The 64,605-nt window shown below is 46.1% G+C and overlaps 5 protein-coding genes across 6 annotated transcripts in view; 1 reads left to right on the top strand and 4 right to left on the bottom strand.

The window, feature by feature from the left end:
- The first annotated feature begins 4,935 nt into the window (after positions 1 to 4,935).
- LOC102786119 (uncharacterized) lies at positions 4,936 to 16,506 on the top strand. Its single transcript, XM_087840162.1, has 13 exons — positions 4,936 to 5,415; positions 11,571 to 11,680; positions 11,897 to 11,930; positions 12,010 to 12,038; positions 12,220 to 12,273; positions 13,290 to 13,362; positions 13,494 to 13,537; positions 14,466 to 14,502; positions 14,593 to 14,672; positions 14,759 to 14,782; positions 14,964 to 15,086; positions 15,225 to 15,295; positions 15,369 to 16,506. The coding sequence occupies exons 2-13, from the start codon at positions 11,578 to 11,580 to the stop codon at positions 15,387 to 15,389; spliced, it is 693 nt and encodes a 230-aa protein (XP_087696288.1). The 5' UTR covers positions 4,936 to 5,415; positions 11,571 to 11,577; the 3' UTR covers positions 15,390 to 16,506.
- A 1,252-nt stretch (positions 16,507 to 17,758) lies between these two features.
- atxn2l (ataxin 2-like) lies at positions 17,759 to 26,461 on the bottom strand. Its single transcript, XM_087840159.1, has 23 exons — positions 26,222 to 26,461; positions 25,853 to 25,910; positions 25,278 to 25,334; positions 25,123 to 25,194; positions 24,640 to 24,805; positions 24,328 to 24,446; positions 23,851 to 23,942; positions 23,512 to 23,712; positions 23,067 to 23,374; positions 22,899 to 22,985; positions 22,612 to 22,746; positions 22,445 to 22,522; positions 22,311 to 22,372; positions 21,931 to 22,199; positions 21,792 to 21,855; positions 21,556 to 21,717; positions 21,414 to 21,477; positions 21,056 to 21,213; positions 20,767 to 20,893; positions 19,101 to 19,219; positions 18,787 to 18,969; positions 18,351 to 18,519; positions 17,759 to 18,095 (listed from the first exon to the last, which is right to left on the bottom strand). Exons 1-23 carry the CDS (start codon positions 26,236 to 26,238, stop codon positions 18,037 to 18,039), a joined length of 2,826 nt encoding a protein of 941 aa, XP_087696285.1. The 5' UTR covers positions 26,239 to 26,461; the 3' UTR covers positions 17,759 to 18,036.
- A 2,657-nt stretch (positions 26,462 to 29,118) lies between these two features.
- Positions 29,119 to 40,714, bottom strand: sh2b1 (SH2B adaptor protein 1). Of its 2 annotated transcripts, XM_087840161.1 has the most exons (10): positions 40,515 to 40,712; positions 36,087 to 38,098; positions 34,963 to 35,064; positions 34,445 to 34,536; positions 34,278 to 34,360; positions 33,998 to 34,153; positions 33,464 to 33,675; positions 33,161 to 33,335; positions 32,199 to 32,289; positions 31,390 to 31,536 (listed from the first exon to the last, which is right to left on the bottom strand). In XM_087840161.1, exons 2-10 carry the CDS (start codon positions 37,764 to 37,766, stop codon positions 31,515 to 31,517), a joined length of 2,613 nt encoding a protein of 870 aa, XP_087696287.1. In that variant the 5' UTR covers positions 37,767 to 38,098; positions 40,515 to 40,712; the 3' UTR covers positions 31,390 to 31,514. The 2 variants fall into 2 exon arrangements, with proteins under 2 accessions (XP_087696286.1, XP_087696287.1); XM_087840160.1 differs by lacking the exon at positions 32,199 to 32,289 and having other exon boundaries at positions 29,119 to 31,536; positions 40,515 to 40,714.
- A 5,185-nt stretch (positions 40,715 to 45,899) lies between these two features.
- tlcd3ba (TLC domain containing 3Ba) lies at positions 45,900 to 53,990 on the bottom strand. Its single transcript, XM_087840386.1, has 6 exons — positions 53,871 to 53,990; positions 53,238 to 53,321; positions 51,399 to 51,615; positions 49,606 to 49,701; positions 47,960 to 48,069; positions 45,900 to 46,639 (listed from the first exon to the last, which is right to left on the bottom strand). The coding sequence occupies exons 1-6, from the start codon at positions 53,987 to 53,989 to the stop codon at positions 46,402 to 46,404; spliced, it is 864 nt and encodes a 287-aa protein (XP_087696512.1). The 5' UTR covers position 53,990; the 3' UTR covers positions 45,900 to 46,401.
- A 1,008-nt stretch (positions 53,991 to 54,998) lies between these two features.
- nlk1 (nemo-like kinase, type 1) overlaps positions 54,999 to 64,605 on the bottom strand; it is a 17,716-nt gene continuing 8,109 nt past the window's right edge. Inside the window, exons 10-12 of the mRNA XM_087840158.1 lie at positions 63,608 to 63,806; positions 59,951 to 60,044; positions 54,999 to 59,223 (exon numbers count right to left, since the gene is read on the bottom strand). Coding sequence (XP_087696284.1) covers positions 59,175 to 59,223; positions 59,951 to 60,044; positions 63,608 to 63,806 — 342 coding nt within the window. The 3' untranslated portion in view covers positions 54,999 to 59,174. The remainder of the gene's footprint in view (positions 59,224 to 59,950; positions 60,045 to 63,607; positions 63,807 to 64,605) is intronic.

Below are 64,605 nucleotides of genomic sequence, written 5' to 3'. Positions count from 1 at the left end.
AGGAAAACACGAACACGGTGTACAGTCGAGTCTTAATAGCTTACTTACAACTGGGCTCGTCAGGCACTCTTCTTGGCTGCAGTGGTTATTATTATATTTACATGCTTCCAGCTCCCGTTTCTGCTCGATGACAGCTCGTACTTTTCCTTTTTCTCCCACCACACATAACGGGTATGACAGTTCATTCTCCCTGCAGCACGGACTACACTGCCTATGATGCTACATTCTTTAGAGCTATGCCTGTAGCATTCTGCCTATTAGCTTAGCACAACAACAAAAAGCCGCTCTCTCACCCAGGAAACACGCAGAGAGACAGCGTCACCCTGTAACCATGGCAACCGTAACGCTGCCGCCTGGAACAACAGAACGTAGCTGTCAAACAAAACCCAAACAGTCCTGACCCGCCACAATATGAAACAGGGAAGTACCGCCGTGTAATCCATTTATTTCAACAAAGTAACTGTATTCTAAATACCACCTTTTTAAACGGTAACTGTAACGGAATACAGTTACTCATATTTTGTATTTTAAATACGTAACGGCGGTACATGTATTCCGTTACTCCCCAACACTGCTGATAATAATGAATTACAATCGTCCAGCCTGGAAGTAATAAATGCATGAACTAGTTTTTCAGCGTCACTCTGAGACAGGATATTTCTAACTTTAGAGATGTTGCACAAATGGAAGAAAGCAGTCTTACATATTTGTTTAATATGTGCGTTGAAGGACATGTCCTGGTCAAAAATGACTCCAAGGTTCCTCACAGTGTTACTGGAGGCCAAGGTAATGCCATCCAGAGTAAGAATCTGGTTAGATACCATATTTCTAAGCTTTTCAGGGCCGAGTACAATAACCTCAGTTTTATCTGAGTTAAGAAGCAGAAAGTTAGCGGCCATCCAGGTCTTTATGTCTTTAAGACATTCCTGCAGTTTAACTCATAGGTGTGTGTTATCTGGCTTCATGGACAGATAGAGCTGGGTGTCATCTGCATAGCAGTGAAAATGTATGCTATGTCTTCTAATGATGCTGCCTAGGGGAAGCATGTATAATGTAAACAGAATTGGTCCTAGCACTGAACCCTGTGGAACTCCATAATTAACCTCAGTGTGTGAAGAGGACTCTCCATTTACATGCACAAACTGGAGTCTATTAGATAGATATGATACAAACCACTGCAGTGCAATACCTGTAATACCTACAGCATGTTCTAATCGCTCTAATAGGATATTATGGTCGACAGTATCGAATGCTGCACTAAGGTCAAGAAGGACAAGCACAGAGATGAGTCCACTGTCAGAGGCCATAAGAAGATCATTTGTAACCTTCACTAAAGCTGTTTCTGTGCTGTGATGAGCTCTGAAACCTGACTGAAACTCTTCAAATAAACCTCTGCAGATGATCTGTTAGCTGTTTGACAACTACTCTTTCAAGGATTTTTGATATAAAGGAAGGTTGGAGATTGGCCTATAATTAGCTAAGACTGCTGGGTCTAGAGATGCTTTTTGAGTAAAGGTTTAACTGCAGCCAGCTTGAAGGCCTGTGGTACATAGCCGATTATTAGAGATAGGTTGATCATATTTAAGATCGAAGAATTAATTAATGGCAGGACTTCTTTGAGCAGTTTTGTAGGAATGGGGTCTAAAAGACACGTTGATGGTTTGGAGGAAGTAATTATTGAAGTTAACTCAGAAAGATCGATTGGAGAAAAAGAGTCTAACTTAACATCAATGGTACTAAGAGTAGCTGTAGATAATATTACATCTGTGGGATGATTATTGGTAATTTTTTCTCTAATGATAAGAATTTTATTTGTGAAGAAGTTTATGAAGTCATCACTAGTTAATGTTAAAGGGATGGTTGGCTCAAAAGAGCTCTGACTTTTTGTCAGCCTGGCTACAGTGCTGAAGAGAAACCTGGGGTTGTTCTTATTTTCTTCAATCAGTGACGAATAGTAAGATGTTCTGGCTTTGCGGAGGGCTTTCTTATAAAGCAGCAAACTATTTCTCCAGGCTAAATGATGATCCTCTAAATTTGTGACACGCCATTTCCTCTCCAGCTTACGAGTCATCTGCTTTAGGGTACGTGTTTGAGAATTATACCACGGGGTCAGGTACTTCTGATTAGAGACCTTAGTTTTCACTGGAGCTACAGTATCCAGAGTCGTACGTAGTGAGGAGGTGAAATTATTAACAAGATAATCGACCTCTGTTGGGGTAGCGTTCAGATAGCTGCTCTGCTCTGTGTTGGTACAGGGCATTGACGATGATAACAGTGGCTGGATTATATTCTTAAACTTAGTTACAGCGCTTTCAGAAAGACATCTACTTTGATAAAGTCCACTCTCCACTGCTGTGTAATCAATTATTGTAAATGTAAATGTTATCAGGAAATGATCAGACAGCAGAGGGTTTTCAGGAAACACTGTTAAATGTTCAGTTTCTATGCCATATGTTAAAACAAGATCTAGAGTGTGATTAAAGTGGTGGGTGGGTTCTTTACATTTGGAGAGAAACCAATTGAGTCTAATAACAGATTAAATGCCATGTTGAGGCTGTCATTTGTAGCATCAACATGGATGTTAAAATCACCCACAATAATTATTTTATCTGAGCTCAGAACTAAATTAGATAAAAGTCTGAGAAATCAGACAGAAACTCTGTGTAAGGCCCAGGTGGACGATAGATGATAACAAGTAAGACTGGTTTCTGAGTTTCACAGCTGGGGTGGACGAGGCTAAGCATCAGGCTTTCAAATGAATTAACAGTCTGTCTTGGTCTTTCATTAATTAATAGACTGGTGTGAAAAATTGCTGCCACACCTCCCCCTCGACCTGTGCTTCGAGATTTCTGGTAGTTAGAATGACTCGGGGGTGTTGATTCATTTAAACTAACATAATCATCCTGCTGCAACCAGGTTTCTGTAAGGCAGAGTAAATCAATTTGTTGATCAATTATTAAGTCATGTACTAACAGAGACTTGGAGGAGAGAGACCTAATATTTAATAATCCACATTTCACTGTTTTACTCTTTGGTTCAGATGTGGATACTGTATTGTTCTTTCTTTGTAAATGTTTAAGTTGTTTGTTGCTGGTTTTTAGTTTGTTTTTTGTCTGTTTGGGAGCTGACACAGTCTCTATGGAGATGGGTTTTTGGGGGGGTAGCAGGTTTGCTCTCTCGAACCCATTTTCAAAGGTTCAAGAGAGCGATTTCATGCCTAGGTGAGGCTGTTCCTTCGTTATTTAACAATAAAACGAGTAAAGGATCGGGAGCTGAGTGTTGAACATGTGTTTGGTGGATGTTCACTGAAACTCTCACCGTGCTGGTGAAGGTGATGGAGGTCCTCATCAGACCCAAAAAGCGAACGGGTCAGAGATGGAGCAGAAACTTCAGTGACCACATCATCCAGATGTTCCCTAAAGCTGAGGGTCGGCCCTTCAGTCAAATCTAACTCGTTCACAGCTCCTGTGTTGGCTGCAGATGTGTCAAAATGTATTTACCTCCCTGCTGCCGACAGTGTCTGAAACGCAGCCAGCTCGTGAAGCTTTAGAAGTCTTTATTGTGCAGGGACGGTAAGAAACGAGAGCTGGAGGCTGATTTCCGTCTGTGGACAGATGAGGCAGAGGTCCAATCAGCTGTGACAAACACGACAAATCCCCCCGAAAACTCTTCGATCACAGCCCACACAGAAACCCAGAGCCCAGCCACACATCTCAGTATGTGATTGTTTCTGCTGAAAGCTTCCAGCTGCGTGACCCAAACATCTCCTCGTCTGTGATCAAGGCCCTGCAGAAGAACAGGAAATACTGCTGTAGTAAAGACAAGAACTGTTCTGTTATTTAATGAAGGAGCTTTATACTGTAAGACCCTACAATAATACAAAGACAACAGAAAACCCCCTATGAGCAGCACTTTGGCGACAATGGGAAGGAAAAACTCCCTTTTAACAGGAAGAAACCTCCAACAGAACCAGGCTCAGGGAGGGGCGGGGCCATCTGCTGCGACCAGCTGGGGGGTGAGGGGAGCACCAATAACCAGAACCAAACATTAAAAATAAAATGACCTCTGCACCCCCGACTGCAACAGTAAGTACAGCCATGCCCACTTTATTAGGTACACCTGTGTGCCCACATGCTAACAGCTCAGTGCTGAAGTTCAAACTGAGCCTCGATGACGAGCGGTGGTTTCAGTGACATGACCGCATCGGGGTCGACGTGGACGAACGTTTCCAGCAGCTCATTGAATCGAACGCCAGCTTTTCGTTTTTGTGTCGCTTGGCCTGCGTCTACGGTCGTCTTCTTGCTGCTGCTCGTTTCAGTTTCGATGATTTTGATGAAACATTTGAGTTTCGTCACGTTTTCTGAAACTTTAATGTGTCGAGTTTCCAGCTCAGTCGACGTGTTTTTCCCAGAAATATCGTTTAGTTTTCCGACATGCTGCTGTTTCAGTTCTGTTATGCCTGTGTGTGTGTTTATGTGTGTGTTTGTGTGTGAGGGGCCACCTTGACAGTAAGGATGTGAAGCAGGGTCAAAGGTCAGGTGTGTTACTGGTGTGTTCTGAGCTGGTTGGTGGCTCTGATGGAGGTGGGATCGCTCCCGGCCTCGCTGTCACACACTGGACCCACACAGAAACGAAAAAGCCCCCGGCGCCCTCGCCGAGAGATGCCGGGGTTTCTCGTTCTCCCCTCTGTGCTCTGCGAGCGCTGAGCAGAAGGAGAGCAGAGGCTGCGTGAGGGGAGTGAGGAGGAGAGGCTGTGGTTTCCTGTTTGTAGGTGGGAGGATGTTGAGACGGTTGCAGCAGCGTTCACGCAGCGCTGCAGCTTTTAACACCCGGAGATGCGCCGAGGTGTCGCAGTCGCACCTCCTGATTGGTTGGAGGTGTTTGCGTGAAAGACTTTGTTCTGCTCTCTCTGAGCTGCAGGCCTCCGGTTTCCACTTTCCACCAGCAGCTGAGGAGCACGGAGAGAGAGGGCAGTTAGTCCGGCCCACGCACGCCGCTCACCGCAGCAGCGCTGACTCACCAGACTCTGCACAACTTTCATACTTCTGATCTCTGCTCGGAGCTCAGCTGCTCCCCATCGCTCCTCTTTGCCTGACGCTAAAGTCTCCCCTCGCAAAGACCCGAGGTCCGTCTTCTTTTCAGAGGAGGACACCTGAAGCTCGGCCCTCAGGAGGTGATTGGGCACGGCGATGACGGAGGAGTGACGGAGGCGCTCAGACACCGGATCATCATCAGAGAGGAGAGACGGGCGTGAAAGAGACGGAGAAAAGTCCTCAGACATGACGGATGTTTGCTTACAGTAGTCGCCTCATGAGGAGCAGAGAGCAGCTGCAGGCCCCAAAACGTCTCCGATCCTCTGCCCAGCATTCCACCGTCGCTCCCTCTGCCGCCGCCGCCGCGTGTTCTCACGTGTAGGTGAGTTTCCCGTCACTTTGTGGCTCCATTAACTGTCTTTGTTAGTCAGCGAGGCCCGGGGCAGGAGACAGGCCTGCGCTCTCATAGACGTGCTCGTTTCATTGCACTCGATCTCAGGAATCACTCCTGAAGTTCCTCCCCCGCCTGGATTCTGCCTTTTGGTTGGATAGTACCATCCATCAGTTAGACGGTACCTGTTCAACCCAAGTCCAGCTCCGCTGTGAGAGGTCGGTCTTTGTTCGCCACAGAAAAGCGAAACTTTCAGAAACATTGTAATGAGCCTTTAGACGTTTCGGGTTGTTTCTGTCGGCGTTCCAAACAGACAAGAATTCGATAAGAAGCGTTTGGATGCCGAGCGAACGCCGGTGACCTGACGCTTCAGATTCTTCCTTTTCTTTTACAGAGTTTCAGGTTGTATCGGGCGGGGCGGGATCCTGCTGTACGCCACACATCTCAATAAAAGGCTCGCACATTTCATTAACAGTCTGGTTTTAAAGTCTAAACTTTAAAAATTTCACCAAAAGGTGCGTCGTTGCAAAGAAATGCTGCTAACGACGTCTGACGATGATTTCAGAGGGCGGTCTGCTGATCTGAACACTGAGGCCGGCTCAGCGGCGGGCTCGTTTTGGCCGTATATGGTTCGCCCGTGCTGAAGGTGAAGGTTTTACAGCCCAGAGAAAGGTCATTTCCAACATGTGTGTGTGAGACCCAATCAGAGCTCTGGTGTTAGAAAAGTTCCTCCATCATCAGGACCTTTGACCTTTTGCTTGGTTACCAGCGGTGAAATTCACTCGTTCTCTTTTACATGAAATTCTCTATTTATCTGAGAATTAAAAAAACAAAGATGAGAATAAGAGGTGTCCATATATAAACTAGCCTGAGGTCCAGTCAGGTTAGCTGATGGGCGGCGAGGGCTCAGGTGAGCCTAAGTGGTTAAAATAACCCGCTACCTGCACAGGAAACAGAGCGCTGCGCGTATCAGCGACTCCTGGATCTCTGAAATGTGAAACAATAGAAGAAAAAGCTGAATTTTCAGGTTTTTGTTTGTCGCGGTCGGCGAGCAGCAAGTCTTCTCGGGGCCACATTTACAGCCCCGCTCGGCTGTGTTTGGCATCTCATTGCAGGGCAAGATGTCAGGTGACCTGGTTTGCTGTGAGTTCAGGCCGAACTGGTGCCGGCAGGTTCTTCATGCATGAGCAGATCTGCAGCTTCACTTCAGAGAAACAGCTTTCTTTACGTGGTGAAACCCCAAAACGCCTCCTACCTTATTTTCAGTTGTCACATAATGTAGAGCACAGCAAAAAAATAGTTCCCCTGTGGTTGTGCGCATGGAGGGCAGGTTTTCTTACACCTTTGTGTTTATGGCTTCACTCACAGCAAACAATAAAAACAAACACAAGAGTGATTACATTAAAAAAAACTCATGTTTTAATCTCATAGTTTTAGAACTGTAGAGCTGAGTTGTGAGTGAGCAACGCTTATTTATGAGGTGCCTTCATGACGCGGTGCTGGAACGCTGTGAATGAGAGTAAAATAAGCAACACGTTGGAGTGATGGAGTTAAAATGAGGCTGGTGTGTAAGCCTCCAGCTGCAGCTCAAAGCCTGTTTGCATCCTGTCTGAGCTGCACATTGAAGCACGCTGACAGTTTGACGGAGCTGATTATCAGGACTTTATCTGAAGACTGGAACATGTGACTTCCTGAAGTTCACCCTGATGATGCCAGAAAACCTGCAGCAGTGTTTCTACTTGACTTTAGTTTTTCTACTTTCTGTTGAGAAACGCAGGATCCCCCTGACTCAGTCAGACTCAGCGTCTTCAGTCCAACTCCACACATCAGAGCTGTGGTCTGGACTCGGGCCTGGTCTGGCTTTAGTCTGGAGCTTTTGGACTTTCTGACAAATTAAAAATATCTATATCACTTTGAAAATATGAGTGCTAACTCTCATTTTCATTTTTGCTGCACTCGACATTTTTGTGTATTTTATTGCTCACAGTTTGATAATTGTGAACAAACAGAAACATGTGAGGATGTTAGGGTTAAAAAATCCTGCTGATCACGTAAAGATCTCAGAAACTCAAGAATCATTAGGATTCATGAGTTAGTGCTAAAGACTTAGCCTGGTTATAAACTGTTACAGATACTTATGATCATTATACACTGGTTAAAATGGGTTATAGATGGATTAGAACTGGTTATAGATGATATATATTATTATAGGGTCTACCTTACAGTATAAAGCGCCTTGAGGTGACTCTTGTTGTGATTTGGCGCTATATGAATAAAACTGAACTGAATTGAATAACTGGTTATAGATGGTTGAGGACTGCTTATAGATAGTTAAAACTGTCATAATGGGTTATAGAATGGTTATAACCATTATAGGCTAGTTATAATGGGTTATAACTGGTTATAGACTGGTTGAGGACTGGTTTTCAGCCATTTTTTGTTTGATTTCCAAACGTGGGCTCGGGCTGGGTCTTGGACGTGGGGTTTTTTGACTGATTTTGAGCTGACCTAGTTTCGTGTCTTCGGACCATCTCAGTGTCTACTGGGTTTAGACTCTGTATTAAAGTGATTTGAGACCCAGTTTCAGACTGGTCTTTACACTGACTGGTTTCTGACTGAAGTTATTTTGGACTAGAAGAAAAATAAATTTCAAACAAATTTGTTTTGGCAGAATCTTGAGAGACGCGGCAGAGCTTTTGTGAATTCGGGAGGTCTCTTTTGTCTGTGTGACTTTCAGATGTGGCTTTGGGCTTGGTTTTAGACTGGTTTCAGCCTAATTCAATTACCTAATTTTATCTTTGGTTTGATCTGATGCGGTTTCAGGGATTAGGTTTAGATCCACCTTTGGACAGATTTCTAACCTGCTTTTGAAGATTTCAAAACATATCTGATTAATTTCATGGCAGTTGAAGAAACTGACTTAAAGCATCGTTAGGAAGATGATGTTATAATATGAAAGGATGTAATCATTCATGAGCTGAGTTTGATGTTGAGCTTTGAGGTGTGGTGCATGATTTTCACTGCTGATATTTAATTTTTAGCTCAGAAACATGTGCAGCTCAGATAAAACCGATCATTATCAGTCAGTTTGTTTCCCTTGCACAGCTGTGACCTTATTAGACGAGCTTCTGTTTGCTGACAGAGTTTAATAAAACCTTTCGGGGGGTTTTGTGGCGGGCTCTACATTTGCAAGATGGCGGCCTTCCTCGCTGCAGTGCGGAATTGATGTTTGTGAGATGCAGTAAAAGCTGCGAAGCCGAGGCCGGAGATGTTCGTCTGAGTCGGGTTTCCATCATCGTGTTTCCTCTGAAGTGTGTTTCCAGCGTTCGGAGCCGGCTGGCCTTGTTTACTGGAGACTTTTGGGTTTGCAGGGGAAAGAAAGCGAGCAGTACCAGTCAGTCGCACCACGTGGTGGATGGTTTTCCTTCCTGTGTGACGCACCCCTGAGAGCAGATTAGCATCACACTGTTCTTTGTGATAACTCAGGAAGGTAAAAACCACCAGTTATTTAAGAAAATAGGACAGCCGGTTTCATTTGAACAGCTTCCTTGTGTTCACGGCCTCGTGTGATGAAGACGAGCACACGAGCGTTTGTCAAACTCAAACTTACTTGTTGTGACAAAATGAGTCCGATTATAATGTGAGATGAGCTTTCCTGGTCGTTCCTGACAAGTTTGTGAAAATCTGTATTTTGTATGATGTGCTGGTGCAAAAGAGACCTGCTGTCAATGACCTGCAGACACCTTAGAACAGGGGTGTCAAACTCAAACACACAGTGGGCCAAAATTCAAACCTGGAACAAAGTCGCGGGCTAACGTTAATATTTACTGAAAAACAAAATCTTCCTCCAGATATGAGAATGAATCTTTTCTTATGGACTCAAACAAGTTTTGCTGAAAAACTGAATATGGAACAAGCAAAGCTTAATACTAAACAATATATATATTAGCTGTATAATACAAGTAGGCCAGCTCTAATAGTAATTTGGTATGGCTTCGCGGGCCAGAGTTTGACACCTATGCCTTAGAAAATCAAACCATACCAAACTTCAGTAACGTAAACTGCTCTCTGTTCAGTTTCAGTGACTTGTTGTGGAGCGACAGAGGCCGCCTGCTAATGTTAGCTAATGTTAGCTAACATTAGCTAATGTTAGCTAATATTAGCTAATGTTAGCCAGATTCCTGTGGCCGTCTGTAAATGACGGTACATTATTTACATGAAGTACACGTGTAGACCTGAGTATGTCAAAATGTGACTTTCGTTTGGTTGTCTGGTCTCACAGAGTCCGGGCTCACCGACGGACCGTCGGTACTTGTGCTGGATGAAGATGCTTCTTCACGTCTGTGGGTGGATGTTTGGGTCCAGGGTGTTGCTCCAGCAGGAATTTGGTGTTTGTGATTTGATGTAACATGTATATGGCCCATCATAAGCATCGGTATCACTTTTCAGATTCATGTCTTCTGTAGGTTTTCCTTTCTTTTTTCTGACCTTACTGCAGGTAACAGTCAGAGTTGAGCGGGTGCAGCAGCCCTCAGCTCTGCACACATGCACTTTTCCTCCAGTGATGTAGAAATGTAGCATGAAACCGTTTCTCAGCCAGACCACAAAGGTTTCTGGTTTTTATGTCTGATCCAGCGCAGTTCGGGTCGGCGTTATGAACCCGAGGAGGACGGCTTTGATCACACGACTTCTGAACATTTAGCTTCAAAATCTGAATTAAACTGAAGCTTTTGTTTTGTGTTTGAAGCCAGTGGAAATTTGACTTGTTTGTGCAGCTTCATTGGTGGAAGTTTCCAGTTGTTGTGTTCAAAAGGCGAGAAAAACCACAGAATGAAAAACACCAAACTTCCAGAGAAGAGACGGCTCGCGGTAACAATCCTCCATGCTCACGTTTAAAGACTTGTTGTTGTGAGGAGCAGGTTTTTCACGACTCTCTGTTTTTTATTCTAACCAGAATGTGTGTGTGCACGTTTGTGGGACACTTCCTGCTTCCTTTTTTAGCATTAAATGGTGAAACACAATCATCAGCAGAGAAGAGCTCGTGCTCTCTGCAGGCCACCGGACGCCCGCTTCAGATAAACAGGCTCAAACTAGAAGACGCTGCCTTTAAAACAAAGTCTCCAATATTTTGTCCTCCTGTAAAAACTGAATAAAAAACCCACTTGTCTGTTGAAATGAGTGGATTAATCCAAACCATAACCATAACCCCAGGTGGGTCAGCACTGACCTGACACAGGTTTACGAGTTACTCTTAATCCAAACAGAATGAAAGCACTCGGCCAGCGAATCCTTCACTCGAGGGAATTTTCTTTCTTTCAGGTTTAATCAATCACGTGCTGCTTCGTCTTCACCCAGTTTCCTGAGATTCAGCTTGTAGCCTTTTGAGTAACAAACAGCAGTGAAAACATGACCTGAAAAGGTTTTTCACTCAGAGTGGATTTATATTTTTCCCACTGCACTAACTAAACCATCAGCCTGACAAATGCCGCCACGCCATGACGCTGCCGCCGCCACGCTATATAGCTCATGACCAGCTCATGACTGTGTGTGTATTTATATATATTTATATATTTCATGATGAAGATTAAAGTTTTTATTGACTAAAGCAAAAACCAATTCCCAGCCAATCGTCGTCACCACGAGCCTTGACCAATCAGATTGCTTTCATCCGATCCAGCCTTTGCTAATTATCTCTCAGTAACTCAGTCTGGAATGGACTGCACTACGCACCAGATGATGTGAATGCTTCTGTGAACAGGATATCCTTTTATTTGTTGACTGATTAGATCGATAGCAGCTGTTCAGATGTTCACTGGGAGTGAGGGGGACGGCTCAGAGTCAGAGAGGCTGAGACGGTCTGAGCATGTGCAGAGGAGGGAGGGGGGATGATGACGAGGAAGACCTCAGAGGAGGTGCAACAATAAGCTGTTTGGTTTCCTGCTGTGCAGATTGATGACTGATAACAAAGTGAAAGTAAACTTCAGATTCTGAACATTTAGGCTCAAACACATCTGATAAAGTTCAGGATCGTTTGTTCCAGGTTTGATCAAAGTCTGCTTTAAATAACTGAAGTTACTCGACCTCAGTCCTTATCTGCAGTGACGGAGGTTAAGACCTGACCTGCGATCTTCTCCTTTCCCTCTCAGATAAACCATGGACTTCTCCTGGTTCCTTCTCCTCGTGTCGGCCGCCGTCTTCGTCTCCATCGTCCTCCTGGCCGTCATCTGTTTGGACTGCAGGAACAAAGGTCCACTGCGTGGGTGAAAGTTGCAGTTGACACTGTATCAACCTGCGGCTAACCGCTGTTAACCACAGGCTGACCTGACTCGAGCACAAACCACCCTGTGGTTTTCACAAACGCCTTTTATCTCTGGCTCAGATCTTTCACACCCATCGTGTCCAGCACAGCGTCGTCTGAGATTTCTGCTTTGAGCTACTGACACATTATAATCTTTCTTTTCTCGCCCATCAGGGTCCATCCAACAAACAGCTTCAGAAGAGTACACGTAAGTGTTTCCGTCTGCATCACAGAGAAACTTTTCATTGATGAGTCAAAGCATAAAAACGACGATGTTCTTTTTTCAGATCACCTGAATTCAGAGTCATCCATCCAGGTGAGTCTGAAACATCAGCTCAAACCAACGGTCCACGAACACGTGGTTGATTCTGCTGTTATACGAAGTGATGTCGGCCACTCATCACCTTCACATTTGCACCTCTGTGTTTTTACTCTGCGCAGCTTTGCGTGACTCACACTTCAAAATAATCGGTCTCATTATTGCTCGTCTCTTTAAGCTCCTCTCTCCATGCCAACTTCCAGAAGCCTTGCGAGCGGCAGCATCAGCGTTGGTAAGCTTTGAAATCAGCCTGAGCTTTGGTCTGTGTGCGTACCCTCAAACTGTGGTCACATTTAACATCAACGCTAACTTCAAATAAAATAACTAATACAATACAACCTTATTTGTACAGCACATTTAAAAAGCAGCGGTACACCAAAGTGCTTCATAGTAATACTATAAATTAGAGATAGGAACCAGAACAGGGTCCAAATACACCAACAGGTGGAGAGCACTAATTAGCCTCAGCGCAGTGTAAAATACAAAACACAGATTATTCAGCAATAAAATAAAATGATTAAAACTACGTAAGGGAACATTTGCAGGATACAGGCACCAACTAGGGAAGGCTAGATTGAATAAATGGGTTTCAATCACGATTTAAAAGATACAACTGATTCGGTGAATAGCAGTAGGACGATTATTCCAGTTCGGGTGCAGCTATGGAAAAAGCATGATCACCTCTGGCCTTCAGCCGAGACCCAGGCTGCACTTGCCGGAGGTTTCTTCCTGTTAAAAGGGAGTTTTTCCTTCCCACTGTCGCCAAAGTGCTGCTCATAGGGGGTCATATGATTGTTGGGTTTTTCTCTGTATCTATGAAGCGCCTTGAGGCGACTTTTGTTGTGATTTGGCGCTATATAAATAAAATTGAATTGCACTGAGAGCAATTGGCCCGTTGATCTCAGTGCTCTGCTAGGAGTGTACAAGCTGAGAGGTTCAGTAAGCTAGCTGGGAGCAATGTTATTTATCATTTTAAAGGTAAGCAATAGTATTTTAAAATGAATGCGGTGTTTGATGGGACGCCAATGCAGGTCAGCGAGGATCGGGAAAACGAGTGTAACTAGCTGATGTAATCTGCTGGTTTGGTTTCACGGAGGTAAACGAAATAATAAAAACTGAAACTGTGACTTTGAGCTTTTAGGAGAAACTAAAGTTGTCCTCGCCGAGGATGGACGACTCTTAAAAACGGATACGAGTGCTTTATGTCTATGCTGATGATGATGAAGCTAACACTGATCTGTGTTCCAGCCCAGCCGACCCTACCCCCGAACCCCATCATCATTACAACCCCTCCACCTGACCCCCACCTGCGGCTTCCTTTGTAAGTCTGTGTTATGAGCGCACCTGGTTCAGGTGATGAACGTTGGCGAGCAGGAGACGCTCTCCTGGGAGCGTGCAGAGCTTTAGAAATCGTTGTGTGATGTGCACAGATCTCTTTTTTGTGTTTCACAGTTCAACCAAACTGGAGCACAGACCTTACACCCCAACAGAAACTGGTGAGCCTGGAAAGGACGACGCATTATTTAAGTTGTATTTTTCTGTTTTACCTTCTTACCCAAACCTGTTGCTCCATTTCTGTCCTGCAGAGAGTAACCCGAGTTATGAGAATCCAGGTACGGGTACACCCTCCTCTTTTTGCAGTCAGACCCATTTGCATTTGCACAGCGAGCCCAGCATCAGTCAGATGCACAGACAGAGCCGTGGTCCAGAGGATCAGACCCATCTGAGTCTCATTTTTGATGAGCCACACGATTAGACTTTATGCCAGGAGTACACCGGCTCGTTGCTTGTTCAGAGGGACAGCTCAGAGTTCGGAAAGAGGAGTTTCGTGGAGATGTTTCACCTCTCAGGCTGCCACAGTTCAGAACTGACATCTGAAAAGTTTAGACTGGTTGGTGCAGAGTTGGTTGGAGGAGGTGGAGGTTGATGATCCGCTGCGGTGACCTCTAAAGGAAGCAGCTGGGAGATGAAGATCTACTTTTAATCTCAATATTGTGACATTTCTGTGTGAAAAACAGAAACTAGTGACTGACTTTCATGACTTTGTCTTGTTGGTGTTGACGTCCAAGACTTGAAGCTTCTCGGCTTCCAAAAGCGATTCATCAGTGAGACTTGTGGAAACTGTTAGACTGGATTTAATAGGTTTAACTCTGAGATGTTAGGATTTATTTAACGTTGAGATTAGTTAAACTGGACCTGGGATTTAATATTGGACCTCTTTAACCTGGTTATGGTTGTAGTGGACTGGTTGAGCTCTTTGGACTGGGCGAGCTGGTCTGGACTGCAGACTCTGGTTAGAATCTGGGATTTGTTAGATTTAACTCTTGGGCTTGTGGGGATGAACTCAGGAAGAAAACTGACCTTTGACCCTGTGATGTCAGTGTGCAGGAACGTGATGTTTAGCTGACTTTTGTTTTTCCACAGAACCTGAGAAGGACGTTGACGATCACGATAATTACATGTAGGTTTCCACGTGCAGCTTCCAGCTGGTGTTTGCACCTCAGTGATGACGCTCTAAACTGACCTTCCTCTTCTTCTGTGGTTTCCCCAGAGAGGTGTTACCCGACAATCCGGAGGAGAGCAAAGGAGTCCCTGCGGACATCGAGAGCCGAGCCTCGACGCCCAGTTCAGGTGCAGTTTGGATCCTTCGTCGTAAAACACGGACGTTGGGGAGTCAACAGAATGTGGACTCATCAGCTGTTTGTGCTCTTTCACAGATCATAATTACGTGAACCTCGATGGTAAGGCAACATCGTTGTTCTTTTTCCGATTGAATCTCAGCTTCAACGCGTTTCAAACGTTTCTTTTCCTTTTATTTAAAACAAAAACAAAACAGGAAAGTATGACAAGTTTTAAAACGTCTGAACGTCAGAATTCATTTTTAATCACGCTGCATCGCCTCCTCTGTTCTCTGCTCAGAAGAAGAAGACGACGACGACGACGACAAACCCTATGAGAACGTGGCACCAATAGGTATATTGCACCATGCACCTGACGCTATGCTCCAACTATCCGGTACCTTCCCCCGACGTGCGACTTATCAAAGTAAAGTCTTCTTTTGATTGACAAGTCATCAGCCAATAAGCTTCCTCGATAATCCTCCTCTGTGACAGAATAACTCATGAATGTTTTGGTTTTTTAAACACGTGGTTATAAAAGGTCGGATGTTTGTCTTTTCTTCAGCGTCCACTCCGGGTTCATCCGCTCAGAGCAGCGACGACGAGTACGAGGAGTCCAACTACGTCAACCAACCTGTGAGTTGAAGCGACTCGCCAACATTCAGCTTCTCGTTGGAGACGTCGGCTCAGTCTGTCTTCTTCTTTTCAGATGGGACTAGTCAACCACTGACGGCCACATCGAGCGTTCACCTTCCTCCACAACGACGTCCGACCACAGAGTTTTTTTTTCTTTTTTCTTTTTTAAAGCTGAACGACTGAGAAAAGAAACTGAGATGAAGACCTGAAACACCTTCCTCCCCACTTCCTGCAGGCTCAGCAGTGTCAGTGTGATCAGACTTTAAAGGCGGAGGCGTAAAACTGCACATTTGAAACTTCCAGTTTGGTCATCAGATACCTGGAAACCAGGTAAATGCCAGCCGTGCTCTGGAGGAATCCATCCTGTTCCAGCGGCGTCCTCGGTCCAAACAGGAAGTTTTGCTTCTTTGGTTTTGTGTAAATATCTGCTGGAGTGTTTTTGGACCTTTATGCTGCAGTTACACTCGGGAACCTGGAGCGGCGCGACTCGACCGGAAATGACATGTGATCTGTTTACGGTGAGGATTTGTGTTTGCAAAATTACACACTCGGCAATTTTGTAGAGCAATAAAACCAGAATACAACCAGCCGAGCGTCCCCGCGGCAGACGAGTCCGATCATCGCGCCAGCCCATCACAGCGACCGCAGACTGCCTCACGCCAGCCGTCACCTTATTTAAATAAATTAAAGTAATAACCGTCAGTCCGATTTCGTTTCCTCCTTAGTGGGTAGACTGCCGTCCCATTTTCAAACCGGCTCCCCCTACAGGCTGGAACCGGAACAGGAAGTCAGTTGCTGTGTCCCAATTCAGGGTCTGCACGCTTGAAGTACGCGTACTACGTACAGCGCGTACTATAAGTACGAGAAGTGAGGAAGTGAGAGGCTTGTGAAATGGGACGGTCTAGCCTTCGACGCGCTGTTCAGGTTGCCTAGCAACCATGATACTAACCGCGAGAAATGCGAGATTGTGTGACATAAATGAAGTAGAAAAAATGTTTTGTTGGTCATTCATTTTTGTCATGACATCACTTTGATTAGTTGAGTATCTGAGGCTGAGACCACAGGACTGTAAAACATGATTCAAGGGCTTCATTTCTGTACCGAACAGTCATTTAAGATTAGCTAGTAAATAACAATTAGCTAATGTTGTTCATGAGACTAAAACCATCTCACTGTGGTAATGTAAATATAACATGGCCAATATTATAGTATTGTCAGATTATTATGATATATAGATATCTATATCTCTCTACATATAGAGATATAGATGTATAGATATCTATATCTCTATATCTCTATATCTCTATATATATATATATATATATAGCGATATATAGAGATATAGAGATATAGATATCTATATGTCTATATCTCTATATATAGAGATATAGATATCTATATATCTATATCTATATAGATATCTATATCTCTCTATATATAGAGATATAGAGATATAGATATCTATACATCTATATCTCTATATATAGATATAGAGATATAGATATATAGATATCTATATCTCTATATCGCTATATCTATATATAGATATCGAGATATAGATATATACGTAGAGGCTGAAAGTACAAACATCACTAATGTCACATAACTTTGCCGACATGTGGCCAACAGCAATGTTTTAATGTTCTTCGTTATTAAACATTCGCACATGAATAAGTGACGTCATATTCAGTACTTACTTTTGACAGTTCGCTTTTCGGCCGCTCCCTTCTGCCGTATTTTGCGGCAAAATTATCCACACCCACCGCCGCGCTATGAATTGTGGGATATATCGGACCACGCTTGATATTTGGGGAAATCGACGGCGCATTCGGAGTATGCATTTCAAGTTCACTTCGAATTGGGACAGCCGTCGTCGCGTGGCGGTGACGTAATCACACTTGAAATGCGTACTTCAAGCGTGCAGACCCTGAATTGGGACACAGCAAGTGTTTGGTTGTGTGGCGGCTGGTCGCTGTGCAGGTTTCCCGAGCGTCACCATAGAGACACCATAGAGTATTTATGTCATGAAGGTGGGAACACTAAATTAGGATCCTGTTATTCGCTTTTGTAGCAGCGACGAATGCAGCAGTGCGAGGAGGCGTCAGATCAGTTTCTCTCCAGTGACTCTGACTCAGAGCTTTTTCTCTTTTTTAAATAGTTGACTTAAATACGTTAGGTTTTATTTCATTGGTTAACTCGTCCTTTCACACGCCTCGCGTCACGAGGGGCGCCATGTTTGAGCTTTACTTTGATGACACCTCCTGAGAACGTTCTCATCATCCAGTGTTTTTCATGTATTTATGTGCAGTTGCTGTCGTCTCTGTAAAAACCTGAGTGTGAGAACTACAAATGTTTTTTAAAGAACTACAAATTAAACGTTTTAAAGAAAACCTGAATCTGTGTCTGACTCTATCGGCGCCCAGCTGCAGGTTACAGTGAATCAAACTCTTCACGGAGGCTGAAGCGTTTTCAGTGCTTTTATTAATAATGAACTGGTTTCGTCTGTAAAAAGGACAGAGGAAGAATGGGACACAAAGTTTCCACCAGTTTGAACGTCTTCAGTCCAGTTTCATGTCCGTGTGTACAGACGGTCTCTGCCTACGTGTTAAAAATCGAGAAACTTCGCCTCGCGCGAGGCGTTTCCGTCTGATCTGCTTTTTAAAAAACATCCAGGTGAGAACATCGACTCGTGTCAGGCGTGCGGGGAATGTTACGAGGTGGAGGCGCCGCCGCTGTCGGCTTCAGTTGGCAGACGGATGGAAGGACAGCTGCTGGGCGGGGTGAGCCTGGACCTGGACAGCTGGAAGACACGAAACACAAAAGCTCGGATTAAATCCTCACAGCCCGGATCGCTGGAATTCAGGCCAGAGCGCCAACTGGAGCCAACCGTCTCCTGCTCGATGGCGCCGATGGATTAGGCTAATTATCATTGATTTGATTCATTTACTAATGATTCAGTGAACAACAACCCCCCCGACCTTCGACTTGTTTGCTCAGCACCAAAGTTTCTGCTGAGGAGCTGAGATTTCATCTGTGGGAGGTTTGTTCCCCTCACCTTGACCGGGTCCGATGTAGAAGTGCTGCGGCGCCCCCTGCTGGGGCGGCGGGCCGTGCTGGGGGTTGGAGCCGGCACCCTGCTGAGGGGGGGCGTAGTGCAGCATGACAGGCGGGGGGCCGTGGCCGGCGGCGTGGTGTGGTCCCGACATGCCGCCCGTTAAGTGAGCCTGCAGAGGACAAACAGAAAAGTGAGAAGCTTCAATCGGACAGCAGGGGGCGCCGAGCTCCAAGGATGAAAGAAACCTCCCTGTTATTAATCAGCTGATTAATATAAATGTTTTTATTTTGGCTGATAAACCCTCCAGAACTCCAGGTTTACCTCTGCTAACACACGGGGAGAACAGCTGACTTATTCTCACACATGAATCTAAAAACGGTTAAAGCGGCAGAAACGCCTCCATGTTCGGTTTATCTCAGGTGCTCTTCCTGTTCACCTGTGTGAGCTGGCTGATTGACGGGAAGCCGTGGGTCAGCTGCTGGGGCGTGGGCAGGCCGTATCCCTGCATGGCGTAGGCGGCCTGCGGCGAGCCGTGGCCCGGCGGCAGGTTAGGGGGCGTGGGAGCCGACAGACCTCCGGAGTGAAACAAGGACTGAGGTTGAGAAGCGCCCTGACTCACCTGAGGAGCGAATCAAATACATTTATTAGAAAAACAAACCTGACGTCGGCGTTATCCACAGTTTCTCCTGACTTTGAACAGAAGCTTCAGATTCGATGGATTAGTCATCGCTGGCGTCAGAGTGCACCCACCTGAGCGTGTCCTGGGCTGGGGGCCGTGTGCTGGGGTGGGGGGTGACTCCCAGTGGGTGTGCTGGAGGGCTGAGGAGGATGGAGGGAGCCCGAGTGGTGAGCATGGATGGACTGAGGAGCTGAGAGAGGAGGAAGGATGAACACAGGTGAGTCAAACCAGTCACTGTTTAAAGAGTTTCCACAGAGGAAACGTCCACGATGACGTCATCATCTAAGCACAAGATGGCGCAGTGACCTTTAACCTTTACTTAAGCAGACAAATAACAAGCATCTTATTTACAACAGCAGCCTGAGGAAACGGGGATCGAACAAAGAGTGCACATCTACGATCTGCTCTAAAACGCTGCCCCCTGGTGGTCAAAGTCTGGTTTAAACTAGGGGCGGGTTTTAATAATCGATTCTGTCTTGGATCGATTTTTTTAATATAATTTTATTTTGCCAGAAATTTCAGAATCTCAGGTTAAACCTCACAAAACTTCAACAAGCACCAAACAGTAAAACAGTAACTGAGAGCAGGAACAGGATTCTGCACAGAGACGTGAACACAAAGCTCGACCCGCCGACGCATCAGGATCAGTGAGATGTGACTTTCTCACCGACGGCACGGACACGGTCGAGGCTGAACGCCGACAGCTCGCTGATCCTGATGTTTCGGCGGGTCGAGCTTTGTGTTCACGCCCTTTTTGTGCTGATTCTGAAGCTGTTAGTTTATCTCTCCAAACAATATTGACCGAACCAGCAGCAAAAGAAGATCCAAACTACGCTTCACATATGTTTACAGGCTGTCGGCCTTTTACTTACTTCCGAAAAGAAAACCTAATTTTTGCTGTTCAATACTGAAATTTTTAAAATTATACAAAATGCAAAACACCGTGTCTGTAATAAAACTGCTGTAACCTCAGAGGTGATGTTCATGTGCTGATTAATGGTTTTCTTTTGTTTTTGATCGACTGCAGAATATTTTTATAAAATCCAGAACAGGAAAATCTCCTTCATGTTTTTGTGTTTTATCTTCAGCTGCTTTGACACAAAGGCCTCTGCTGTGACGCTCACACCTTTGATAAAGTCTGGAAAGTGTCAGCTTCCTTTTTATAGATACAAAAATATGTAAATGTCCTGATCTGAATTATAATATTTCTGACTGTCTGAGGGTCCAGTCTGGCCCCTGGATGCTCTGAGAGTGAAGACTGACGAGGTCAGCCCAGATCCTGATACAGAAACCCCAACAGGTCTCCTCCACCCTCCTCCTGAACCCCCTCTCTCCACCAACACCACAGTGAGAGACTGTAGGGAGGAGGTGAAGCACCTGACTGGGTGGGGTTCTCACAATAACCTGCCGTCCCCACCCACTCCACCCTGCCCCGCCCACTCCACCCTGCCTACACTCTTCTGCATGTATTTGAGCTCATCTCTACTCTGATATTATTCCTGATGTGTTGATGTCAGCGTCATCTCAGAGGAGTCGAACAGTCGGAGCTCTCGAATCTGTGTGAAGCACAAAGACGTCGAGTCGTCTGTGAAGATCCTCAGAGTCTGTAAACGTCCTGTTCAGACACGTTCAGACTGAATCTTCTTCTTTACAGTAAATATTTACTTGTTATTCAGCAGCAACTCTGAGCTGCATGTGAAACAAAAGGAGATAAATTTGTGTTTGAAGCTCTCTTACCGTACATGGCCTGCTGGGGGCCCGGCGGGCCGTCAGCCTGCCCGGGGAACTGGGGGCCCGGAGGCCCGAGCGGCTGAGCGGCCCCGGAGGTCAGCATCCTCGCTCCCTGCAGCATCGAGTAGATCGGCTGTGATTGAAGAGAGAGGACAAAGTCAGCACAACAGACGAAACGTGAACTTCCTGTAAACGTTTCCGTAAACGCCGCAGACACATCAGCAGTAAGCGAGCGGCCGGCGTTTTGTGACGACTGCACGATAACACCTCACAGGACAGAGCATGCTGCACTCACCTGTCCGTGGAAGTGTGGGGGCAAGGCCTGGATCACCTGACTGTACTGCAGGTAGGACTGGGGGTAAGACGCCACCAGCTGGGGCGCCGCTGCCGAGGCCGAGATCATGGAGGAGGCCGGGGAGCCGTGGTGCTCCGGGCGCGGACCCCCGACCAACCCTGGAGCAGAAGAACCCACGAGGTCACTAACGTACACCATGATCACTGAACTCAACCTCAATAAATCTGAACGTCCAACGATCAAACTGCAGGACTAACAGACGCACGGCGTCCTGATCTGAACTGGAGGAAGCGGCGCAGGAAAAGAAAAGCGCCGTTTCGTCCTCACAGGGACGTGAAGGCGTGAGTGCGGCGTGTACCTTTGGGTCTGGCGTACTTCCCCTGACTGATGGTCGACACGGTGTACTGATACAGCTGCGGAGCCTGAGGAGGAGACGAGGACGCCGTTACATCAGTGTGGTCACTAACCCCGCCCCCTGAGACAGTTAAATAAAAACACACCTGGATGGAGTGTCCCTGCAGGGGGAGGGGGGAGATGTAGGACAGGTAGTGTGCAGGTGGGCTGCTGTAGATGGCCCCTCCTCCTGGCTGTCCCGGGCCTGGGAGGACCAGCGCGGGGCTGGGCGGGGTCGGCCGAGGCGGGACGGGGTTCGAGGCGGGTTTCTGCAAGTCAGAACGAGCGGCGTGTTTGAGAAGTCTGCACGAAGCACACGATTGGGGCGCGAGCTCGGACTTACCGCGTTTCCTTTCACGGGGAGGAACTCTTTGGCGTTCGGATTCAGCGTCGAGTTTTTCACCTGCCTGAAAACATCACAGAGACGCGTGAACACGTGTCACGGCGCCATCACATTTACATTTGCTACTCGCTTCACTCACGCAGCAGTCGGCGTCGCCGTCTCCGCTCGCTCGCCGCTCAGCTCTCCTCCGATCGGGGTCGCGGTCGGCGAGCGGGGGCCGGGCGGAGCTGCAGGCAGCAGGGCAGCAGGTGCCGAGATGGGTGGAGCTACCTCTGTAGCCATGACAGGCCTCGGTGGGCTGGGGGACGACAAGGAGGAGGAGGAGGAACACTCCGTGGACGGGGTGGGGCTGTCCTGAAGGGGGTCTACAGAGGCGGGGCTCGCCAAAGGGGAGGAGCTCGCCTGCAGCTGAGGGACAAAGAGGAAGACCTCGAGGTGAGACCAACGGCTGCAGACGTTTCTGTCATTTTTTAAAATGACATCACAACAGGTGACATCATGTGACATCACCGTGGTTACCCTGAACTCTTTGCCAAACTTGCGCAGCTCCTCCAGCTGAGACCTCTGCGTCACGGACGGAGCTGCGAACAGGAAGAGAGGCGGCGTGAGGAGGGCAGACGCAGGCAGAGGCAGGCGGGTGGAGCTTTCTGTACCTTTGCTGTTCTTGGCGTCCTGTGGAGTGGGCGGACCTTCAGGCGGCTCTTTGGCGGCGTTGCCCAGGACTTCGCTCACTGCAGAGGAACACGTTAGCACAGGTTTCACACAGCGTGAGCGACACGCACGCGGCGCTGCACGCGACACAAATCAAACATCAGCTCACCGTCCACGGGGAAGAGGGGGGTGGGGCCAGTGGGTTTGGTGGTGGTCGCCATGGTGACAGTGGAAAGGGAGGAGGAACCGGGGTCGACAGACGGAGGATCCTGGGGAGGGGCGTCTGGTTTCAGAGCGCGAGATGCTGAAGGACGAGGAAGAGGAGGAACAGGTGAGCGTCCAGGAGGAAGGAAGGAGGAAGCTCAGCTTTTATTCCCTTTTGTGTGTGTGTGTGTGCGTTTGTGTGCGTGAGTGCATGCGTGTGTGTGCGCATGCGTGTGTGTGCTCGTGCGGTACCTGCTGGCGTGGACTGGGAGTTGGGGCTCCGCAGCGTTCTGTTGCTCTGGAATCTCTGCAGGGATTTCGGAGACATTCTGGATGAAACTGAAGGAGACGATCAAACAGACGTTAGTGCATCATGTGACCACAAGAGGGAGCTGCTCCACACACACAGAAGCTTCGTACCGCCGTTTACGGACGAGCGCGAGGTGTCGGTTAGCGCCTGCGGGTGCGAGCGCGAGTGTGGAAGAACGTTGTTGGTGTGGGGCGGGCTGCTGGCGGCGGGCGGGCTGCTCCGTGATTGGCTGGGAGAGCAGGCGCTCCTGACAGACATGGGGCTGCTCCTATCAGAGGATGGTTTGGGGGAGGAGCAGCTGGGCGGGAGGTGTCTGGAGGGAGGCGGCGCCGCTCGGCCGGAGGCCGCGGGTCTGACGCTGCTGGCAGACGGGCCAATCTCTCGAGCCCTCTGAGGGAGGGGGACGTACTTCGCCTCCCTGGGAAACAGGAAGCGAGAGCAGCTTCAGGTCGGGAAAACTTCTTGGGAATTTCTGAGGTAAATTCAGGCAAAGTTTGTCACTTTTAAAATGTTTTATTATTTTCTGCCTCGCCAGGTGCGCCGCGTTCCCGTTACCTGCTCGTGGAGCTGAACCCAGGGCTCGTCCTCTCCTCTCGGACCACCGAGCTGTACTTGTCCTCCTCGCTCCTTCCCTCGTCGTTCTCCAAGGAGACGCGGCGGCGGTACTGCAGGCTGCTCTCGATCTCACTGGCTAGCTGCGTCGCCCTCGCCTCCCGCTGCCGGTACACCTCCAAGTTCCCCCTCTGCAAAGGCATGCTGGGAAAAGCGTGACAGAAGGAAGGAGAGACCCTCATTTAAAATCTGTGGCAGCCGACGCTTCACAACATGTGAACATTTTTATATTTCACGTCTGGCAGACGCAGCTGGTGAAGCTGAAAAGGTTTGTTTGCTTACGTGTACATGGAGAGGCTCGAGTCGTAGGTCGACTTCACGCCGTACGCTTCCTCGTTAAACTTGAACATCTCATTGGCGTCCCAGCCGTTCGACTGACACAAAGGGGAAAAAAACGAATGAATCGGAGACGATTTCAGCGAGGTACTCCACGTGAACCCAACAGGAAAATATCTTCAAAATCAGCAGGGCGGCGCTGACGAGCCAAACGCATCAGTTTGAAATAAATAATAAAATTCTGCTTCATTTGTTAATAAAACTGCACGTTTGAGATTTACAGGTAAGAGTCCATCTGATTTGTGTCGTTGGTTTTCAAACATTTCAGTGAGAAATTATTATTGTGAAATCGTCTGTTCAGCTGTGAGAGAAGCTGCAGTTCCTCTAACGTCCACCAGAGGCAGCAGTAGAGGTCAGTAAGAGCATAGGGGGTGCTGCGGGTCAGCGTAAAACTTTCCCTTCGTAAATTCAAAGCTTCCTCACCGTGTCCGACTCCAGGTCAAAGCCGTCTCCGTTTCCATCCCCGTCCCACCGCTGCAGCACCTTCTCCCGGTGCTCCCCGTTCAGCCGCGACGAGCCGATGGCCGAGTCCGTGAACGAGTCTGCAGACACAAAACAAATCAGGCTTTGGTGCGACTACTTCAGATCCTTCATCTCTGCAGCATCGACGCACAAACCATTTAACGCGCCGCTGATCATCACGTTACCCAGTTATGATCAGCGGCGTTATCCTGATCTTTGTTTTTAAAGAAAATAGATGCAGCTCTAATCTAAACGTGGGCGGAGCCCGGTTACCTCTGACGGCAAAGGTCAAGTCGACGTCCCGGCACGTCATAGTGACGAGGTCAGCGGGGCTGAAGATCATGGTGTCAGTAACATCCTCGATCCTGGGAGCAGAGGGCTGGCCCCCTCCTCCTCCTCCGTCACTCACTTTGTGAACAGCATCCACAGCCAGCTCACACTGACACATGCAGACAGATTACAGCCATTTAACCAGTGAAGCTTCTGCAGGCGTGTTTGATGCATCAAGTAAAGACTCAGTGATGGTAAAGACAAACCCCCACTAAGGGCAGGACTTGGTGACAGTGGGGAAGAAGAACTCCCTTTTAACAGGAAGAGACCTCCAACGGGAGCAGACTCAATTCAATTCAATTCAATTTTATTTATATAGCGCCAAATCACAACAAAAGTCGCCTCAAGACTCAGACACAGACAGGAGAGAGCCGAGTGTCTGAACCCCTGGGAAGGTCAAAATATCAGCTGTTTTAAAAGAGTCACCTGCGAGCTCAGCGTCTTGAAGATCCCCTCGTACACGGCACCATTTTTCACTCTCACGTCGCAGGTGGAGCCCTGGAAGCAGCAGAGAGGACGCTTCAGCGCATCATTCAGCCAAAAAACACCAAGCAGAAAGAAAAAGGCAGAAGCGGACTCACCACCACCGCTGTGAGGAAGTGAAGCATGCGCGCGTTGTTGTAGACGCCTTCAAATACCTGCAGATACAGGTGAGGCGTGAGAGCACGTCATACTTAAGGTGCAGGTAAAGTCAGCTGGTTGCGAGGGGTCAGGTGGGAAAAGTACACGTTTCATTAAATACAGCGGCTGAAGTGTCAGCTGACAGCTCGAGTCCACCAATGAAAACACGTTTCAAACATCCACAAGTTGTTTTATTGTTTGAGAGAAGAAAACGTTAAAGGTTGAGACGCTAACCCAACCTGTCCCAGTCTGAGTTCTCCACAGGCCAGAGATTTAAGGTTAACGAGCCCTGACAGACTGCCTACCTGTCCAGGTGTACCCCACCTCCCGGCCTATGAGAGCAAACATGGTCAAACACAATCCTGAATTGGATAAATGGAAGAAAATGGATGGAAAAAAGACGTTTCAGTGGCAGAAACAAGCTTCCACATCTGAGCCTGTGATGATTATTTTGGAGTTTCATAATAAAGTCTTTTATTCAGCGTGTCAGCTGACCAGACACACCTGTCCGAGACCAGCAGTCACCTGTACTTACAGAGCTGCGCACAGGAGGAGACTGCGTCAGTGGAGGTGGCTTCATGGTGCTCCTGCTCCTGAAAAAGGAGGGGAAAGCGTCAGGTAGACAGATTACAGGTAAAACGTCCTCTGTGCGAACAATGACATCAAAGAGTCCGCCTCTGCAAAAAGCCGCCAAAGCAGCGGAAGCCTAGCATGCAATGATCTGGCCCTGCCCGCACACACGGCGCCGTCCCGCAAAGGTGGCGCAGTTTTACCGCAGAATCGTAAAGTAAGCTAGCGCAGCAGGCTAACGGCGCTAGCTCACGGACACGGCGACTTTTACACAAACGAACCGCCACAAATGGCCAGAGTGACACGTGCACGAGGCTTAGCGTGTAAATAATACTTTTTAGTCACGTGCATCCCCGTTACTCCGGTGTTGTCGTCCCGGTACGAAGTCACGCGGTTTGACAGGCCGAACACGGCGCACCTGGAAAACAACAACAAAACAGCGCCAGGTGCGCTCGATTTACCGCACCCGGGTCCCGCCGCCCACGTGATGCGGCCCCACTGTGGCGGGCGGCCCGATCCACGGATTCCAGTTCAAATTCAAACGAACGCGATCATGAGCGGAGCAGCTTGGACTGCGTGTAAATGACCATCCCTGTGACGTAAGCGCTCAGCTGCCCTGACGCGGCAAATTCCACGCTACGTCCCTACTCACCAGGCCCACCCCGGTAATTAAAACGAGCGCACTAAACGCAAACCCCGCCCACTTATCTACATTAGGCAACCGATTCGTTGGTTTTTGTCGCCGTCGTTTCCTCATTGATTAGAGTTCCTGTCAATCATACGTCACCCTGTTTAAGTAACGTTACATCGACTCTCGCGTGCGTTTTGTTTTTGTTTAGTTTTTAACTTCGCGACAGTAAAAAACAAAAACAAGCAAAAAAGTACAAACCTGAGAGCCGGTTCAGTCGTCCTTCACTGGCTTTCATCCAGAATCGACTTTAAAGTAATGCACCTTTCAGTGAAGTTCAGATTTATTGAAGCACTTTGCGCCCATGTCTAAAAGTGAGCTGTAATATTATCCAGTACCACCTCAGGTTGTTCGCATCACACCTCTCATCATCATGGACTCCAGATTGTTCCTTACATCTTATCATTTTGAGATCACGACGGTACAAATACACCCATGTCCATCTTGAAGACCGTCTTGCCTAAACAACAAATCATTAAAACCTCTGACTGGACTCCAAAAAGGGAATTTAAAACCTAATCATTTGCTTTGTATGACTAAAACCAAAACAAAGAAAAATAAATAATGAACTCAGCGGATCAAATCAGTGGCGGTTGACATCATTTTTTTTGCTTTTTTTTTTTTTTTTTTTTTTTTTTAAATGAGGAAGAGGCAGTATAATATATGAGTGGCTGTAGCTCAGGTGGCAGAGCAGGTCAGCCACTAATCAGAAGGTCGGTGGTTCGATCCCAGGCTGCCTCCTGGCTGCATGTCAAATATCCTTGGGCTAAGATACTAACCCCATGTTTGCCTGCTGGTGGTGGTCAGAGGGCCCGGTGGTAAGCGATATACAAATGCTGATATAAAATGATATACAGCAGCTCCTCTAGAAGCTCAGAAATCTGCAGTTCCTGCAACATCCACCAGAGGCAAACCGAGAGGTGAAAGGCAGCTGTAGCTGCTCGCTTCACCTGAACTGGACCTCTGGACCATGTTTGTGCTGTCGGAGCCCTTTGACCAATAATATGGCTGCTGTGAGGTCACTGTACTAAAGGCTGTGAAACTGCTGGATTTGATTGGATGTTATTTAACCGTTTCACACAGTGGTCACTACAGTTACAAGCAAACAGCCTTTGAATAGCTTTGTCAGTGTTGATGGTATACTTTCACATAAACCACTACATTGGACACTGATGTCACTCCACACCTGGCACCCACTCCAAAGGTGATGTTGTAAAAGTCTTTGAAAAGCATGTTTAAACAAAATGAAGTTTAGAAATCTTTTTCATGCCTAAATATGAATAAAAATACTTTCACCAATCCAGATTGTCATAATGCATGAAAGTGTTAATTAGCAGGTATCTTAGTCTGTGATGCTAAAACAGTACATCCACCTAATGGTTTTTAGCCAAAACAGTGCACAATTGTAGCGCCCCCTGGTGTCAGCCACTGCAACTACATTCTACGATTAAATGTAATGAAGGAATAACGTAAAACAAGTGAGATTAAATCAGTAAAACACTGATTTACATGATTAAATATACTGCTGGGATTTTGATCATCTGGTCTTAAATCTGCTGTGGAGCAACTTTTAAGAAAATTTCAGACAATTATTTTGTCAGCTTTTTAAAGGTGGATGAACCCGACTCCAGTATTTGATCAGCTTTTAATAAAACTACAACACCCCAGGAAAGGTTTTAAAAAAAGACCACAGACACAGAGCAGTACGTTTCACTATATTTATATTATATCATTATCATTAAATTCAATGTAGTACCTGAAACTAACCACACAGGCCAGACAGACGCTGCCGTCCGGCTTCAAACACACGGTCCCAGCAAAGAGAGAAAGAGACAGAGAAAGGCACAAAGAGTTCTGAAACTGAGAAAAGGACACAGAACATGATGATGATGATGGCGATGATGATGATCAGACGAGTACACGAGCAAAGGAAAGCAGAGCGAGACTGGGTGGGCTATGACATGAGTAAATGAACCGAGCGACAGATGCAGGCAGAGGTGATGAGACGACACAGAAAGGCACAAGGAGAAAAAGTATTTCATCGACATTTGCTGCTATAATTTTAATGATGCAGGACGAGGCAGAGGAGGAGGAGGGGGGGGGCAGATTGAAAAGGGCGAGGGATCCCGCCACCTGCACAACGAGTCCTATATCGTCATCGTTCCTTTTTATCCCCAAACGTAAAAAGGCACAAACATCTGAACTGAACCACAAGATGAGTCGGAACATGAAGCGTAACAAAGACAAATGTAATACTATCACTCTGACCCTCAGGATTATTGTTTCCATCTTATCGGTGCTGAACCATCAGCTCTGAGATCAGACTCTGAGCGTCGCAGAGAAAAAGCGAGAGAGAAAGAGAGAGAGACATTTAAACCGAGTGATGCTGCTGAGTGACTGAGGTAAATGTTTCCTGCCTGATCCAGACCCGACCCGTCTCCTCTCAGGCGGCGCCAAACCAAACTCTTTAAAAGTAAAACTTTACTGCTCAGGACGTTCGTCTCAAAGGTGCGACTGATTGCGCAGCACGAGGGGGGGGGGGGGGGGGGGGCACATGATGTCACTGCACGTCGTTATTTACGACGTGCAGTGACATCATTCGAGGCCTGAACGGTCACTAGTGAGAAAAATTAATAAAACTAAATATCACTCTAAATCAGGGGTGTCAAACATAAGGCCCGGGGGCCAGGAGTGGCCCAGCAGAGTCATATCTGGCCCACTGGAGGCTTTTGGAGAAGGTGGAGGTGGTGTAGATTTGAGTTTTACAGCTTTCCCTGCTGATAATGACCGCGGCCAATCACGTGAAACTGAAATGAGAACAGCTCGGCGTCTTCAGTAACTGCTACAGAAACGCCGACGTCAGCGTCGACACGTGCACGCCGACGTCAGCGTCGACACGTGCACGCCGACGTCAGCGTAACGTGTAGAAAAACAGACACGCTGCTGAATGTGCGCTTTTTCCTTACAGTAACATGTCGGTGTTTTTAAACATGGTTACACTTTCTTACACTGAAAGGAGTCTCACTGACCCCGCCCACTTAAAGTCACAGTGGGCTCCACGTGGCCCACGGTGGACGAGGAGTTTGAGCCCTCTGCTCTACAGGAATCCTGCTGTGATTCAATTAAAAATAAAAAAGTTAAGGAGTTTCCGTAGCCGTCAGCGCGCTGCTGCACAGGCCTGGGACACGTTTAATTTAAAACAGTCGTGACGCTGCAGGGAAACGTTACGATTTTATTCGTCACCTCATGAATGCATCACAATGTAACGTGCGGTGAGGCGACTGTTGTGATTTGGTGCTATATAAATAAAATGTAATTAAATTTTGTAAATGTGCCAATTTATGGCTTTATTAAAATTTTATTAAAAGTCTCAAAAACTGCATTTAAATTTGAAAAACAAAAATCTGAGCTGCACCAAACGCCACTGATGACATCTGATGTTTTAATGCTGACGAACTCAGACTCAGCTTAAAAATGTCCGTTTAAGACTGAGGAACGTTTTTTTAAAGACGTACGAGTCAAGAAAGTCTGACGTTAAGCTAAAAGAAAGCCATTTTAATGCTCACGAGTCCACGAGAACGATGCCGACACCACAGGCCAAACTAAACACACGTGATACTTTAAAGGAAGTGACGAGCAGCTCACCGAACATTGCCCCGCCCCCCCGTGATGAAGGTGATGATTGGTGGACTCAGTCCAACAGCAGCGAGTATCGTTACAGTCACACTGGCAATAACGACGTTTAAAATAAAAAAAGTTAACGCACCGATTTGTGTCCAAAAGTGAAAATAAAACAGCCCAAAATGTGCTCAACCAAGAACTAATGAACGTAAATCTGTCATGAAGGCGTCAGCCTGCGGCGCCTCACATTCAGTCAGCGTTTCTCCTTTGATCCGATCATCACCAAACAAACATCCCGGTGCAGACGTCACCATCGTGTTGTTTTAAAGGCGTTTAGAATAAATAATAGCAGCAGCTGAACGTACCGTCAGCTCAGTGAGAGCGCCACAGTGAAACGACAACGTGCACCTCGGCGTCCTGACGACGCTAAAAAACAAAAACTGTATTTGAGGAAAAACGTGATTCCACCATTTAAACTACGAGCTGTGAAAGTGAAGCAGTGAACGTAAACAGTGGCTTTAGTGTTATCATCTGTAGTCACATGTTGTGTGGGCGGAGTTTAAGTGTTAGTGTGGGGGCTTAGAAACTGCTACCTGGCCGAGCGCGGCTGCAGAAACTACATTTATTCAACTTTCGGTTTGCTGCGGCGCCGCGATATTTCGGGTCTGGCTGCCAGAGCAGGAATCTGTAGTATGTTTGGCCTCTGGCTGGCGTGCGCCGTCCTGACAGGACCGCTGTGAGGTATCGTCGGGTCTGCTGGCGTCACAGGGCGGAGCCTGCTGCGAGGCGTACCGGCAAAACAAAACAAAGCTTATCTGGCTATAAAGAAATGTACCGCTCGTTAGTGTCGTGAAGCTGCGCTCACCCGCCTCCACGTCTCTCTCTCACATAGTGTTAGTACTTTGACTCCTCCCCCTCCTCCTCGCTAACAAAATTAAAATACTGGTTATGAATGGCTATGATGTACGCCGCCTCATCCAATCCAACGTTCACGCACACTCAAACACACAAACGCCTCCTCCTCCATCAGAAGAAGGAGTACTGGTTATCGATGGCTCGGGGCACCCTCGCTCCCTCCCTCTCTTCTCCGTCTGCAGCTTCTAGTTGGCGGAGAGGCGTGTCCCTGTCCCTCTCCTCCCAGTCCTCCACGCCGCCTCCGCTACCGCCTCCACTTCCTCCGCTTCCTCCTCCTCCCGTGGTTGTGGCCGTCACTGCCGACACCGCTACTGCTCCTCCAACCTCCATTTCATTTCCTCTCTCCTGGGGCGGAGTCGGGGGCGGGGGGCGGCCCGGCGGCAAGGGAGGAGGCTGAGGAGGGCTACGGGGTCTGCTGGTCAAGTCTGCAAGGACAGAGGAGAGGAGGAGAAAAGGAAGAAAAGGGGAAGGGGGTAAGAGAGGGAGAAGAGTGTAAATAAAGGCAGAAGAGGAGGAGGATGAGGAGGAGGGGGGAGGAAGAGGAGGAAATAAGGCCGAAAGTGAAACAGTCGGAGGAGAGGAAGATGAGAGGTGGGAGACAAAGAGAGACGACAGTGAGTGGCTGGTTAGGTGGGAGGAGTCAGCGGTCGTCAAGTCCATGGGAGTCATGGAGGCAGTCCAATTCAAGGACACACACACACACACACACACACACACACACACACACACACACACACACACACACACACACACACACACACACACTCACTCCTGCTAACAGGTCACATGACCGCTCATCCACTCAGGGTTTATAAATGTCGTTCGCTCTTAAACTCACCTGTTTTCTTCTAAACTCAGTTTTTCCCACAAAAATATTCAAAGTTTTCTTTTAAATTTTGGGCAGTTATCCTAAAAATCCCCCCTCCCCTCCCCCAGTACAGCCACCTTTAAAGTAAACAGGAAATTAAAAATGAACTCTCTCCTGATTGGCTGTGGAGTGTCACATGACCAGAGCCAAACTAAAACCCAAACACATCATTCGTTCATTCACTTCCTCGCTCGCTCAGCCGAGTCCGGTCTCACTTACACACAGTCAGAGATGGGGGTTGATGGAGAGTCAGGATGGCGCGTGGTGATGACATCACAGGCTGTAGGCCGACTGCCCGCCCTGTCCCGGCCTGCAAGGGGCGAGCCAACGGATACAAGACAACAACAGAGAGGTCAGAACAGCGATGGGTGCAGTAACACAGGACAGATGGAGCAGGGGTGGAGGTGGGCGGAGCTTCTCCTCACAGGTGTGACGGCACTCCCGTTTGATCAAACCACCCAAACAATGTTTTCAGGCTCTGATTCTGGATCGGTTTCCCCGTCCCACTCGCGCTGTCGTTAAAGCTTTTTTAGCTGAGAATAAAACTCCAGCATCTTATTTTCAGCAGGTGACACTTCCTGCTGCCAGGCTGAGGTCACAGCGAGGTCACAGCGAGGTCACAGCTGTCAGGACGTTTTAAATTTAGCAATTAACCAGCAACTTTTAAAATATTTCATCTGGAGACTTTACTGGCCGGACATGAACGTTGGTATAATAAATATCCCAGCAGACATGAAGATGTTTACACATGAACAGAACAGGAAGTAGTCTGCAGGAAGGAGGGAACACATGACGTGTTACTAACGTGACGCGGGCAGATGGCAGGTCTGCAGGTGTCGGCACACCTGACTGAGCAGTTTCAACTCAGTGCAACTTAACACGGTTGCTACGCGACCACGGGAGACAGCGCCTACTTTTCCAGCAGCTGCACATCTGCAAGTTGCTTTGCAACCCCTCGCCGCCTCCTCAGAGCTCCTTTAAATTCACTTCTCATCCAGTTTAATTTTAAATGGAAATTCCAAGAACAGGAACGCCAGTATTCCAACGAATAATCATTTCTGGAAATGGTGACACAGTATCAGTGATGTCATAAGTTGTTAGATGATCAAAGATTCAAACTCATTTAAGTCTCGTCTGATTTGTCATTGGTCGCCGGGAACACCTGGCGTTCTCACTCGTACCTGGCTGCCGTATGGCGGTAGCGCCCACGAAGCTGATGAGCGTGACGTCGGAGGCGCCGCCGGACTCCAGGGGGATCGGGTGCACGCGGAAGTGCTCGAGCATGTCGAAGATGGACTGGAACCACAGGTGCTGCACTCGACACTGACCGTCCTCATTCAGCGAGAGGCGGAGGTGCTGCGGGGAAGAAGGCAACGACACGTTTAAAGCGTACGCATCATCACGCCACACAAACGTGAACCAGCTCGTCAAACAGCACGGATAAGAGATCCAGACTAACATCTGCCGGGATGCTCTCGCCTCACCTTGGCTTTTCCCTGGAAGTTGAAGGTGAGGACGTATTCTCCGCGCCGCGTCTCGCTTTGACGGACCAGAAAGACGCCGTGGCTCGCCGGGCCTCCAGCCAGCACCAGCTGAGCGGCTTTGAGGCGAGACAGCGTGCCGTGGAACCACTGACACTCGCTGAGCGGGTGCTCCACCGCCTCAACCGGCGTCACGTCAGAGAACAGGAAAGACCCTGGGTGGAGGAAGGGTTTGTGTAAACATCATCACGCTGTGACATCACAGCATCGATACACCGCCATCACCCAACAAACCTCTACAGAGACAAGAATCTACTCCACATTTAGCAAAGCTGATTCAACTGTTTGTGCAGGTATCCTGATGTATGTGTGACATCATTACATGTTGCACACGTGACCACGTGACACACGTACAGCACGCCACCTGAAACAGAGGCTACAGCTGGACGTGGCTCACACGTGTTCAGATGCATCAGAGTTCTTCAGGCGTCAGAAATATTTTTGAAAAAATAAAACAAATCTCTGGGTCAGGCTCACCTGTGGCGTCTGGCGTCTCAGCAAACGGCGTGCCCAGACTAGCCCCGCCCCCTCCGTGAATCCGGCCATCTGGTTCATCGAGAGGCGCTCGAGGTGGCAGCTCGGGCGGGAGAGGATCCATGAGAGGAGAGGAGCCGCCGATCCCGCCATAACACACTGATGTGCAGAAACGAGCGCAGATGGTCAAACGCTTTTATGCAATGTGTGTTAGACGTACATGAACAGAAGCTCCGCCCACATCGGGGGGTCTAGGTTCAGTAAACTCACACTCCACGCTCACCTTGTGAAAGGCGGTCACCGATCTCAGGTGTCCCGCTGATGTCCAACGGCGCCCCGCACACACCCTCGGCATCTTCCTGTTCACTGTGGGAGGAGAACGCAGTTATAGCCACACCCACACATGGAGCTGGTCAGGCAGCATGCCACTGCTGCTTTGTGTTTGCTCACCTGAGACAGATGCCGTTCCTGATGTCACTGAGCCACGCCCTCATCTGAACGGCGTCTCGCGTCTCGATCACGTACTGCGTCGTCCCGTCCAGCTGAGAGCAGAAAGAGGACGCTTCATGTGTCAGTGAAACCTTCATGTATGAAAACGCCACCGCTTCGATTCCTAACATCAGTTTAGGCCCCTCCCCCTCGTTCCCAACAGATTAGTTGCACAGTGGAAACCCCCCCACCCCCACTGTGCACTGATGGTGCTCCGAGTCCATCGATGCTCAGCTTCACCACATTTACGTTCCACAGACATAAAAACCCTGCTTTCACTCGCACGTCACATTCTTCCTGCTGGTTTATTTCCTGCGGCTAAAACAATGAAGCGGCCTGTGGTCATGTGGTACACCTTCAGCCACCTTTAGCTTTCTGAGACATTCTGCACATTGCATACACGCATCTAATTGCACTGAGCGGCCGGCAGGTGACTGTTTGTGTAGACATAAGAATCACATGCGATGGTTGACGGTTACCTGCAGCAGGAAGGTGTTCTCCTTGTCGGGGACCTCGAGCGCCGTGGTGCTCCTCACATCCACGATGGAGCAGCAGGGGACAGTCAGCCGAGGCTTCGATGACTGAGACAAAAGGTTTGCCGTTTAGTTATACAGCAATTTAGCAGGTCAAAGGTGACACTAGGGGTGGGGGAAAAATGGATACTGTGTAGCATGGTGATATTTTGTTTGCTAATAATGTATGGATACAGGGACAGCAGAAATCGATATTTTGTTACAAAAAGGTTTTTGTGCTCTGACTTCAGAGCATGTTGATCCTTTTTCTGAGCAAGAATCCTGACATTCCTTCACTGTCCAAATGTGTTTAATAAACATGACAGTTTACTTATTTTAATTTAAGACATGTTTTATTTTAATTAAGTTTAAAACTTTTTTATTTAATGTAAAATTATATTTTGTTTTAATTTACTTTCAAATTCTTCAGTTGCTGAAGGGGCTGCATAGTTTTCATAAACTGCATAGTTCAGAATAGCTATAATTGTACCAGATGGTTGATTCAGTTAAGTTGGACTAGACTGTAATACAAACCGTTCAGTTTGTCAACAATCAAACTGAAATGAGAGAAAGACTGAGTGTGAGACTTTGATATTAGATAAATGAATATTGATAAAGTTTACCTTTATGTACAGAATCTGAATATCGCAAAATATTTTTTAAAAATTCCAATAATATCGTATCGTGGGATGTGTGGTGATTCCCACCTCTAGGTGACACTGGCAGTCCTACCTCTCCTGACCAGTAACAACCAGGCTGAGCTACAAGTTATTCTGCTGACAGCTCCAACAACCACCTTTATATGCCTGACTAATGAACCAATCGACTGACGGCTCGACACATTTAGCTGTTGCAGGGTTGATGGCAGGAAGTGAAGCTTTGTCACCTTTGTGGACTTTTTAAAGGCTCCTGTGACCCTCAAAGCTTCAGAAGACACCAAATAAAAACAGTATTTAGACATTTACACCACTTTTCCTGCTGATGTTTAGGCTACTTTTCTGCAATATCGTTTTTTAATGATTCGAATCCGAGTCGTTTCTCTTCGACCCGTTTCAGCACCAACACAAGTTTAAAGTTTACTCAGAACTCACTTTGGGTGGGATGAAGAATTCCAGGTAGTACTCCTCTCCACGCTCGCCACCTTCTCTGTCCCGCTCTCGGAGGACCAGGCGACATTTGTGCCAGCGTCCTCCCCTCCAGGGCACGTTCCCCCCGCTGGCGAGCGACTGCACCGGTGGCGGCTGTGCTCCAGGAGACTGCGCCGAGGAAGGATTGTTGTCCGTACCGTGATGCAGCAGACCGAAGGAGAAGCCGGAGAAGCCGTGGCTGCCGCTCCACTCGTCACTGGATGAGCTGACGCTCACCCCGCCCTCCCGTACCAGCCGGCCCACCTTCCTCGGAGGACCCATGGCGGCGGCGCTGCTCGGAGGCAGCGTTGCAGAGTGCGAGCCGGAGGCGGTCGAGGTGAGGATGGGAGGAGGGGATCGTGACAATCGGAGCTTCTCCAGACGATGGCTCCACTTCTCCTTCTCGCCTCCTTCGCCGTTGCTCCGCCGCCGATCCCGAGCGGCTTCTGACAACGACAGGGAGGTGGCGCTGCTCGACGACGAAGGGGGCAGCGAGGAGGAGGAGGAATGAGGCAGCGAGAGGGGCATGGACAGAGAAACGGGCATGGAGGAGGTGGGTGTGGGAGGCTGAGTGCCAGAGGTCCTCTTCGAGGTGTCCTGCACGCCCATGGTATAGCTGTAGCTGGAGGGCAGCTGCGCCTGCGTGGCGTCGCTGGAGGAGCTGCGCCAGTGCAGGATGCCTCGCACGCTGCCCCGCACGCTGCGCCCCACGTTCCGCAGCGAGAAACGCTTCTTCAGCTTGTTCTTGGAGGAGCCGGGCGTGCCGCTCGCCTTGGAGCCGGGCGGAGGAGTGACGGAGGAGGGTGGATTCTGAGGAGTGTGGGAGGAGTCTGCGTTGTCCACCTCTGACGAGTCCGCTTCCCGTTCTTCTAGCTCTTCGCCGACGGACGCCGCCCCGAGCCAGCTGTCCTCCTCTTCCTCCACCGGCGCGTCGCCGTTCCCTGGAGCCATCAAGCTCCGGCTCTCCTCACGCCTCCCGTTGTTCCCGCCTACTGAAGAGCAGCACGATGACGAAGATGATGGAGGCATGACTTGGCTGTGGGCGTAAGAATCCTGAAACCTGTCCCCGCCACGGTTCTCCAACACAAGACGTGCCGGCGCCGGCTTCGTGCCCCGCGTCGTGTTAGTCGGAGGGCACAGGGGGACCGCTCCAGTCGTGGACAGCGGCGAGACTGCCTCCTCTTCCAGAGACGTAGCGTCTGACTGGGGAGCCCAGCTCACCATTTCATCCCGTGCAGAGGAACAGCTCGGCGGGAGAGCCCCCTCCAGCTCGCTCTGGAAATGGCGAACGAAGCGGTCGGTGAAGCGGCGGCAGAAGGCGGCGGCAGAGTCTGCGGAGTAGTGCGGGTTCTCCAAGAGAAACGCCCGGAAGTGACGTGCAAAGTCGCCGGCTGCGACGCGGGCGTGGAGCTCACAGAATTCGGTCCAGCTCAAGCAAGGTGAGGGCGATGGCGTGGGCGTGTCCGACAGCGAGGACGGATGGGCCTGGGATGGCGGGCTCATCAGCGGAGGGAGAGGGGGAGGGCGCGAGGACAAGGGCAGCAAGGAAGGGGAGGGTGGGGAAGGAGAGGGGGAGGGAGATGGAGGTAAAGGGGAGGAGTTTGCCGCCCGTGGGCTGGGTGGGGTTAAAAGGGAGCCGTTCATCCTCCTGAAAGGCGTGAGGCGCCGAGGGGCTCAAAGATCAGTCAGATTACTTCAGTGTGGGGGGGGCACCTGCACCACATCAGTCTACCAATTTACAAACGAGGGTGAAGCTCCGCCCCATCGAGGGAGAAAAAAAAACAAACAAAAAACCACGATAACGACGGCGTTTAGAGGCGGTCAAACTTCTGCTACATTATTTATGAGACCAGCCAGAAAAACCAGAGCAGAGAAGCTCCCACACAGGAAACGTGCAGTCTGAGGAGGTTAGACAATTCACGAGGTCCGCCTCTTCTTCAATGTCTGTCTGTATGACAGAGGAGCGCCGCCACATCCTAGAGACGGAAAAAGAAAACGTTAGTGACACGAGCAGAAACGGCGTCTGCACACTTTAACTGTTGAAGCATAACGAACATGAGATCAACGACGGCCTTTAATGTCTGGAAATCTTTGTGATTCAAGTATTTTTTATAGGAAACAGATCCACACATGAAGCGCTGATCAGGCGAACAGCGGCGCCGTTGGGATCAGAACGCGTAGAAACGACACGACAATCTGTTTGAGGCTTTTTCCCAACATCCACACCGGAATAATAAAAATATAAAACTGATCTGATGATTTTGAAAGAGCGATTTCTTTCTTAGTTAATTTTTTAAACTGTCACAGATGCAAATTTAACATCAGGGCGACGTTGAGACAGGAAGTGATTCAGTCATTCTTCGTTTTTGCTCAAACGTCGCAGGATTCAGCTGCCAGATTTGCCACAGCGTCATGCCCATCAGCGCTGTTCTGCACTCTCATTGGTAATCAAGTGGAAGCTGAGGCAGGATCAACTCAGGACCCGCCCATGTCGCCAGCGGTTATTTCACTCATCTTCATGTTGGACTGGACGCCTCTCGAGATCATGTCGACCTTCTAACGAGTTTTTAATTTTTCTTCTTCAGACTCGTCATTTAAAACTGTGTTGTCGCTCCTTCATATTGCTCAAAGAATTTTAGGGGTTTGGTTCTTATTTTAGATTCTTAAATATGATTCAGTTTTATGTTACATTTTTTATTTAACTTCCATTTGAAGTGATTTTATTATAGGCTGCGTTTAATGTTTTGGCTGCTGTAACAGGAAGTCTTTTGGATAACAGATGTCTCATCTCATTGTAAGCACGTGTCATACTTTGAACTAAAAATCTTCAGTTCAGTTTCTGATGTTTGAGGGCATTTAAGCATTCAGTATCAACAGGTATAAACTTTTAAGCCACTCATTACTTTAAATTTTGCTTACTGGGAGCCTCCAGATTTCCGAAGGTCTTTTAAAGTTTTTATTTGGACATTGGCTGCTTTTTCACTCATTTCCAGTCCAGTCATGTACCTGAGATTTTGTTAAGACTCTGAACTTTGACCTATGAATCACTCAAAGATAAAAAGGCTCCTGACTCAAGGGATGAACCAGTGCTGTGTCCACACATAATAGGATAAAAGTTTGATCTTTAGGCTGTTTGTCACCAGCTGCCTGTCACAAAAAGACATTTGTTCTTATTTCATTGGCTGAATCTAAAGTACAGAAGAGATCACGATTTGAAAGACAAGATGGTGTTTTTGCATCTGGACCTTCAGCTGACCGTCTAACGTTCACCGCAGCCTCATCAGAAACGGTCTCATCAGAGGGCTGGCTGTCCAGAATCAGTTCTTAAGGGAAAGCGGGGAGTTAAGGCTGAGCTATGCCACATTACATATAAAACACGGTGGAGGGTCTCATTTGTATTTTAGTCAGTGGTGTTTGAGATCTTTGAAAAGCACCATCAGAGTTTGATCAACTGTGCAAAAACATCGGGAAAAATGATTTTCAGCCTGACAAAGATGCCAAACACTGCTGAAGAGAGCAATAGCGCAGTATTATCAGTCATGGATCAACATTACTGAAGCAGTCTGGGATCATCCTGACACAGAACAGAACAAAGAGGCAGAAACATCCAAAAGAGCTTTGAATATCCTTCAAGAAGCCTGAAGAAGGATTCCTGAAGCTCCTCACAGAAACGTCTGGCTACGCTGAAGAATAAAGGCGCTCACACCAAACACTTACTTTCAATCTCACTAGAATTACACTCCCATTTTTGGCTTATTAACTACATTTCCATGTATGCTTGGCACACGTTTTCCTACAATATATAAAGACATAAGATGATTTAAGACTTTGGCACACTCCTGTCCAAAGACCAAACGCTCCAGTTTTTGTATATTAAAGCTTGTTTGCTCACAGGGTTCTCAAAAACTGATTTATTGATCATTTTATTCCTAAAAACATCATTAAAACGGTTTTTTTAGTATCATTTTATGTTGACCGCTGTTACCTTTCACCTTAATGACAAAAAGACACGAACACTTCCCCCAGCACCTGATTATTGATTACAGATTATTGATAACAGAGCGTCTCACAGCAGCGTTAGGTGGCTCGTTAGCATGCTAACATGAACTAGCAGTGTGCTCATTCAGCTTCTTTAAAGACGTGCAACGTTAGCTGGCTAACGTTAGCCCCACAGACTCGACGTGCCCACGCACCTGCCCCTCAGTCGCGCCTGTGTTCAGTCAGCTGTTGCTGGTTTAAGTGGTCAGAGAGAAGATGACCACACACTGAATCATCCCACAGCAGTTGTAGCCAAACATTCCGCGAGCTAAGCTAACCGTTAGCCAGCTAGCTAGCTATTAATAAACCTAGCTATCAGTGTTTCCTGAGCACAGCGCGCGGCGTCTCGTGTACCTGCAGATCACAGTCCCGTGTCTCCATCCGTGTCTTTGGCTGAAGCTGGCACCATGCGTTTCATCTCTCCTCCAGCCTACATAACCGGACAAACAGCTTGTTATTATTGTTGCTGCTGCTGCTGCTGCTGCTCGTGCTGCTAAATATGAATATTGCTATGCCTTGCCTGGACCCGTTCTTCTCGCAGTGGCCAAAATCTCGCGATCGTTGGCAGGTCGACGAGTGCAGCCTTTATATGACAGCGAAACAGCTGAACTCAATAATGAGGATTACTTTCAACAACAATAACAAGAAACTTTAATCGTTCTAAATCGGAATTAGAAAAAATTAAAAAGCGATATTAAAACATTAGAAAATACACAAAATACAAACGAAATATTTTAAGACATCGATAACACTTTATGGAATAAAGCCAGTTTATTGAATTTATTTTGTGTATTTCTTTTAATAAAAAACTGCTCTACTAGTGAGAGGAAGATTTGCCATTTACTGTTACTGTAGAAGTGATATTACTATAAGAGTAATATCTATAACTATAATTTTCCCATATTTCTGAAAGACCTGAATCAATTACACTGTAATTACTGACATATTATCCCACAATATGCTTTTGATTTTCTGAACATTTCCAAATTTAACATGAGAAAAACTGTAACTTTAACTCACCATACAGCCACTAGATTTTCATCAAACAGCTGATAAAAAAAACGTATAAATAAACATAAAAAGAAAAAATAAATCAACGTTTTGATGCATGCTCAATCATTCAGGTAAGGAAATCCCAAAAGGTTGATTCTGTTTATTTGCACGTAGCGTCACTGAAAACACTACGTGCAGAGAGACAGAATCAAGCTTTTTGGGAAATAAATATACATTTACAGGATGTTAAAGGAAATAAAATACAAGAAGAGCACCTCCTCTACCTATTCTGTGTGGAATCCACAATATAAGGGAAGGAAATCTTTTTCCTGCTGTTTTTAATCAAGTAAAGTCAGGGTCTAATGAACACTAAGCGATAACGAGTCAATAATTTAAAGGAAAGCAGCAAATCTTCACGTCTAAGACCTGAGAATAATTTGTTTCAGGCGTCTTTTAAAGGGAAACAACTAAAGGAGAGATAATCAAATGAAAGAAGAGCCGAACAAATGTCTTCATTGCTTCAAGTGACAAGTTGAGTTAATATACTCGGTTTTATGGCCGTAAAGTCTAACATTTAAAATGAAATGATAATCAAACCAAAATGACAATTATATTATATTTCACTCTCCCTTTATTGTTTTGGCATGTTTATGCCAGATATATATGATGTATATATTGACAAATCAAAACATATGTTTTTTTCCAGTAAAAAACATGAACATCACATTTAAATCAGTATTTTTATTTATTTTTATTCTGTTTTACATTGAAGACATTTGTGGCTTTAACAGCTTATATCATAAATAATAATCAAACTGGGATCATCAGACATCCAAAAAATTAAAATACTACTAAAAAGTCTCTCTGTGCCGGTTTAGTGTCGTTGTGAGTCCGACTGCAGCCATGAAGCTCTTTGGAGCCCTTTGGTGTCGCTCTGTGGGCCTTTCACATTGTTTTGTGCTCCTTCAGTCTTTTTATGTTTTTCAGTTTCTTGTGCCCATATCACTTCTGTTCATGGTAAATTTTCATCATGTTTTACTTATTTTGTGTCTTTTGTATTTGTTTTTATCTATTTTCTCTTTTTTAGCCCTCTGGTGTCTGTTTGTGTCATTTTACACTCCTTCACGGTCCTTTTGGATCATCTTTCTCTTATTTCTTTGTCTTTTTATGATGGTGTGGCAGCGTGTTATTACAGCATCAGTGAGAAGGTTCTTTGAACAGCTTCATGTTGGGCCTCCTTTTAGCCGGTTAGTTCTTCTGTACAGAACTTTGTGGTCACTGTGCTGCAGGTTTTCTTTGGGCCATATTTGGTGTTGTCTGACAGCTCAGGATGGATCTTCATGCTCAGCTCCCCCGCCGGGCCACCTTACAGAGTCAGGTGTGTTGTCCAGCCTGCAGGATATTCGCTGCAGTGCTGCATCGGAGCTCGATGAGTCTGCTGCCTCGGGTCTCTTCTTGTCCTTTCAGTGACTGTTTTGATCTTTACTTTGTGTCATCATGGAAAAAATAAAATACTAATAAAAAGTCTCTCTGTGTCCGTTTGTGTGTTTCTGATTATTTTATCAAACGTCACACAAAGAGTTGATCTTTGTATGAGCACAACATCCATTTATGATGTTAGAGGGAGAAACTCAACAACCCGTCATCTTCTGACCGGATTTATGTGAATGACGGGATTCACAAGTAAAATCTTGTGATTTTTAAAAACAGGAGTAAAATCTGTGCTTGTGGAATAATCCTGAAATCAGGATTCATGAGAACAAGAAAATATTGTTAGAATTACAAAAAGGTGGAGCTCTCTGGAGACTCGGGGACTTCTCCACCCCGCAGAACAAAATCATTTATGATTTTTTAAAAATTCAGAGATATTTAAACTGGATTAAGTGACACGGAAACACTTCAGCTCCTGCTACTCAGATGTTGTTTAATTATAATATCTGTAGTTACCTTCCAGAGTAATCTGAGTAATATTTATATTTCCTCACATTTATAGTGACGATCAAAGAGAAACTTGTTGTTAAAGCAGCTCAATGTGTTTCTATAAGCTCTTTCTTTAAGCTGAACAACCAACCTGAGAAACCAAGTCAGGATTTAAGAACAAAGTGACGTTACTGGATTTTAAAAAAGGTTCACCTGGAAAAAACCCCTCCAGAACCACAGAGAAGAAAATACTTATTAGAAAAAACAAATTTTATTCAGAGCGTCTGAACCTGGACTGACTGGGATAGACGTGAACACCTGCCATCTTCCAAAAAACCTCTGCAAATTATTTAGATTTGATTATTCTTCTGCAGTAAGTTTAAACCAGGAGTCAACTAATCTGTCCCCGGAGGGCGGGGTTATACAGGATGACCTGAGCCAATAAAGACTGATTCAAACTACAAAGTCAATGGTGGAATTTAAAAAAATTTAAAAAAAACTTACCTGCTGGGAAAAGGTTTAGTAGTTTTTAGTCTTTAAAATTCGTTCAAATCCTCATATTTAATCATGTTTACAGTAAATATAAAGGATCTGATGGTTCAGCTTCAGGACTGTGTGAAAGCCGCAGTACAACAACTGGCCAGCAGGTGTCAGCAAAGCCTCGGGTCTGTTACAAACGTTAATAATAAACCTGAGCGAGTACATTACTGATGCTCTGTGCTTCCCTCGTTATCATGTCTGTGGGCACCTTCCAGAACAATCTGAAGAGTTTCATCTAAAGAGAGAAGTTTAATGAAGAGCTGCGTGGACTCATTTGGTTTAAAGATGTTTCTGCAGTAAACGTAAGAGCAGGGATGGGACAGTTTATTAGGCATGAATAACAAGCAGGATGTAGACCTGCACAGCACAGAGGGATGTGAGCACACTTACAGACGGCAGTGTTTTGTAGGTTTGCTGTTGAAGTAACTGTGGGTTCAGTCTTCCTGCATAAAATCACTTTCCCTGCAGTTGCTGCTGCAGATGTTAGCTGTGTGACTGTGGTGCGCATGCTCAGCCTGAAAGCTCTCATGCAGCAGGTGAAACATCTCTGACTGGGTCAAACTGGTGAAGCTGAGGTGTAAATATTTCCCAACTCTGTAAAGGCGGTGAGCGTGACGAAGCTGCCGTCTCTGATGTTTGAGTTCATTTTGTGTCCTAATCACTGAAACGTGTTCCAGCTGCTGTGTCTGTGCTTTATTTACAAATGCTTTTCCACATCTCTGCTCTGACTGATGCTGCTGCACAGGATTATCAGTGAAAATGTGACGTGTTTATCCACAGAACGATTTCTTCTGATTTCTGAACATTTGACTTTAAATTCAAATTTCCAATTTCATTTTATATATTATTATTATTATTATTATTATTATTATTATTATTATTATTTATTTATTTATTTCTAAGTTTGGTGATTAAAACAAACCTGAGATGTGCTTTGCTATTATGATTAGCATGTATAATCCTACAGTGAATATTTCACCTTGTTTAATGACATTAAATTTAAAATTGAAAAAGAAAACTATAATTCCCAAACTTCCTTAAGTCTGAAGAAAACAGCACAAAACTGACACCTGTACAGGTAACGTCAACCTGTGACCTTTACAAAGTTTATCTACAGAAATGAACTTTGTAAAATAAATGAGTCTGATTTAGTAAATCCTGATGGACATTCAGATGTTCTTAATGTGATTTGTCTGTAAACAATAAATAAATTTAAAAAGCAGTTGTCATCCTCAGTAAGCTGGGGGGTGGGGGGGTTAAGTTAACTGTTATCCCTGAGAAATACCTGGAAACGAAATAATAATAAAATAATATTAAAACATGGGTAAAAGTCATTGTTGATGCTTCATAAAGAGATGATCAGTGCAGAAAATTCATGTCAAATATTCAGTTTTAAGTCAAATTTATTAATTCAGGAAGATCTTTGATCAACATGTATTTTGTAGAAAGACACAAGATTCAAACGAGCCGACGTGAAACTGAGTCCCATGAGTGAGGATCAGAAAACAAACAAACAAACAGGCCTGTGGTTGTTGTTGTTTATTTAAAGGCGTCGGCACTGTTAAACACACACCGGTCAAATTGTTAATGAAGTCGTGAATCCTCAAGATGGTATTGTCAGCATAAACAGTGCAGATGATGATGATGATGATGATGTACGCAGGAGGAAGAAGTCCTTTCTTCAGCTAAAAGTGATGCAGAGGTGAAGACGACTGTAAACACTTGAATAGCTTTGATGTTGGATATCAACGCAGGCTCTGCTGTGCTCGTGGGGGGAAAAGGAAGAGCTAACATCGGCTTCAAAACTGACTTTGCAGAATGAAGCTGGACAATATTTACTGTTGGGAACATCGGAAAAACTAAGGCACCTATTAGAGAACCACTACAAACTTTAATGAACTTAACGAATATATGGAGGCCCAGTGTAGCTCACAGTGTGACTCCTCTGCACCTACAAATATGCTATTTAATAGTCCCCCAAAAACCTGTTTGATAAATATGTAATACTTTGATTCCTTAATATATTCTTAATCAGTGGTTAGCAGATTGGATCCTGACACGATCAATACAGTTAATAAACTGAGTTCATGTGCAATAACAGGGGGCCTAACGTTGATCCCTGTTGGACTCCTTTATCAGAGATGATATAATCACACAATCATAACTGTTTTCACTGTTTAAGAAAAGTTGCTTCTCAGTAGCATCTACTTTTTTGTTCCACGTGTGCACAAAAGCTCTTGAACTGTAGAAAAGTGGTTATTAGAGATTTAAAATGAGCTCAACCAAACAGAAATGTTACAGAACAGAATTGTGACGATTGCAGAACGTTGGAGACGAACAGTTTGTGCAGAGTGAATAACAGTGGGCCCAATGTTGATCCCTGTGGGACTCCTAAATGAAGTTAATATTAGAGGATGATTTCTCTGCTCCCTTTAAACCGATTATCATCATCTTCACACAAACCATTTCTACCTTTTTATATAAAGTTTGATCTTTTGTCCTTACAGGTCGGGGTACAGGTTTGCTCCTCGTATGATCTCGTAAACGTCAGCGTGATCATCCTGATTCTTCTTGTGTGGTTTTACGACAAACAGCCGTCGTCTCCCTTCTGATTAAACTTGTTGACGCTTCTAATGTTCATTTCCTCCTTTTTCCATTCAATAATGGGTCTACGTCTCCTTGGAACTTTTACCATAAACGAGAAGAAACACTCATCTGTTTGTAACAGTCACCGCCCCCCTGCTAATCTGATTGGCTCTGAAGGCAGACGTCACTCGATCGGATTACATTACTCTCCTCTTCCTCCACCAGCTGTCTGATTGGTTGTGCAGCTGTTAGCTGGGCCCACATTGCCGTCGGCTTTAAGAATCGCAGGTGGTGAATTTGAGCGTTTGGTGAACAGGCGCAGAGCTCCTCTGCAGATCAGCGCGAACCAGTAAAGCTGGAGAGGCCAGAGCAGGGCCGTCCCCAGGTTACACTGCCATGGGGCCACCAGGGGCACCCGGTACATCGGCATTGATGCATACCTGAAACACAAGGCAGGGGGCGCTGTGATCAAAGTTACACTCACATTTTAATACTTTTTTTTAATCAAACATTCATGTCGAAGACGAATACTTAAAACTGTAAAACATCGAGAACTATTTTGAATGTTTCTGGTTGTGTCAGGTCATCATGGAGTTTTATATCTCTGAGGCCCCTCTGTTGGCTTCCTAAAGTTAGTCTGAACTCTGAATCCTGCAAAGCTGCGATGAGATGTGGCTCAGACATTCATGAACAACTCGAAGTCAGTTCAAACCCAAAAGTTCAGTTTCTCTGCAGTGTGACAAAGAATCATCTTAAAACATGTTTAAGTTTCTACATAAAGTCAAATGAGTCGAAGACAAGCGGAAAAAAGTTTTACATCAAAATATAATCTGTAAATTTCAAAGTTATTTGGAAGATTTGATCATTTATAAGATTTATAACTGGATAGAAAACAGATGTTATTGGTTTTTGGGGCGAGCTGAACTGGAATGTAAGTTAGACATTTAAAGAAAAATAAAATAAGCACTCTGATATTTTTAACCTTCAGAGAAAAAAGCAGCTAAAAAGTGTCAATCATCTTAACTTCTCAGTTTGTGTGATTCATAGTCGCGCAGCGTTCTGGATGTTTCTGAGGAGTCAGAAGATTCTCGCTCACAAAGATCAGAGTCATTCTTCTTCAACCGCCACGCTGCGGATGTTTTTACGTACTTGCACTGAACGACGTGTCCTTCGGGCCCGACGTCGAACACGGTAACTGTGTGACCAGCTGTGTGAGATCAGTGTGACGTGTTCGTGACTCACGGTTTTCCTGCTCAGCTGTTCCCGTCTGTGCGTGTACGGGTCATGCGCCCTCAGCTCAGAGTAAACGGGCTCATTTTTTATTTGATTATGTTGAATTTTACAAATATCTTAAAATTAAGTCGAACTCATTTAATTTGATTTGCTACATAGTTTGATTTTATAACACAAAGTAAAAGATAACGTTACGCTCAGCTCAGCGTCTGTGTTGGTGTTTAACGTCAGTTTCTATGTGAAACCTGTTTCTCACTGAACACTGAGACACAAACCACGTCCACCTTTAAATCAACTGATAACTAAATGAGATATAGATCCTTATAGATCTGTAAGGCTGGGTCATCTTTTCCACAATAAATCAATAAATGGCCGAGAAATATTTTTGTCTTGTTTGCGTTTGTGTTGTTTTAAAAAAGAGGAAAACGACCAAACAAATATTGATTCATTTTGGGGGCTTTTGTGTTTGCAGATCATCACTGTTGTTTTTGATCATTATTACAAAAGCAGAGGTGGGCGTGGCTTACCTGCCGTAGGCGTAGTACAGGTAGGGAAACAGTAAGACCCGACAACCGAAGAAGGTGAGCAGCATGACGACGCCGTTCACTTTGTGCAGCAGCGTGTGCTGCTTCTTATACTGAAGACATCATCATCATCATCGTCATCATCATCATCGTCATGAAGAGAAACGAGACAGAAAACAAATCATTCATTTTAATAAATAATGACAGGAGACGTCAAACGTGCAGACGGAGCTGGTTAGAGGTGGAAATGTTTCAGTTTAAAGCTGCAGTTATTTAACCCCCTAAGACCTGAACTCTTTCGCCTCGACGAGGCGCCGTCACAGCAACGCCCCCAGTTATAAACCGACACACTGACTGAGTGATGATTTGTAAAAGTCTGTCATTTAACTAAAACGTAGATTAATGAATCAATGAGTTAATTATTTAATGAATAAAAAATCAGCCTGGTTCTGTTTCCTTCCCAAAGTGCTGCTCATGGGGGTCATATGATTGTTGGGTCTTTATCCTAAAGCGCCCTGAGACGCTGCTGTTGTGATTTGGTGCTATATAAATGAAATGAAATTGAAATGAATAGTCGAGTGTAGACTGGCAACCTGTCCAGGGTGAACCCTGCCTCTACAAACAGCTGGGATAGGCTCAGCCCCCCCGCAGCCCTGAGAACGACACGAGGATGGATGGTCCAGTGTGGAGGTAGAGAGACGAAAGAAGGAGAAATGGAAGGAGACCAAAAAGTGCTGAGAACAAGTGACTAAACTAAAGAAATGCTCAAGCAGCCACTGCTGATCACTCAAACACGAGCCACCAAGTTTTCACTCCTTCACATCTTCTAAAGGCAAAAAGGAGCCGGTTCATTTTCCACATCTTTCCTGCCCATTTCCTTTGGGAAAGTTCTCCATGATGAACTCTGAATCTCCTTCTGGTTTCCTCTCTATGGGCTCACACTTGTTTTAAGTTTGTGTCAGAGGTGACCCGCCCCTCAGCCTCGTCCTGTAGGAGCTGACTTTCCCTTCAGTGTCCGGCGCCGTGGCGTCAGTGTGTTTTGCATGGACACCCTGATCTCTGACTCACCCTCCTGGGTCCTCATGTGCTCCGCTAATGAAAGCATCCGTGCTCGTGCTAGCGTTAGCCACTCGTGGTTTTAGAGCGAGGAGTTTTCTGATTTTCTCGACTGAGCATCGAGGTTTCACATCAAGCAGCAGCCTGCCACCAGTCTCAATGTGAACGTATCAAGTTGGAACGTTTGACCTCGTGTGTTTTCTTAAATCAATCAGTGAATCTGTTTGATCTTCTTTATGGTAGTCCAGATCAATACTGAACACTGAATGAATTTAGGTATCTGACACACACACACACACGTTTCATTCATTGACTTTCCTGGAGGAACCCACCCGAGGGATTAATAAAGTTCTAGCTCATATCTTAGTGAGGACATTTCATTGGCTAGCCGTGTACTCTAACCATCAAAGATGAAAGCCTAACCATAACTAGCTGTAACCCTGACACTAAAACCACATTTTCAGCATCAAAACCATCTTCAAACTCGTGGGGACTGGTTTTGGTCCCCATAAGTATAGCAGACAACTCACAAAGATGTCTAAACATGCACACACACACACACACACACAAAAGGTTGGAGGGAGGTGGATTACCTGGATCAGGACTTTCCCCAGAGAGACGGACGGGGTGCTGAGCTCAGCCAGAAACAAGACGCCCTGGAAGTAATCACCTTTACCCTGCCTCCACAGCTGACACACACACAGGAAGGAGGAATTGTAATTTAATGTGCACATATTTTACTATAATAACAGACTGTACAAAGACGATGGATGCAGCCACCATGATGTCACCCTCAACACTGGAAACCCCACGGTGTTAGCATTTTGGAGGTGATCACATTTGGACCACAGGGTCTGAAGAGCGCTAAGTTAGCAGCTAATTCTAGCTAGCTTGGTTATCATAAACTGTATGGGAGCATCACACAGATATTTGCCAATAACAGTCAAGTTACATCCGAATAAAATCGTAGAATTCCACCTAAACTGGAGACAGTCTGTTAGTACAGCAGCCTCACAGCAGACGTATTCTCAGTCAGATCATTAAAAATGCTCCCAAAGGCCCCAGCAGCTTAAACATGGTCTAGAACAGCGGTCCCCAACCCCCGGGCCTTGGACCGGTACCGGTCCGTGAGTCGTTTGGTACCGGGCCACGAGAGTTGAGGCTCAGGTGTGAAATGTATAGTTTTCAGGGTTTTTATCGGTTTTCAGCGTTATTTTGTTATCGTTTTGATCGTTAACTCTGTTTTCTTGGGTCTTTTCACGTGTGTTATGAATAAATCTTCTTTTTTTTCGGTACCGGTACTAGTTTTATTTTGTTGTATTTATCCGCCACACCTTAAAGGCCGGTCCGTGAAAATATTGTCGGGTATAAACCGGTCCGTGGCGCAAAAAAGGTTGGAGACTGCTGGTTTAGAGGACCAGTTCAGGGACTTCAGTTAGCTGCAGATACAGCCAAAGAGGCCACGCCCCTAAACTTTAAGACTGAATATGTTTTAAACCGTTTTTATAAAGGAGCAAATGCTCTGTTGAGACTAAAGTTTTTTGTAGCACTCGTTGCCACTCGCTGGGACCTCCGGTGGACGTCAGAGGAACTGCAGCTTTCGGCACTTCAGTTTGTTTGAACCTCAACAACCTTGCCTACTTCCTGGGACTTTCACCTCCAAAACGACTCCATGTTTTATTCAGTAAGACCTGAAACCAGCGACTGCCACCATCAGTTCATCAGGAAAGTGTTCGCTAAGCTCAGACATCAGATGAGCTGAAGGTTAATTTTCTCATAGACTTCTATTCATGGTCCTGGGTCATTTTGACCCAGCGTTTTGTGTTTCCTGAAGTTTGGTGTATATTCAGCCCTACCTGTGTCTGTCCTCGGTGCTTTGTTCATGTCCCCGTGTTGTTATGTAAAACAGTCTGTGTGTTTCCTGTTTTACTTTGTAGGGTTGTGTCTCGTTATGTCCATTAGTTCCAGCTGTGTCCCCGCCTGTCTGCCATTTCCTAATTACCTGGTGTGTGTATTTATAGTGCGTGTCTGCCTGTGCTCCTCGTCGGCTCGTCTGTGTTTCATGGTGTCCTGTTCCTCGTCTGCGTCTCTCTGCCTCCCACCCCATTCGTATGATCTCCGGTTTGTTATTTAGCTCACCCAGTTTTAGTTTTGTTCTGTAAATTCTCTTCCCTCACTGCCTGTTTTTGCCACTCCACCACTTGTAAATAAACCTCACTCGAATCACCAGTCGCTGTCTGCATTTTGGGTCCTCCTTTTCCTCCACACCACACGGCTCACCCCGCCAGCCGTGACACTTCTATTCATGCAAAGGTGTCCATCTTTGTGTACAGTCTATGATCAGGGTGGATGTGTCACTGTCAATGTTTGCTGTTGTCATAGTTACCAGAGAGGCGGGGAAGCAGAAGGTCACCATGAAGATGTGGTGCAGCACCATGAGGAACTCCCTGCGCAGGTAACCAATCACCATCAACCCAACGCTTTGGCCCGCCTCCTCGTGACCTTTGACCTCCAGCTTGTGCCGGTAACACAGAAACATGGCGTAGATGTCGTAGGCAAAGTAAGGCGTGGCAAATAAGATGTAGGCATCAGTCAGCCAATGTCTGAGCAGAGAGAGGGAGGAGAGAGAGGCTGAAGCAGCATCATTACTTCAGGTTCATTTAGGCCAGAAACATCCAAGACACCACCCTGTGCTCCAGTTTAACGTTATCTGACCCATACATCCACCCGGGCCTCCTCCCTGCACTCACTTCATGGCTCCAACACTTTGTCACCCGACTTCCTTTACTGCAGTAAGCATGGGCATCCACTAGTGGGCGCTGTCACACTGAAATGCAAGTAGAAGAAGCTGCAGTTCAGACATGTCTGAGCCTCTTTGGGCACCTTTTCCTCCGTCTAAGCAGGTGAATAATTAAAACAATCATTTAGATCTGATTAGACTCTGTTCAGCTGTTCTCTTCTTATTTCCAGCTCTAGATTTTCTGTCTTTCTTCTAAAGCAGCTTTGCATGAATCACACTTACAAGTAATCCTTCTTTGTCTCACACTGGAGCCTCTCAGCTCATCCTGAAACCAGTTTTTCCTCCCTGTGAGAGAGCTGTCTTTTGATTGGCTGCCCCTCATACACAGCATGTGGGTGAGGCTTCTGTATTATCCCAACTTTGTGACATCACACTGATCCAACAGTTAGAAAAAAAAGAGCTTTTTTCATTACTGTGCACACTGTAACGTGCGGTGGAGATGAAGCCAGCAGGTGGAGAGCGAATCAGCAACGGCTTCTGACTTTCCAGAAGTGCTCAGAACAAAACAAAAGAACAAAACGAGGGCGCCGCCATGTGGTGATACGCTGCATTACAACAGCAACTGTTACAATACACTGAGCTCATGGTCATGTTTAATATGAGCATCAGGAGATGTGATGGAAATAAGGAGAACAACATTCATTATGTGGCTCCATCCGTCCACCCCGACCTCCTCCCTGCACGGACAACCAGCAGCACCTTTTCCAAAACCACCCTGATACTCCTGAGACGTGTGAGTGGATGAAAAGCTCAGCTGTGCAGCAGCCTGAATGCTCTAAAGTGTATTGGAGGTTTTCAGGATACTTTTACTGCGGTAAAGCACTGAAACCTTCCTTCTTTCCTATTTTTGAGATAAAAGTGTATTTTCTAAACTGAACTTGCTGCTGAGCTGTAGGTGCACGAACTCCCAGAGTTCCTTGCTGTGATTTGATAAGCAAATGCAGCTCAGACTCAGATTCAAACCTTTGCTCCACTTTGACTGGGAAATGAGAAACCAGCTGACCACCACGGCGCTCCACTGTCGTCCCTCTGAGTTTCATTTCCCATCATGCTCAGCGTGCAGGATTAGTCTCAGACTGAAATAACCCTGCTGCTGCTGCACATTAGGCTCAGATTGTTAATGAGATTATCGGCTGAGCTTTGCTTCATACTGAATCCTCACACTGAGGCTGAGGCCTTTACCTCTTCTCTGCAGCAGCTTTAAATATATTTTTATTCCTGGAGAAAAAAATCATTTTCTTTGGGAGAATTCAGCTGAATGTTCAAATCAAAAATAAACGTCGAAATTCAAAATAATCTGGGAGAAACTTTTGATGAGAAAAGAATAATAACAATGACACTGTTGATAAATGGACCACAGAGGGAAGGTTTAATAGTATGAAGGTAAAATGATGACGAGACAATAAGAACCAGAGGCGTCCTCACCGGTCCTCGATGACGTCCCTGCAGGACGCCACGATGATGCATCCGGCTGAGGACGCCATGATGGACTGGATGGATGACACCAGGCTGAGAGCACAAACAGGACAATAATCAAATCAGCTGAAACAAGAGAAACAAGCAGCTGAACTTTAACTGCACACGTGTCGTATGTTTGCGTGATGCATCTAAATCTGCAAAAAAAGAACTAAATAAAATAAAAGCATTTAGGTCTCATAAATGCAAAGGTCCCAGCGAGGAGCTGTTTGAGGTGACAGCTTCCTTATTGTTGGAAAACAAATACTCACATGGACACGTAACAGTGCAAAAGACACAACTACAGATACACAATAACTACAAAGAGACAAAAAGAGATGAAACTACAAAATGACAGATTTAAAAAACTACAAGATGGCAAAAAAATGATCAACAGAGAAACAATAAGGGACACAAAGACACAAAGAGACACAAAGAGACACGAAGTGATGACAGCAAACAAAAACAGTCTCAGTGCATCTGCAGCAGCTTCAGCTCACAGTGATGAGACTGTGGGACCTCTGGGGGAGTCATCCTCCGTAATTCAAACTGCATTTAAGACAAAGACAAGTGTGATGTCCTCTGACGTGTGCGTGTTCCTACCGTGTTGACATGACAGCGGCGTCCCCCTCGCTCCATCCCATCAGCTGTTTGAGAGCCCGTTTGGACAGGAGGAAGAGTCCTGGGAAGAAGACGGACCCGGCAGCCACGAGGCCCCACATGGCAACACACGTCTCAGACGTGTGTGTGTGTGTGTGGCTTTACTCTCCCGCTCCTGTGGATGTGGGAGGTTAGGAGAGCACCGGTTGGTAGGAGTGGTTTGGGGGAGGAGCCTCCTGCTGCCACCTGTCAGAGGTGTGCTGATGGCCGGGTCAGCAGGAAGCAGGTTTCCTCCAGGTGATTCGTGTCATTTGATTATTTGCAAATCAGTGTGAAGTACGAGCAACGCTTCATTCACAGGTCCTCACCTCGAGGAACGTCCTCGGAATCTGCTCAGAGTAACTGGGACAGAAAAATACATTTCAAATTAAAAGTCAAGGCTGAGTTTGACCCCACCTGCGTGGGTGAGTGGGCTCCTCCCACAGTCACCTGCAGATAGTGGGGTCAGGTTAGAGACCAGACCCCGCCTCCCCCCGCCTCTCACTCTGGATGGAAATTTAAAGGAATTAAAGTATTACTAAATTATTTTGTAGTAAAAATAACTTTTAATGTTTGCTTCTCTTATTTTGAGACGTTGAGTTCTCCGTTTGTTTGATTTTCTGAATGTGATGCTTTCATCATCATTAACTAAAGTGTGCAGAAGAGGGAGGGTGGAGGATGAAGAGGGGGACTTCAGGGGAGGTCTGTGGATGATCCTCTGTGGCGCCACCTAAAGGAAGCAGGTCGTGACTACTTTGTAAATTTCTACACACACTGCTCAAAACATTACAACAGGGGAGGGAACTCGAGGCCTCGAGGGACGGCGTCCTGCAGGTTTTACGTGTGACCTCAGTGACCTCAGCATGTCCTGAAGTTCTCCAGAGGCCTGGCAATGAACTAATCATGTGATTCGTGTGTGTTGACCCAGGGTGACATCAAACCTGCAGGCCTGGAGTTCCCCTGCTGTAAAGTGTTTATTTTTTGGAGCAGAGTCACATGACTGAGGAAAGCCGACGTTTCAAAACTGGAACAACGACATGAGATCCTGCAGCAGCTGAAACGTCCCTTTAATGAGGCGCAGAGGAAACGAGCCAGAGTTTTATCCAGTGTCCATTTATTTATGTTTCTGTCATTCACTACTTTAACTCTAAACATTTTTTTAAGAAATTCAAGTATTTGTTGGGAACACAAGTCAAAAAAAAAAAAAACTTTGCTAAAACAAAGACAAAAACATCTTTTTTAAAACATCATATTTAGAATAATCAACACATCAAGTTTCTTTTCATAGAAGAAAAACGAGTCTAATCTCTACAGCAGAGCAGCCGCCGCGCTCCGTCCACCCGACGGCTGATCTGAGGACAGTGCAGGGAGGGAAAGACCAAACACGGGTCGCCTAAGCTGGAGGACCGCTACGACCACGACGACAGAAATGAGGAAAGAGACGAGTCCGGAGGAAAAACGCCCGAGTGACCACGCGTCTGTCTGAAGTCAGAGTCGCACTTTTAGTCGCTGCGAACATCTGCTGAACATCTGCTGAACATCTGCAGGCTGGAGAAACGACCGACTCATGAAGGAGACGACCGTCATCGACCTTTAACACAAATATGATTTGTGACCCAAACGTACTGTTTGATATTTACGTCACATGATGGTCGTGTTTGTTTACCTGCAAGCAACCCGAGGCTGCTCGGACCTGATTGGTCAACACAAACCAAAGTGTCGGAGTCTCTGGACGAGTGACACGATCACGCCGCCAAAAATAAACGTCGTTTTTTTAAGAACACAAAATTGTTTCCTTGAGTTTTCTTTAAGTTTCCCAAATGGCCGTTTTCCATAGTTATTATTGAGTTTACTGTAACAACCTGCAGACGTCTGCGGCGCGCTGCAGTGACACAACGCCAACATTCAAAGAAATTAACCAATCACACGACCTCCTGACGACGCGTCGGCGCCACTAATCTGTTCGTGCTCGTAATTTATAAGGAGGCTGAAAAAGAAGCTTCATGATGAACGATGTCCTCACACAGCCGAGCCTGCGCTGAGGAAGAGAAGTTGGGTGTGAGGTGGAAGGAAACGCCTTTGAGGTTAAGGTCAAAGGTCAAAGATCTTCACACAGAATTCCTCTGCAGGACAAACCAACCAGCAGCAGCGTTTCGGTCATGTGACTGAAGTCAGAGCTGCACACGTGCAGGTGGTTTTTTGTTGTTTTAAGGGACAGTTACGTAAACGTTCTCGTCTCCGGACTCGCGTAAAAAAAGAAAAACCCCAAAAAATCTAATTCGATCACAACAAACAAAAACAAAATAAAAGCCTGCTAATAAAATCACTTCCTAAAGATGAATTAAATAAAACGACCACAAAAGGTTTTCGTCATCTTCGACAAACTCAACCATTGCACAGCATTCAGACCCAAACGCTCTCCGCGGGGTAATAAATATACACATGCAGATATACAAGTCGCCCTCCGCGTTTCCACGGCGACGCAAGCTGAGGTTTCAGGGGTTCCAAGAAAGTTTAAAGAAACCAGGAGCGGCGAGGACGCCCGATCCCACCGAACCCAGGAAGCGAGCCACCGCGAGCTGTGGGTTCCCGCCGAGTCTTCACGTCGCAAAGTTTGTGAAACAAACAAACTTCGGCTGCTTCGTCGACCCTCAGATCCTAAAAAGCTTCTTTGCAGTCACACGGCACTAAATGGGTGGGGGAGGGGCTGCCAATCTCCAATCAGAAGCAGGCTGATGGATTACACGTCCTCAGACGTCAGCCTGCGGCTTCCTGATGGGATTTTTCCTTTTTCTTTACAACAAAATGAGAAACTGAAATCATTAAACTACTGAGAACATCAGGATTATTAATCTGCTGCTTTCACACACAGTGAAATCTGAGCCGTGTGCTTCAGCTTTAAACAGGCGTGTGAAACAGCAGCTAAAGCGGCGTCTGCTTTATTAGCGCGTTACCAAAACCACCAGCGGGCCCCTCAGACTGAAGGCCTGCAGGCTGCGACCAATCACACTTCAGGAGAGCCGTGAGCATCAGCTGATCGTCGACGCTTCGACGTTTTTAATGGTTTTGAAGCTACAAACATACGACTCCGCTTCCTGTCTGCGGCCGACACAGGATGGAGCGGTACAAGATAAATCGGGAGCTTTTACTCTGAAAATCCTCATGAATATTTTCGGTCTTGTTCCCACCGCAGGACCAAAAACCTTTTGAGGAACTCGGGTCATTTATCTGCGTTTCCTCCACAGGAGTCCAAACAAAGCCCAGAAACTCCCTTCAGCCACTTCCTGAAGATCCCAGCTCCGAGTCCTCCATCTGATGTTTTTGTAATTCTCATTTTGGCCACAAGGAGACGACGAGCACAGACTGCATTTAAAAGATGGATGTTGCTGCTGCAGACGCCGTTTGGTTAGTGAAGTCCCGTTTTGCACTCGTGCTTTTAGGCGGGAACGATCTGACTGAAAACAGCACATCCCGCTGAGCCTCAGATCACCGTGACGACCATAAACTACAAACCTTCATGTTTTATTATTTATGAGAAGCTGAGACCACAAACAGGAAAATGTTCGCAGAGCGACGCGCTTCTCTACAACTAACGCTTCCTGCAGCTAGGAGTCGCCCCCTGCTGGCCATTAGGAAGAATGCAGGTTTAAGGCACTTCTGCAGCGCGTTTTACAACATGCACAAGTGCCATTTAGCGCAGCACTTCCTGCGGCTGAAAACAAGTGTTAGAAAGAAAAAACTAAAGAGGGAAGCTGGAAAGACTCGTTTTCATCCTGACAAACACTTCAGATCAAACTAATCTGAGCTTCCAGAGTTCAGTAAAGGAACCGAGTTCTCTCAGATTTAGACGTGGGAACCCGATTACAGGGCTGAAGGACGGTTCCTGGGTTCTTGGGGCCTTTAGGCTCCTGGTTGGTGGAGGAAACGCACCGCTGCCGTCCCGTTAGCACACCGGGGTAACACCGCCGCCTCCTTTTGTGGTTTCACACAGTTCATCTACGAGGACACCTGAGCCTCCGCCTGACACGGGGAAAACAACAAAACAAAAAAACCCAGCAGCATTTCACCCACAGCGTCCCGTCCACACCGACTCAGAGCGAGCACGAGGTAAAAGTCACTGAATCTGGAGGAATGATGGGAAAAGTGGTTTCATTTCCCCTCCAGTTTATTCTTTTTATAGAGGCTTTTATTTTTCCAGGGATTGAGGTAACCTGCCACGGTGGAGACACACCCCTGTCAAACACTCAATAAATTAAAAGAAAACGTCACCGCCGTCACTTCCTCTTCCTGTTAGCGAGGGCGGAGGAGGCGAGCGGGGAAGTGTCAGAACACACGCTGAGACGGGAGGGAAAAGTCCGCATTAGGGGAGAAGCTGCCAAATATCTGCAGATCTCTTTCTGATCAGAACACCGCATCAGACGACTAAAAGCAGTCACAATTTCCTGTCGTCCTTTTCAAAATAAGAGTCTGCCACCACACAGCCTGGAGAAATGAAGCTGACGATGAATTCCTGATTAAACTCCTGCTGGACGAGGGTGAAGGGTGCTCGAACACACGAACCAAACAGCTCGCTGGGGAGGGGTGGGGGTGGGGGGGCAAAGGTAACCGTGTGCAGAAACACCTGTTGGTTAAAACCTGCTACATCTGTGAAATTGCATTATCATCGCCACGCGGACGCCATGAAGACGCCGCGAGGTGAAAACACAGTGAGTGATGTGGTATTTATAAAGAAAGGAAACAAAGACCTTGGCGATGTTTGGCGGGCGATGACGTCATACCGACCAACCCATTACATCATAGGCAGCCCCGCCCCCCACCGTGTTTATCGCCTTTTCGAATGAATCCGTATTGCACAGGCTGGAATGACTTCAAACATCAACTAAGCATCGAATCTACCAAACAGTTAAAATCTTTAAAGTCTCTACGAACACATGAAAATCCAAATCCAGTTCACTTCCTGTGTCTCACGTCAGCAGCTTTTTTTTCCTTTTTTTTTTTCTTAATTTGTTTTTTTTTTTTTTCCTTCTTTTTTAAGTTCAGCACCGAAAAACGCCGAGCGTCAGAAGTTTGGGTCGAATCACGGGGGAGGAAATATTTGAGGTTTTTCACGAGGTCCTGATGTGGGCGGGTGTGACGTTCTCCTCCAGGTGAAGGGGAAAAAGAAGAAGAAGAAAAGATGACCCAAACTCTTCAGTGCTTTCAGATGCCACAGCCAATGAAATCCCGTCTCAAACTGCCGTCGCTCCTCGAGATGCAGAGGAGCGCCGTTCATCTCTCCTCCTTCCTGGACACCTTAGAGGAGTGCCACGCAGTGGACCTGTGGAAACAAAGGGCGGGGCGACATCACAGTCCTCCTTAAAGAGACAGACGCTCATTTTTCTGTTAGAGACAATACTGAGGTCACCTTATTCAATTTAATGTATACAGCACCAAACCACAACAGCCTCCTCAAGGCGGTTTATATTGTAACCCCAACAATCAGACCCCTACGAGCACTTGGCAACAGTGGGAACAAAAAAACTCCCTTTTAACAGGAAGAAAGCTCCAGTAGAATCAGGCTCAGATGTGGAGGAGAGATGAATAACTAAATGCAGAGGTGTACAAACAGGGATTAAGGAAGAAGTCAAAGGAGCTTGGAGAGAAAAGCGTCTGGACTTCTTTAAGTTGCTTGAAGACGTTTCACCTTCATCTGAGAAGCTTCTTCAGTTCTTGGGTCAATGGTGGCGGGTGGCCGGTTAAAGCCATGTGGGAGTGCCCCCCCGCAAGAGGGACAATGGGATCTGGGACTCTCCACCATTTGACCCTAGAACTGAAAAAGTGTTTAAGACTTAAAAGTTGAATGAAGAAAACGCCTGTATGAGCTGCACTCGGTGACAGTAGGAATAAAGAACTCCTAAACAGGAAGAGACCACAAACAGAGCCGGATCAGGCTTATCTTGTAGTTTTGAGTCTATGTTATCAGTTTCAGCACAAACGCAGGGATTTTAACGTCGCCTTGTTTTCCTCAACCCACCCTGGAGTCCTGCCCTCCTCATCCTCCTCACCTGATGAAGGTCTTGAAGGCAGCACTCTGAGGATTGATGCACAGCGGCACCCGTTTGCCCTGCTGGTGCTCCGTGATGAAGCGATGGATCAACTCTGAGGACAGAAACGGGATCATCAGTCGCAAACATCACAAAGGAAGCTTACAGCTGCTCTTCGTTTTCATGCTACGGTTCCAGTTATGGAGGACAAACTGCAAAAATCGTTATATATATAAAAAAAACCACAGGATACCACACACACCACAAAGAATAATAAAATATCTACATTAAATACGGTATAAAAACAAATAATTTCAAGAGTTTCAAATCATCTCGATGATGATTTCTCCAGGTTTAGACCTCCACACTTTCACAGTGAAGGCTACTGCTCTCTCACAGAGTTACTGTTTGTTTGTAGGGCTTTTATTATGAAAGGTAAAGAGGATGTTTGTCAAAGACTTGTTTGACTGTGCGACATCAATCACCTGCTGCTGGGAAAATTAAAGTAAAAACCTGTAACAAACATTAGGTGGCTACAGCTCGGCCATATCATACCGTTCATGGTAATACCGCTACAATGTTGGGCAATGATAAGAAAATAAAATATGGCGTTAGAATATGGGCATGCGCAGTGCCTTTGTTTTCATACGCACATGGCCGAAAAGCATGGCAGCAACAGAGAATGAGAAGGGAGAAAGCGGATCGTTGAGTGAAACAGATGAACCAGAACTGGTTTGTAAAAATGCAACTTCAGTGATGTGGAACTGGTTTGTGTTTGTCCGTCAGATACACAACAAAGCACATTTTTTTTTGTACAACATGCAAGCGGTCCGCTGTTATTGCCGTATCTGTCAGACTACGGTGCTCGTAAATCTGGGAGTAATCTGTAGTGATGTGCGATACCACTGATTTCCTTTCCGATCCGATACCAAGTAATATTCAGGGTGGTGTCGACGATACTGATCCAATACCGATACTTTGTACAAAAATTGATTTTATTTATTGTATCTCAAATTATAGCGTCATAATGATTACAGGACATCAGATTTCTTGTTCTTATCACTTAATAATGCAGAGTTCATCATATAGAAATAAAAAAACTAAAGTTGTGCACTATTTGAACACCTTGCCTGCCTGCAGCACTAAAGGACTCTGTGAGAGAAGTCACCTGTCCTTCTCCTCCTCTTCAGTTTGCCTCAACATACGCTCGTCATATTCTGTGATATGATTTACTTTGAGGTGTTTGACGAGGTTAGTGATGTTGCCACAACCATACATGCCAACCCTCCCGATTTTTCCGGGAGAATCCTGAATTTCAGTGCCCCTCCCGAAAATCTCCCGGAGCCACCATACTCCCGAATTTCTCCCGATTTTCCACCCGGACAACAAAACTGAAAAACCATATCGCAGAATTCATAATTCAGCCCAGCCAATTCCAGTTTCCAGATAGTTTTAATATACTCTTATTTCTCTTTCTGGGTCACAAAAAATCTTTTAACATATTTTCAGGTAAGAATGTAGCTGTGTAAACTTCAAATATCTGAGCCGACCGACACATCGTTTTCAAACCCCCGCGGTCTTTCACTACTCGGGTTAAACATGATATACAAGTCACTTTGATAACTTAAAATGTTATTGTTTGGGCTTTTTCAGTGTTTTATTTGTTCGTGAGTAAATCGGTTTGGCTGAGATTAAAGTTATTAGATTAGATTAAATTAAATTTAACTTTATTAATCCCTCGGGAGGGTTCCTCCAGGGTTTTCACACAGCTAAATAAACGTCAAACAGAAAATGATTAAACAGAGAAGTTTACGTCAGCGCCCGGTTATATTTTAGATAGCAAGGAGCAGACGGCAGTTTCACTCCACCAAGGGAGCTCGTGCCGTACTACTTTCTTTAGACCGCAAAGGCCGGGTCCTCAGGTGGAAGCAGCCTCTGAATTTGGACACCTCTGCTGTATCCGGGCCGGCCAATAATAACGGTGACATTTAACGTATTTTATCCGATAAATAAACACTGTAAAATTTATTTATCGACCCCCCAACAGCCTTTTTGAATGTCTCCCTAATTCTGAGGTCTCAAGGTTGGCAATTATGGCCACAACACCTCACTTTTTGCCACATGTATCGCAAACCACGTCTCGGCTGTTTGTGGATGTAAAATATGTCCGCAAATTACTCCAATTACGCTCAGCCATTGTTGTGAGTGCGCAAGCCAGCTGCTGCGAGACATTTATACAGCCGTATTTCGCACATGACTATAAAAGGCGGAAGAGGAAGTAGTTCCTTTGAATGTAGACAATCCGAATGTTATAGTTTCTTTCCACTGTGTTCCTGTTAATGATAAACTACAAATTTACCCTAAACTACTAAAATATCGATATTTTAATGTGAGAATCGATTCTAGAACATAAATGATTGGTATTGGAGGAATCGATATTTCAGGATCGATCCGCACATCACTAGTAATCTGGGTCCTAAACTCCGTCTGATGATGGTCCCAAAGTCAAACGAACACTGCAGCATCACTGAGAGTTAAAAACTGTCTAAATTCTTTCATCTGTAATAAAACGATCAGTGTTGCTGCTTTACCAGGTGTAACAATCAAGTTTAACATCCAGGCATCCATGAAAACAGAATTTATTACACTTAACGGAGTTAGAAGTTAGCAGGAAGCTAGCTCGCTAGTTTCGCTAGTTAGCTAAGCATGATATAGCATGTTCTGACTGAGAGATTTCTGAAAAAATTCAAACGTACAGCTCTGCTATCACTTCCAACATAAATGAAGACAGAAAACTAAACAGCAGTGATGTTTGCAGGGTTACTGAAGTTGGGCTAGCTGCTATATAATGATGTGCTACATGATCGCTAGCTACACAGCTATGTTAGCATAACATAAACAGTGAAGCTGGAGGATGAACGCTAACTTTCTTCCACTTGATAAAAGTTAAGGTGAAGGTTCCTGATGGTTAGAGACAAATACAGTCGCATGGCAGGATGCTGTAAACGGACCAAACTTCAGTCAGGAGAACAACTGAGATAATCCATCCACAATACGAGGTTAGTCATTAATATACTGCAACAACATGGGAACAGAGCAGCTGTGATAGAATACAGCATTAATGAATCAATGGTACGGAAGTGGAGGAAGCAAGAAGAATGAGTAAAGTTTGATTTATCTGACTGCTTTGTTTCGCTTAATGTGTCTTATAATCTCGTGCAGCTTATGGTCCGAAAAATACGTATCTGACTTTTTTATTTGGCACACTGCAGTTTAATGTTGCAAAGCTCCTCTTTTTAACTTCAGTGGATATTCTACATGGTTATGCTCAGGATATGTCAGCACATTTCTACTGGAAATGCCTTTTGGTTAAACTTTCAGCAAAGAATTTGCATTTGCACTGTTAAATGTTTATATAGCTTTAATGCACAAAAAACAGCTGCTTGTTTAAGTGAAATAAATGGATGTTTTTTTGCACTAGTAAAGTTGTGGAGTTGTATTTTGTATTTTGTCTCGCATCAATTATATCATCAGTTATATTGTTTTCGCAAAGTTTCAAATATATATCGTGATAAATATTTTGGCCATGTCGCCCTGCTCTATACATGACCCAGAGCGAGTGGCGCATTCATGCTCAGACTGCCGCCAAAGGAAAGCATCACGGTGCCGCCGGCGTACCTTTTCCCTGCCACACTGACAGCAGGCTGTTCTCGTAGCTGTGGCTGAACGGACGCTCAGCGACCGGCTCAAAGTCCCGGGTGTAAACTCGCCCGCTGGGGACGGAGTAGCAGCACTGACACATGCAGGTGTGGTAACGCAGACGCCCTTCGTCCAGGTAAGGGTGGGAGAGGGCGTCGCTGCCCGAAATCCTCTTCGCCTGAAGAGAAGAGCAGAGGAACAGTGAATAATTCTCCAGCTGACGGATTCAGGTGAGACCTTCACCTGCAGTCACATGACCAAGCAGCAGCAAACCTCACTGAGCTGAAACTTCTCTCTGATTGGTCCTTCACAGGTTCACTCTGAGTGCTGATTGGCTGCAGAGGCTCACCTGCATGCATCTAAAGCCAGAGAGGGCGGAGCATGGGGCTCCCATGCTTTTAGTTTCAGGGCGAAGTCTGAATGCGACAGCGCTGTGTCGCCGCTTCCTGCTCGTCTTCCTCGTCGGGGCTCCGGCGCCTCGTCTCAGGTTTGAGTTTTCTCTCATTTGTGATGTTTAAAGTTCAGCAACACATTTAAATATAACTGCATAACCACAATAACAACATTGACCTCTTACTGGTCCATGTAACACACAGATATACACATTAGTTAGGAAGACGTCTGCTGGGTGGTAAAAGCATGTGAGTGCATTTAGTCTCAGTTTATTAAAGAGTTTGAATTGTCAAAAACAAACAATTTTAATTCAATGCTTTGTCAACAGAGGGCGCTGTTGAGTGTAGAGGAGTACAACATGACAGGACCAAGTACTGAGCCCTGTGCAACACCCTCAAGGAAACTACCAGTGACACACATTCAGCCGGGTGTGTCACGTCAACATCTGTCCTGCTGGACTAAAACCAGCGCTCAGCTCAGAGTGACACCTGAGTTTGGCAGTGGATCAACAGTTGTGCTCGATCGTGTCACCACCTTCATGGAAAGGCCGTGCACGTGCTGCTTTTCATACAGCACAAATATCC

This window comes from Neolamprologus brichardi, chromosome 4, assembly GCF_056152115.1.
Source record: "Neolamprologus brichardi isolate AB-2024 chromosome 4, ASM5615211v1, whole genome shotgun sequence".
NCBI classification, from domain to species: domain Eukaryota; kingdom Metazoa; phylum Chordata; class Actinopteri; order Cichliformes; family Cichlidae; genus Neolamprologus; species Neolamprologus brichardi.
This window is presented reverse-complemented; position numbering and strand designations above follow the sequence as displayed.

Excerpts from the sequence above, each read along its gene's own strand:
- LOC102786119 (XM_087840162.1), top strand. The coding sequence starts at position 11,578 with ATGGACTTCTCCTGGTTCCTTCTCCTCGTGTCGGCCGCCGTCTTCGTC. Across the intron at positions 11,931-12,009 it reads ACAGCTTCAGAAGAGTACAC|ATCACCTGAATTCAGAGTCA; the intron begins GTAAGTGTTTCC and ends TTCTTTTTTCAG. Across the intron at positions 12,274-13,289 it reads GAGCGGCAGCATCAGCGTTG|CCCAGCCGACCCTACCCCCG; the intron begins GTAAGCTTTGAA and ends TCTGTGTTCCAG.
- atxn2l (XM_087840159.1), bottom strand. Across the intron at positions 21,856-21,930 it reads ACGGCGACGCCGACTGCTGC|GCAGGTGAAAAACTCGACGC; the intron begins GTGAGTGAAGCG and ends TGATGTTTTCAG. Across the intron at positions 19,220-20,766 it reads CCCCCAGCAGGCCATGTACG|CTCCTCAGTCCATCCATGCT; the intron begins GTAAGAGAGCTT and ends CTCCTCTCTCAG.
- sh2b1 (XM_087840160.1), bottom strand. The coding sequence starts at position 37,766 with ATGAACGGCTCCCTTTTAACCCCACCCAGCCCACGGGCGGCAAACTCC. Across the intron at positions 34,154-34,277 it reads CGGTGACCGCCTTTCACAAG|TGTGTTATGGCGGGATCGGC; the intron begins GTGAGCGTGGAG and ends TCTGCACATCAG. Across the intron at positions 33,336-33,463 it reads ACTTCCAGGGAAAAGCCAAG|CACCTCCGCCTCTCGCTGAA; the intron begins GTGAGGCGAGAG and ends TCTTCCCCGCAG.
- tlcd3ba (XM_087840386.1), bottom strand. The coding sequence starts at position 53,989 with ATGTGGGGCCTCGTGGCTGCCGGGTCCGTCTTCTTCCCAGGACTCTTC. Across the intron at positions 53,322-53,870 it reads GCCGCTGTCATGTCAACACG|CCTGGTGTCATCCATCCAGT; the intron begins GTAGGAACACGC and ends TTGTGCTCTCAG. Across the intron at positions 49,702-51,398 it reads TCTGCTTCCCCGCCTCTCTG|CTGTGGAGGCAGGGTAAAGG; the intron begins GTAACTATGACA and ends TGTGTGTGTCAG.